Here is a 59,701-nt window from a genome sequence, read left to right on the forward strand (position 1 = left end):
TCCATTAAAGAAAGCTGTCTTTAAAAAAAATAATGGGCCAGGTGCAGTGGCCCACACCTATAATCCCAGCACTTTATCAGTTTGACCTTCAGTCTGAAACACTGCTCAAGATAAATGATCTTTTGTAGCTTCAGTAGCATGTTCAGTAAGGAAGTAGAGGAAGGCAAGACAATACTATGCTGGTGAGGCGCCTGAGCTCCGTTCAGATAACCCAGCATCAACTCTGCTGTGACCCTTACCAGCTGTGTGACTTTGGGCAACTTATTTAACCTCCCTATGCCTGTTTTTTCATGTATAACTAAAGGTAATAGTGAACCTAATGAAGATTAAACTGCGCAATGAATAAGCACTTAGCACAGTGCCTAACATAGTAAACATTTAATACATGCATTAAGGAATTGGAGCAACGGTCTTGCAACCCTTTCCACAACCCCCCCAGCCCTTTAATTCAGAAAACCTGCCTATAAATGAAGCCCAAAGTGTAAGCACAATAAAAGCAATAAAAGTGGAGCTTTTGAATAGAGTGGGTAGGAGCCTTAGCTCCAGAGAAAACGGGTATGTGGGCACAGGATCAGAATGAAATGTCCCATTTTAAGTTTACCTTCCCTCATCACCAGTACAAGAGGACACTAAATTTTACAGATGGTGGTGAATGACTGGGGCTCACCTGATTTTGCTTAATAGGGATATCTTATGGACCACAAAATTAAATTCCTGTGCCTATAAGGCAGAGAAAACAGTTTGTGAGCACAATCCAATCTGTAAGCATGTCTTCTTGGTTGCAAACTGCAATTTAAATTAGTGCTTGCGAAGTCAGGATATTGTACCGAAAAATCCAGATTTCTCTAAAATGGCCCTATAGGCCTGGTTTCCTGCATGGCTGCTCGTGGCTAAAGAATGCCTCATTTTGGTCTGTCCAGTCTCTGGCATTCCATGGTTTCCCTACAGAGACTACATGTTTGCTTTTATAGTAGAGAAATATTTTGTGTGTTAATAATCTGGCTCCTGCTCTGAGGTGCACCTTTACTTAATGGTGCCTCGTGAACACTGCAGCAGTGAGATCAGCCGGGCTTCAGCTGATTAAACACCCAGTTGGGAACACCCAGTTGGGAACACGCTGTCTCTGTTCTTTACTGAAGTCAAGTCCAGACATTCTTTCACACCGGCTCCTCTGCTGTCTCATCTCACAGACCTTGGCTTTCTTTTCCATCTCTGAACGATGTTGATCCTCACCTGGTTCTAGCTCCTGCCTTTCCTTATTCTGTTGATGGCCTGCTTCTGGCAATTTACTGCTCTGGGTTAACTGCCTTGTTTCACTTCACTTCATCTTGTTTAACCCCTAAATGCACCCTACTTTCACTGTGTTCTTGAAAAGATCTCAAAATACCTCTAATTATAGAAGCAATTATGTAACCAGTGAATGAGAGGACACCTTGATTTCAATTTCCATTTATAAACTTCTGCCCATCGTCATTCATATTTAGCTCTGTGACTCTCGTAACTGGACCAGCAGCCTTGCATGTCTATTTTACTGCTACTTTCTAGGCCCTGTTTAAATTTATGTCTTGATTTCATCTTTAAATTTTGATTTTACCAGGTTATTCTTGAAATTAAAGCTAAACCTTGCTCTTCTAACATTAGGCCCCTTCTAACATCCTTCCAATTTTCCATCCCCAAACCACATGTCAGGTTGTCATGTCCTTGCTGCTAAATTCACTTATCACTGCATTCATATTAAATTTCCTTGAGGAATTTCCCGTTCACTGTGTCATTTTTATATTTTTTTATTAGTACCTTTTCTCTCAAAAGCTGATTCTCTTTGAAAGCAATGTCTTCCAGTCCAGGCTCTTCGTTTTTTTGTTTTTTTTTTTTGAGACAGAGTCTCACTTTGTCACCCAGACTGGAGTGCAGTGGCCTGATCTCAGCTCACTGCAACCTCTGCCTCCCAGGTTCAAGCAATTCTCCCTGCACTCCAGCCTGGGTGACAGAGCAAGACTCTGTCTCAAAAAAAAAAAAAAGAGTATATCTTAACACATATCCACATAGTTTTCTTTCTTTCTTTCTTTCTTTTTTGACGGAGTCTTGTTCTGTTACCCAGGCTGGAGTACAATGGCACGATCTTGGTTCACTGTAACCTCTACCTCTTGGGTTCAAGTGATTCTCCTGCCTCAGCCTCCCGAGTAGTTGGGATTACAGGTGCCCGCCACCATGCCCAGCTAATTTTGTATTTTTTTTTAGTAGAGACGGGGTTTTGCCATCTTGGCCAGGCTGGTCTTGACCTCCTGACCTCAGGTGATCACCCGCCTCGGCCTCCCAGAGCACTAGGATTACAGGTGTGAGACACCATGCCTGGCCCCCATATATTTTTCTTAAAAATATGCAGAAAATATTTTTCCTAGAAAACTTTCTAAGGTATACCATCATATTTCTCACTTAGTATCAAAATTTCACAAAATACAGATTTAAGCAGAACATCCTAAAGTTTACCATAATTTTATTGTAATATCAAAATCACATAAGATACAGAGTTAAGCAGAAAACTGATGAATTTTCTTCAGATGGTCTTCAAGATCTCAAAAGCCTTGAAGTTTGCTGAAAATAGGAAAAGAAAAATATTTGGAAACCTAAGTTGTACACTTACTAATACTTAGTTGTAGTTAATTTTTAAAAATAGGTATAATTGATTTTAAAAAGTAGGTCAGTACATACACACTGTTTCAAATTCAAAAGGAGACTCTAAAAAATAAGTCATTCTCACGCCCCTTTTCTGCTCCCCAAAAAGCAAGTGTATATCTTTTTTTTTTTCCGAGATGGAGTCTCACTCTGTCGCCCAGGCTGGGGTGCAATGGCGCAGTCTCGGCTCACTGCAACCTCTGCCTCCTAGGTTCCAGTGATTCTCCTGCCTCAGCCTCCTGAGTAGCTGGGATTACAGGCACCCACCACCACATCCAGCTAATTTTTGTATTTTTAGTAGAGACGAGGTTTCACCATGTTGGACAGACTGGTCTCGAACTCCTGACCTCAAGTGATCCACCTGCCTCGGCCTCCCAAAAAGTGCTAGGATTAGAGGCATGAACCACCGTGCCCGGCCGACAACTGTATGTTCTTATAAAGGTAGACTAATTTTAAAAAAAGGTAGCCGGGCGCGGTGGCTCACGCCTATAATCCAGCACTTTGGGGGGCAGAGGCAGATGGATCACCTGAGATCTGGAGTTTGAGACCAGCCCGACCAACCTGGAGAAACCCCGTCTGTACTAAAAATACAAAATTAGCCGGGTGTGGTGGTGCATGCCTGTAATCCCAGCTACTCAGGAGGTTGAGGCAGGAGAATCTCTTGAACCCGGGAGGCGGAGGCTGCGGTGAGCCAAGATGGCGCCACTGCACTCCAGCCTGGGCAACAAGAGCGAAACTCTATCTCCAAAAAAAAAAAAAAAAAGTAAGTCTAATCATATGTAAGCACATGTATATGTGGTCTTATGCTTTAAAAACACAGAAGTGATATGATATTATGCATACTTTCTACACCTTTTTTCCATTAGTAGTAAATACATTATATTTATCTATATTTAATTCTTTAAGGCTTTGAAATTTAAGTAAATCAGAAAGTTCTGAATAGGTACATTTAGATATATATACATTTTTAAAATTTCTTGGTATAAAAACTGCAGTAAAAAGGCTGGGCACAGTGGCTCATGCCTGTAATCCCAGCCACTTTGGGAGGCCAAGGCTGGTGGATCACCTGAGGTCAGGAGTTTGAGACCAGCCTGGTCAACATGGTGAAACCCCATCTCTACTGAAAATACAAAAAATAGCTGGGTGTGGTGGTGTGTGCCTGTGATCCCAGCTATTTGGGAGGCTGAGGCAGGAAAATCGCTTGAGCCCGAGAGATGGAGGTTGCAGTGAGCTGAGATTGTGGCACTGCACTCTAGCCTGGACAACAGAGCAAGACTCCGTCTCACAAAAAAAACTGCAGTAAAAAGCCAATTGTACCTAATTCTACATGATGTACTTGTATACATAGGCTTAAGTATATCTTAAGGATAAATTCCTTTTAGGATAAATTCCTAAAAGTGGAATTGTTGGTGTAGGCATTAATAAATCTTGTCAAATTGTCCTCCGAAAAGGTTTTTGCCACTTTTCATTCTGACCAAGTACATGTGAGAATGTGTATTTCCTCCACTACATCACCAATATTGTTTTTAAATAAAACTACTTGAAAGTAGTTTGAAACAGGGTTAATTTTATCAACTTTGACTACATTTCTGTGATTAATTCCACAATATAATTTCGCAAATATTCTAACAGAAGGCTTCTTAGAAGAAACTAAGTGGCAAGAAGACCAGATTATTTCAATATATCTTGAAATTTTCTGTTTTCCCAAAACATAAACTTAGATCAATTTGTTTGATCTAGCATTGAAAAGATTCCCCAGTTACCAATACAAAATTATAGTTTGGAAATTATGTCAAGGCTTTCAGCATCTGAGGCCACAGCAGATAAAGGAAGCAACTATTTCAGTTCGACAAAGAGTGAGCATCAACTACAAGTACCATGAGACAGGGTACTTAACAGCTGTCACCCAGGCTGGAGTGCAATGTGGACCAATCACAGTTCACTGCAACCTCTGACTCCCGAGCTCAAGTGATCTTCCCACCTCAGTCTCCCCAGTAACTGGGACTACAGGTGTGGACTGCCACGCCCAGCTAATTTTTTGTATTTTTTGTAGAGAAAGGGCCTTGCCATATTGCCCAGGCTGGTCTTAAATTCCTAACTTAAGCCATCTCCCTGCCTTAGCCTCTCAAAGTGCTAGATTACAGGTGTGAGTCACCACGAATGGCTGCAGACCGTTTTATGTCTACAAGTTTTATGCCAAATCTTACTTTAGTAAAAGTCATTCTAACAGTAGACAAGACCATATGCTCCAGGCTGACAGCCCTCAGAGTTGACTTAGTCCTGAGGTCACAAAATCAAGTGCCCTCAGGATATCCAGCGTAGACAGGTGGGCTGGAAAAGAGCATATGTCTGTCCCTTACCTAAATCCATTCCAAATCAATTTTTTAAGTATTCAGTGTGGGCTAGGTAAAATCAAATACACATTAGGCTTTCATAAAACTAGGGGCTAGAATATCTATGACCTTTATGAGAATATCTATCTGCCTATATTCCAAGAACTAAGCTGTGCTTGGAATACAGCAAGAATCAGCTGTATGTAAAATAAGCAAATTCAAGAATAAAATTTAGAATATATCATAGAATAAATGGACTTAAATCTTCCATGAGTATTAAGCAGCAAGAATATGGGCATAAAAATTTTCTAAAATAAATATATTTAAGAAACTTAATCATGGTTTCAGGATTAGGAAACAGAGGTGTTTTTCCTTTTCTCTCTTTTTTTTAAGACAGAGTCTCGCTCTGTTACCCAGGCTGGAGTGCAGTGGCACAATCTCAGCTCACTGCAACCTCAGCCTCCTGGGTTCAAGAGATTCTCCTGCCTCAGCCTCCTGAGTAGCTAGGACAACAGGCGTGTGTCACCATGCCTGGCTAGTTTTTTGTATTTTTAGTAGAGATGGGGTTTCACTATGTTGGCCAGGCTGGTCTCAAAACACCTGACCTCAGGTGATCTGCCCGCCTCAGCCTCCCAAAGTGCTGGGATTACAGACTTGAGCCACAGTGTCCGGCCTCCTTTTTAATTTTATATTTGTAAGCATTATTTTGAAAATTTTGTTACTCATTTTGTATTCACTTTTATTTAAATAAATATGTTAATTCCAAAAAGAAAAAGACAATTGGGCTGTGTTCAAGATTATATTCTCTGACGAGAATCTGAAGGGGAGTTACTTGATTTGGTCAGTTGTTCTTTTTTTTTGAGACACTCTGTTGCCCAGGCTGGAGTGCAGTGGCACCATCTCCACTCACTGCAACCTCTACCTCCCAGGTTCAAGCAATTCTGCCGTAGCCGCCTCCTCCTGAGTAGCTGGGATTACAGGTACATGCCACCATGCCCGGCTAATTTTTGTATTTTTAGTAGAGACAGGGTTTCAGCATGTTGGTCAGGCTGGTCTCGAACTCCCGACCTCGTGATCCGCACACCTCGGCCTCCCAAAGTCCTGGGATTACAGGTGTGAGCCACTGCACCCTGCCTGGTCACTTGTTCTTAACCAGTGGTGGGAGCTTTTTCAAAATATAGTTATCTGAGAAATCACGTTAGGATGTCTGAAATCAAGGGAAATAATATTTAAAATGCCTATTCTTTACAATTAGAAAGTCATTTGATGAGTCTGGGGTTAAATCCTAAAACTTAACATTTTTAACAAGGACCCCAGAGGATTCTGATGTGGGTGATCTATATAGATCACTCTGAAAACTACTACCCACTAGCTGGTTATTGTCTTCTCTCCCAAGACCTTTCTGTAACTCCAACCCCATACCATCACCAGACTCACACACAGCTCCCTCACTGTCAATTTAAGGGAAAGTAGGGCTGACCTCTCAGAAGAATGAGAACAGCATCAGGAGTCAGCCTGTAAGAGAACTAGCCCACCTCCACAGCTGGCCTGAGATGTCCCCCAAAAAACAGTTCTTGATCTATTTCAACACAAACGTACTGTCATGTATGCACAATTCTATGTCACACAGCATAACCATGATAAGCTCAGCTGATAATATTTCTTACAGGCCAGTGTAGACATTTTCAAAAAATCTCAACACACTGATAGAACATCTCATTTTCAGTAATTTAACACCTAGAGAAAGATCTTTTTTACTGTGTCTGTGCACACACTTACCTATCTTCTACCGTCTTATTAGAAGGATAAAAAACTTTGAATGAAAATCCACTTCTTGGAAAAGAGCCCTTTGGGGGAGAAAAATGTCTGTAAGTGAATATTCCAACTTTTTTTTAAATAAATTTTTTAAAACACAATATATATATATATATTATTTTATTTATTTATTTATTTTATTTTTTTTTGAGACACGGTCTCACTCTCATCACCCAGGCTGGAGTGCAGTGGGGGCAATCTCACTGCAACCTCCATTTCCAGGATTCAAGCGATCTTCCCACCTCAGCCTCCCAGGTAGCTGGGACCACAGGCGTGGGCCACCACGCCTAGCTAATTTTCGTATTTTTTGTAAAGACAGATGGGGTTTCACTGTGTTGCCCAGGATGGTCTTGAACAGCTGGGCATATGTGATCTGCCCACCTCGGCCTCTCAGAGTGCTGGGATTATAGGCATGAGCCACCGTGCTCAGCCGAATACTCAAGTTTTATAAAATAATCCCTGTTTTTTAAATTAAATTCCTTGGTTATGATTTAAAAATGACAAGATGTGACTATAAAGTAACACAACAGATTTTTACATGATCTCTGTACAGAGTTGTTCCTATAAAATATCTCCACTTGAAGCAAGTCTTTCAAGTTGGCTAGACAGTCTTATGCTAAAAGATGAGGTTGGAAATGCTGAGGAGGAGCCTACTTAGTATAAGAAATAAACAGACTGTGTAATGCCAAATATGCATGTGAGACAATCAGCAAGTTCAAGAAGTCTTTCCTGCCCCTCCCTCTAATGCAAATCTGATTTGCATTCCTATGTGCCTGTTTGATTCCCTTCCTATGTGCCTGTAAAGCAACTGAGCAATAATCACACATACAGTTGTCTACTATGAAACTCTCAAGTGGCTGAGCAGAGGCCCTGTCTTTTCAGTCTTTGTGCCCCAAGCACTGAACCCAGCGCCTAGCCTATAGCAGGCATTCGTTAATGTGAATAAATATCAAGAAAGGATGAAGTAATGTCTAAAGCTAGTTTTGAGCTTGCCCAAAAGGTATAAATAAGGTAAAAAAGATATAATGATGGTGTAGGAGGTGGTGGTTTACTCACAGGAATGAAAAAGTAGAAAAATTCAGAAATAAGTTGTATTCAAATAGAGCATTAACTAGGAGAATGCTTAAAGTTTAAGTAAGGAAATAGGATCACTATGAAAGACTATTTCAATGTGAATAAAAATGAGGTCATAAATTTCTAAGCAATAAAACCAAATCAGTTAACTGTGTTCATCCTTAAAGCAGACGTTCTTTCTTTTTTTTTTTTTTTTTTTGGAGACAGAGGCTCACTCTGTCCCCCAGGCTGGAGTGCAGTGGCGGATCTTGGCTCTCTGCAAGCTCCACCTCCCGGGTTCATGCCATTCTCCTGCCTCAGCTTCCCGAGTAGCTGGGACTACAGGTGCCCGCCACCATGCCCAGCTAATTTTTTTTGTATTTTTAGTAGAGATGGGGTTTCTCCTTGTTAGCCAGGATGGTCTCGATCTCCTGACCTCGTGATCTGCCCGCCTCGGCCTCCCAAAGTGCTGGGATTACAGGTGTGAGCCACCGTGCCTGGCCAAAGCAGACGTTCTTAACCAGGGCTACTTTGTCCCTCGGGGATATTTGGCCAATGTCTGGAAACACTTCTGATTGTTACAGCTGGGGGATGCTACTGGCATTTATTGGATAGAGGCCAGAGGTGCTGCTAAACAGCTTACAGTACACAGGATAGCCCCCACAACCAAAAATTACTTGGTCCAAAATGTCAAAAGTGCCAAGGTTGATAAGCCATGTCTTAGAGGAAGCCGGACAAACTGTGTGTTTGAGGAAAGCAAAGTAAGTAGAGACAGGCCCTTCCTATGTTCCCCATGCTGGTTGTGAACTCCTGGACTCAAGCCATCTTCCTGCCTCGGCCTCCCAAAGTGCTAGGATTACAAGTCCTGCATCATGCCAAAACTAAGGCATGATGTTTCTAGAAATTACTCAGATGAAACAAAAAATTAGTAAAGTCTAAAATTCACAAGAATCAAGGAAGCATGCAATTCAAAAATCACTAGTGGAGATAATATTTTGTTTGACATAACTGTATTTATGTCATTGTTTATGCAGTATTTATTCTTCAAGTTCAAAAAGTCAATTATATTTCTTTTCTTTTTTCTTTTCTTTTTTTTTGAGATGGAGTCTCGCTCTGTTGCCCAGGCTGGAGTGCAATGGCGTGATCTCCACTCACTGCAACCTCTGCCTCCCGGGTTCAAGCAATTCTCCTGCCTCAGCCTCCCGAGTAGCTGGATTACAGGTGTGCGCCACCACGCCCAGCTAATTTTTGTAATTTTTAGTAGAGATGGGGTTTCACCATGTTGGTCAGGCTGGTCTTGAACTCCTGACCTCATGATCCACCCGCCTCAGCCTCCCAAAGTGCTAAGATTACAGGCATGAGGCAGCACGCCCAGCCTAAAAGTCAATTATATTTCTGTAGAAATTCTGAAGCAACGTCAAGATTCTGAAGCAATTTCAAGGTTCTACATAAAAAGTAATAAAATGTGTACCAATGAGGTTTCTACATTAATCAGGCTTAGATTTTTGGGACCTGTGCAATTTCTAAAAATCAAAATCATTTTCAAAGGACAGGTACCACCAATATACAGACTCTGAAGCAATTCCCAGAAGGGAATCCCAATATAAGTTTTAAAGAGGAGAAAATACTGTTTTGGATTCATGTTTTGGTATGGTTTTTTTTTTTTTTTTTTTAAAGTCACATTACTTTATAGTCACATACTATACTGAAAATTTAAGAACTTTCTGTGTATACCAACTTTCTGTGTATAGAAACTTAATTCAGTGTTTCATTAATAGCATATTTTTACTTCAACAATAATTTTATTAAATATATATTTTAAATTAAAAAATGTACTCTAATCTTGACAAATAATGACTATATAAGATTAACTACATTCTTACAGGGTTTATGCAGAGGCATTCAGTATTCGTCATAGTGAAGGGATCGTATTTGTCTGCAATGACAAGTAGATCGGGCACAGGATACACTCTCAAAGCATAGTCATATGCCCAATACACTGGGCAGACATAAAGAGGTAGGGGAGTCAGATGTCCTTGGGATAAGATAGTCTTTACAAACTACAAAAGAGCACAAAACAAAGCAAACTTCAATTCATTTGCAAAAGTGAAAATAGCTAAACAAATAATTTCAAATTAAACCAAAAGGAACCAGAAAATTTGAGAAACAACTAGGAAAGCTTTGACTCACAGAGCTTTGGGAGACACTAATTTAAAAACAAAATAAACTATTCTGTATTTTAGGGGAAAAAAAATCTATGAGTTTTCATTTAATAACATATATATACGTCATTATGCTGCCCAGGCTGGTCTCAAACTCCTGGCCTCAAACAAGTCTCCCAAAGTGCTGGGATTACAGGCATAAGCCACTGCGCCTGGTCCATAAACTTTAAATATTATAAAATGAATAACACAAATGCTCTGTAACATCTATTTCCATATTTCTCAAATGGGGGTATATGTAACCTGGGATTGATAACTGTATGTGAGGAAACCTTGAAGCTACAAGATAAATACTGCACATTCTTGTGATATGGACATACTATATAAAATATGTAACCAATGGGATAAATAAGAACAGTTTATTAAAACAAATATATATATATATTTTAAAGTATGATTTAAGAGTTTAAAAGACAAAACACAAAGCTTGAAAGAAATTTTCTGCTTATTCTCAGCTTTTCTCTGTCCTTTAGGGTATACACTTTGGTAGAAAGCTGCGAAACACTGACTTCACTAACAAAAATTAACTTACTGACAAAAGTATGTTCAAACTATTTTGAACCATAAATAAATGTCCTAACCCAAGGACAAATTATTAAGTGGCTTAATAAAATTTTATATAATGCAACATGTAAGACAGTTTAATAAAAAAGATGTTTCACTTACATGATTAGGAATAGCCAAATTGCTACTAGGAAAACGGACGCAGTTTCTGCACATTTTATTTACTAAGTCTTCACGGAAGACAATAATTTCCTGTGTACAGTACTGAATTCTGAAATGAAAACAGTAGTTGAATTTGACTTCTCAGAAAAAAATGAGATTAATTTTAAAGGTAAAATCTCTTAGAATACAACCCCATTCCCACATCAACTGTTCACCATACAAAACTTCAACCAAGTCTGTCTATTCATCCATTCATTTAACAGCTATGTATTGAGCTCTTAATATATGCCTACCCCATTCTAGGGATTAGCGAACAGAACCAAGAGATCCCAGCCCTCATACAGTTTACATTCTAGTGAAGAGTGGGGCTAAGAAAATAAAAAGCAAACATAATTATATAGTGTGTTTTAAGATAATTAAGTGTATGAGAAAAAGAAAAAGACAGGCTAAGAGGGATAACATATGTAGGAAGAGAGAGCCTAGAAGGCTGGCATATTAATAGGATGATCAGAACAGGCAGGGCTCATAATTTAGTGTGACCTGAGCACAGGCTTGAAGCGGAAGAGGGACTTAGTCAAGCAGATATCCAGAGGAAGCGCACTGCAGGCAAAGGGAACAGATGTAGCACAGGCCCTCAGACTGGAGCTTGCCTGGCATCCTTGAGGAACAGAAGGGAAGCTAGGGTAGCTGGAGTAAATGGGGAGGAGAGGAAATCAGAAAGAGAACGGGGCCAGATCACACAGGGCCTTGATTCCCACTGCAAGGATACGGCTGTCACTAAATCACATGAGGGGGCCCTTTTTCCAGGATCAGGAAGATGGACTGGATATGTCTTATGCTTTACAGGATCACTTTCACACTGCATTAAGAGTAGAATATGGAGGGGAAGGGGTAGAAGCTGGAGACCAATTAGGAGGCTATTGTAATAATCCAGGCCGACAAGATGGCAGAGCAGGGCTCCTCAACCCCCAGGCCACGGACTGGTAGCAGTCCATGGTCTGTTAGGAACTGGACCACACAGCAGGAGGTGAGCAGCAGGCTGCAAGCAAGCAAAGCTTCATCTGTATCTACAGCCGCTCCCCATCAGTTGCATTACATCCTGACTTCTGCCTCCTGTCAGATCGGTAGGGGCATTCGATTCTCACAGGAGCACGAATCCGGTTGTGAACTGCACATGTGAGTGATCTAGGCTGCACACTCCTTATAAGAATCTAATGCCTGATGATCTGTCACTGTCTCATCATCCCCAGATGGGACCATCTAGTTTCAGGAAAACAGGCTCAGGGCTCCCACTGATTCTATATTATAGTAAGTTGTATAATTGTTTTATTATATATTACAATGTAATAATAATAGAAATAAAGTACACAATAAGTGTAATATGCTTGAATCATCCCAAAATCACCCCCACCCCCCTGGGGTCTCTGGAAAAACTGTCTCCTGTAAAATCAGTCCCTGGTGCCAAAAAGGTTAGGTACCACTGTGGTAGAGGGTTGTGGAGGTGGAGGTATAGACAGGTGGCAGATTCTGGATATAATTTGAAGTTAATAGGACTTCCTGAAAAAACATATGTGAGAGAAACCCTGAAGTGTTTGGCCTGAACAACTGGAATAATTGTTATTCAGGCCATGAAGGTGCCACGAACTAAGATGGAGAAGTCTACAGAAGAGGTTAGGGGCACTGGTGGGGAGGAAGATCAGGAGTTCACTTAGGTTGGGATGGTGATAAGTAGGCAGCTGGATACCTGAGTCTGGAGTTTGGAAGGTAGGTTGAGGTGGAAATATAAATGTGGGAGGTGTCAATACACAGATGATACTTAAAGCCAGAGGACACTGGAGAAGGCCAGCAAAGAAGTGAATGTAGGCAGAAAAGACAGGCGAACCAAGGCTGACTCTGACAGTATTCCCATAGGAAGAATTTATTATTACAATGAGCAACACCAACAGTAAATAAGTAATCTTTGTATTCTTCCTTTGTAACCTTTCTTAAAGGATGTGTAATAATAGTATCTATTTTTAAATCGCTATCCATTATTCAAGAGTCTGAATTCACTACCAATAAATTATTTAAATATAGTTAAACTATTTTCAAAGTTTTGAGAAACCTAAAACAAAAATAAATTTTCTTCTTGTATTTATTCCATAACAGTTGAAATTCAGAGACACACTTTAGGAATCAAGTTAGGTTTTTTGTGCTGTTTTTTTTGTTTGAGACAGGGTCTCACTCTCGCCCAGGCTGCAGGCTGGAATGCAGTAGTGCACTCTCAGCTCACTGCAACCTCTCCACCGACCAAGCTCAAGCGATTCTCCCATCTCAGCCTCTTGAGTAGAACCACGGGCGTGTGCCACCACCCCCAGCTAATTTTTGTATTTTTTGTAGAGATGGGTTTCACTGTGTTGCCCAAGCTGGCCTTGGAACTCCTGAGCTCAAGCAGTCTGCCTGCCTCGGCCTCCCAAAGTGCTGAGATTACAGGTATGAGCCACCGCAGCTGGCTGAATTATTTTTTAAATGAAAGGAAAAATGTGTAACACAAAATACTAATTCTTACCTGCAAGGATTAGTAGTAAAAACTGAAAATGGTACCCTTTGTCTGAATTCATTAGTGATGCTTTCAGCAAGTGGTGGCCTATAAAAACAATTTATGTGATATAGTTTATCTTTTTAAATTTTACAACATTTTCTACACTGTTGCAAAAATTTGAACAAAACTTACCTTGGTAAGATGGAACCAAATCCAGGATCCTCTGGACCAGGTACAAACACAAAACGACTACTGTAGCAAAATTCAACACAATTCATTTCAAAATATTATTGTAACACTATCCAATAGCTTAAAAACAAGTTATTCCCTTTGTTTTCACTTTAAAATTAAAAAATGTTTAAATTTCATGCATTATAATAAATGAACTATTAAGTCTCCAGACCAACACTGTCTAGTAATGTGATGATAGAAAAGTTCTATATCCGCACTGTCCAATTGAACACTTGAATTGTGGCTAGCATAGCTGATGGACTGAATTTTATATTTTATTTAACTTCAATTAAACTTAAATTTAAAGAGACATGTGGCCAGTGACTATCATATTGGAGAGTGAAGCTCTAGAGTCTTAAGAGTAATGTCACAAAGAAATTCCAAGTATGGCTGAAATTACCTCTATCCCTTTCAATACTTTTCATTATAAACCTCTAGTACAATGTGAGGATAACTTTATCTCTTAGCTCTTTTAATTTTCTCAACTTTATCTTTCTTCCTTAGTTTTGTAATAATTATTGCTGATATGATATAACAAAATTCATTTTTTGTTTTTTTAAAGCAAAAAAAAAATATACAGTGGTGAGATCATTACCTTTGGTGAATATCTGGGTACTCACATATTATATCTGCCAAAGATTTTAGGGAATCTAAAATTTTAAAAAGGTATTGAATTAAATTTGCATATAATGCCATAAAAATTATATTTGATTAGACACAATTCTGTATATTCTTAATTAAAATATTATGGATAATTCCTTATTACTTTAGTTTATATGACTATAGAAACACTTAATACCTTTCAAAGCTTGAACTTGATTTTTTCCATATGGTGCAGATGAAAAATTACCACACAGAATAAAGCAGGTTGGAGGTGCTGGTGAATAACCTAAAGAATAAAAGAGTAATGAACAATACTTTTCTAGTCTACAAATCAAGTTAAAAACCTTTAACCATGACTTTTTAATAATAAAAATTTATTTTAATTAAAATAACATTTTAATAACTTATTAAAATAATACTAATAACAGTACTCATTTATTGGGCACTTACTATAGGCCAGGCCTGCACTGGCTTAATTACTCCTTAGAATGTCCATATAATCTGAGACTTAGGTTAAGTAACATGTCCAAGGTAATAGGCTCACACTTAAACCCAGTTTGTTTTTGTTTTTGTTTTTGTTTAGAGATGGGGTCTCACTATGTTGGCCAGCTGGTCTTGAACTTCAGGACTAATTCTTATTTATCATGACTATAAACACACACACACACAGGTTTTGTTCTTAATGTAAAAATTTAAGTCTTTAAAATGAAATCTAAATTATCTCATTGTTAACTCAGTGTTTTTTTTTAAATAGAATACTCAAAAAGTTTTAAGACATGAACCCTCATAAGAGTTCAAGAAAGAAGAAAAAAAATAAGACCTACCAGCAAACATTATGCGAAGTTTTTCCAATATTTCCACCTGGTCCAACCAAACATCAGATAAAAACACAAACATAGCATCTTTATTCTCTTCTTCTAGTTGTTTTAGTTTTGCAGAAGTCTTCACAGATGTATTAGAAGGACCTCCAAAAAAATTAATATTTCCATAGTATGCCCTAGATAATTATAACATAATTATCTTCTATATACTACTAGAGATATTTTTCTAATAATTTTATACATTTAGCTTCTTTTTATCTAATGAAGTTATTTTCCAGTGTAAATAGGTGAAAATGTACTCTTTGTAATACTTTACAAGTACAAAGGTTATCTAAATATTCTAAAATAAGACAAGCAATATGGAAGCAGTAAATAAAATAATAGGCTATATCTGTGTCTTAAAACTGACTAAAGCAAACATTAAAATAACAATTTCCTATGTCGCTGAAAGTAAGAGAAATGAGTACACCATTTGAACAATACCTAATAGAAACCTCAAAATATGTGCTAACCATCTGCCCAAGTAATTCCACTTCTGGAATGGTTAATCCTAAGGAATTAAGGATATATACAGAGACTAGCCTATATCCAAGAACTGTGAAAAAAATTATTCAACGGTTCCTTCAAAGCTTGGTTTTATTCAACGCTCAGCAAGCAAAGGTCAGTAGGAAAGTGGGTACTCTACACACTCCCAGCCTCCACCGCTCTTGCCCACTCTACACTGACAGCTTGCAGTTCCCAGCTTAAATGCAAATACCCCAGAGGCCTCCTCTGAGGATCCCAAAAGAGGTTAGATTTTCCCATTATACACTCTCATAGGAACCTGTGCTTCTCCTTTGCAGATCTTATAAAATTTGTAATCAGGCCAGGGTGGCTCACACCTGTAATCCCAGCACTTTGGGAGGCCGAGGTGGGGGGATTGCTTGAGGTCAGGAGTTCAAAACCAGCCTGACCAACATGGTGAAATCCACCCAGTCTCTACTAAAAATATGAAAATTAACCAGGTGTCGTGGCAGGCACCTATAATCCCAGCTACTTGGGCGGCTGAGGCAGGAGGATCGCTTGAACCTAGGAGACGGAGGTTGTAGTGAGCCAAGATCGTGCCACTGCACTCCAGCTTGGGCAACAAAGCAAGATTTAGTCTCAAAAAAAAAAAAATTGTAATTGGCCAATTGTAATTGGGCATTCTTTCATGTCTGTCTCCCCCACCTAGTGGCAAAACAGTATGTGCTCAAAACATATTTCCTAAATGTCATAAATCATGCTATAAAACAACATTTCACAGTAATAGAAAATGTTGATAGCATATTATTAAATGAAAAACACGTACAAAGCAAGGTACAGTATGTATCCATTTATAGTGCCAAAAAAAGGGAATATAGACCTCTGCATTCATGCATAAAAAGAAACTCTCCAGATACACATACATACCCTGTTATAGTTGATTTCCTTTTTTTTTTTTTTTTTTTAAAGACGGAGTCTCACTCTGTCTCCCAGGCTGGAGTGCAGTGGTGCATGGTGCAATCTCAGCTCACTGCAGCCTTCGTCTCCCAGGTTCAAGCAATTCTCCTGCCTTAGTCTCCCAAGCAGCTGAGATTACAGGCACGTGCCACCACGTCCAGCCAATTTTGTATTTTTAGTACAGATGGGGTTTCACCATGTTGGCCAGGCTGGTCTTGAACTCCTGACCCCAAATGATTCGCCCTCCTTGGCCTCCCAAAGTGCTGGGATTACAGGCATGAGCCACCATGCCCAGCCAGTTGATTCTTGTTATTAGTGATAGTTATGTTCTATAAAATCTCCACAATGAATTGGCAAACACTGAACCACTGCTCCATGGGAAAATTTGTACATATATATACATGGATTGATTATAGTCTTAAGTCCTAAAACCAATTTATCCTGGTAGATTCTATTTACAAATGAGAAAAGTTTAAGTGACTTGTCTGAGGTTGCTCCAAAAACAAGTGCCAGAGCTGAGATTCAAATGCCCCCTCCCCACTCACAACTGGCCCCAGGGCCAGAGCTTCTTGCACTACCCTGTACTGCTCCCTGCAGTCTCTGTCCTCTGGTCATCTCTTTTTTTTTTTTTTCTTTTTGAGATGAGTCTCGCTCTGTCACCCAGGCTGGAGTGCAATGGTGTGATCTTGGCTCACTGCAAACTCCGCCTCCCAGGTTCATGCCATTCTCCTGCCCCAGCCTCCTGAGTAGCTGGACTACAGGCGTCCGCCACCACCCCCACTAATTTTTTTTTCTTTTTTTAGTAGAGATGGGGTTTCATCGTGTTAGCCAGGATGGTCTCGATCTCCTGATCTAGTGATCCGCCTGCCTTGGCCTCCCAAAGTGCTGGGATTACAGGCGTGAGCCACTGCGCCTGGCCCCTCTGGTCATCTCTTAATGAAGCTGAAACAAGAGGGCAGTGTGGCCTTGTTCGACTTCAGCTGGGAACATGCATGCCAGGTGACTCAAAATTTGTTGCTGTTCTGCTGAGCATAAATGACTAAAGCACCTTTAGTATTGGCTTTAGGAGGTACAAAAACATTTTAGCACAAATCTGTAAATAATGAGGATCTACTATATATGGACAGTCATGCACAGCATAACAACATTTTGGCAATGACGGACTGCATATATGAGTGGTTTCATAGAATGACAATGGAACTGAAAAGCTCTTATTGCCTAGTGACATCTTAGCTGTCAAAATGTCCTAGTGCCATACATTACTGTGTTTGTAGAAACACTGGTGTATACAACCTACTGAGCTGCCAGTTGCAGGAAAGTAGAGCACATACAATAATGTACAATATGTAGCACTTGATAACAATAATAAATGACTATGTTACTAGTAAATATGTAAACATTTACTGTACTTTTAATCATTATTTTAGAGCGTACTCCTTCTACTTTTTTTTTTTTGTTAACTGTAAAACAGCCTCAGGCAGGTCCTTCAGGAGGTCCTTCAAGAAGAACGCATTGTTACTACAGATGGCAGCTCCATGAATTATTGCCCCTGAAGACCCTCCAGTGGAAAAGATGTGGAGGTGAAAGATAGTGATACTGATGACTAACTGTGTATAGGCATAGGTTAATACATTTGTCTTAGTTTTTAACAAAAAACATTTTTAGAAAATATAAAGATGGAAAAAAGTGGCTGAGCACAGTGGCTCATGCCTGTAATCACAGCACTTTGGGAGGCTGAGACAGGAGGACTGCTTGAGGCCAGGAGTTCGAGACCAGCCTGAGTAACATAGTAAGACCCTCCGCCACTAATCCCTACACAAAATTTTTTTTTAATTAGCAGTCCTAGCTACTTGGGAAGCTGAGGCAGGAGGAACACTTATGTCCAGGAATTTGAGGTTGCAGTGAGCTATAATCCAGCCTGAAGAGAGGAGTAAGATTCTGTCAGTAAGTCAATTAATCAATAAAAGAAAAAAGCTTACAAAATCAGGATATAAAGAAACAATTTTTGTGCAGCTGTACAATGTGTTTGTTTTAAGCTGTTTATTACAAAAGAATCAAGAAGTTTAAAGTTTTTTAAAGTTTCTAAAGTAAGAATGTTATAGTAAACTACAGTTAATTTCATTAAAAAATTTTTCTTTTGAGACAGGGTCTTGCTTTGTCACTCTGGCTGGAGTACACTGGCACAATCATAACTGACAGCAGCCCTGAACTCCTGGGCTCCAGCAATGCTGCCACTTCAGCTCACCAAGTAGCTAGGACTACAGGCACACACTGCCACACCCAGCCAATTTTTTTGTTGTTGTTGTTGTTGGTAGAGATGAGGTTTTGTTATGCTGTCTAGGCTGGTCGCAAACTCCTGGCCTTAAGCGATATTCACTTCAGCCTCCCAAAGTGCTAGGATTGATTACAAGTGTGAGCCACTGTGCCCAGCCTAGGTTAATTTCTTACTGAAGAAAGAGAACCTTTTTTGGCCGGGCGCAGTGGCTCACACCTGTAATCCCAGCACTTTGGGAGGCCGAGGCGGGCAGATCACAAGGTAGGAGATCGAGACCATCCTGGCTAACACAGTGAAACCCCGTCTCTACTAAAAATACAAAAAATTAGCCGGGCGTGGTGGCAGGCGCCGGTAGTCCCAGCTACTCAGGAGGCCGAGGCAGGAGAATGGCGTGAACCTGGGAGGCAGAGCTTGCAGTGAGCCGAGATCACGCCACTGCACTCCAGCCTGGGCGACAGAGCGAGACTCCGTCTCAAAAAAAAAAGAAAACTCTTTTTAAATAAATTTAGTGTAGCCTCAGTGTACAGTGTTAATAGCCTACAGTAGTGTACAGTAATGTCCTAGGCCTTCAGATTCACTCACTACTCACTAACTCACCCAGAGCAACTTCCAGTCCTGCAAGTTCCATTCATGATAAGTGCTCTATATAGGTGTGCCAATTTTATCTTTTACACCATAGTTTTACTTTATCTTTTCTACATCTAGATAGAAAAATACTTATCATTGTGTTACAGTTGCCTATAGTATTCAATACAGCAACATGTCATACAGGTTTGTAGCATAGAAGCAACAGGCTGTACCATCCAGCCTTGGTGTGCAGTGGGCTATATCATCTAGGTTTGTGTAAGTACACTGTGATGTTTGCACAATGACATAATCACCTAACAACACATTTCTCACGATGTATCCCTGTTATGTAATACACAGCTGTATATACATATAAAATGTAATGTTAACAGTGTTTTCTCTGTTTAGTAAAATTACAGGTGATTTTCCTTTCCTTTTGTGTGCCTTTATATATTTTCTAATTTTTTTTTGCAATCATGAACTACATTATTAATGAGAAAAAAACTTTTTTTTTAAAGACCCAACTACTTTTCCAATGCAGCATACCAGCTTGAGTCAGAAACTTTGGGATCAAAGCACATCTCTAACACTAAAAAGTTTGGGCCAGGCGCAGTGGCTCACACCTATAATCCCAGCCTCCCTTTGGAAGGCTGAGGCAGGTGGATCACCTGAAGTCGGGAGTTCAAGACCAGCCTGACTAACATGGCAAAACTCCGTCTCTACTAAAAATACAAAATTAGCTGAGTGAGGTGGCACATGCCTCTAATCCCAGCTACTTGGGAGGCTGAGGCAGGAGAATCGTTTGAAACCGGGAGGTAGAGGTTGCAGTGAGCTGAGATGGTGCCATTGCACTCCAGCCTGGGCAACAAGAGGGAAACTACATCTTAAAAAAATGTTTGTGACCGTGGACAAATTACCCAACCTTTCTTTTTTGGGGGGTAGAGGGACAAAGTCTCAGTGTGTCGCCCAGGCTGGAGTGCAGTGGCAGGATCTCGGCTCACTGCAGCCTCCACCTCCAAAGTTCAAGCGATTGTCCCGCCCAAGTAGCTGGGACTACAAGCACATGCCACCACACCTGGCTAATTTTTGTATTTTTAATAGAGACAGGGTTTCACCGTGTTGCCCAGGCTAGTCCTGAACTCCACAGCTCAAGCAATCCATCCACCTCAGCCTCCCAAACCAACACTTCTTAACCTAACTCTTCAAATGCAAAAAAACTAAACTCATGTCTACTGCACAGGTTTACTAGAAGGAATAAAAGTGATAATGTACAGAAAGCAGATAGGGCACAGTACTTAATACACTGTGAGCCCTTAGACATGGTAACAGATATTGTTCCCACCAAGTGGACCAACTGGCATTTTCAAAGGTACAGTAATAATTTTGCAGTTGCTAGAGGAATGTAGTAAGTAGATACAATTATATGATGATTTCAGTTAAGCATATACCCAAACACAAACCAGAGCATCACAGAAAGAAACACCTATTAAGCTAAATATTGAGAAATTAAACTTCAGAAAAGCCTTACTCACATCTTCCATTAAAAAAAAATTATTTGCATTAACTACACAATGGTAGGGAGGGTATTAAGTCAGTGTAAATCTCTTTAGGATAGGACCATACTGTAGACCTATTCGCACTTATTTCTAAAACAGTATTTTACACATAAAAAAACTCAGTAAAATATTAGTTGTTGAGTTGTCTACCACCAGATTTAGTGCCCTGAATTTTGTATTTTGAAGGTATTTTAAGAGAAAAGTAATTTATAATCCTAACAAGAATAAAATGATTATTTCATTTTAATGTACTTTATTACACCTCATTACCAGTCCTGTGGTTTACTAAGCATATACTGAACAGCTGGATGTAGAGAAAATGGTATAATTTAAGTGGAAAATTATTTGAAACATTATAATAATGATCTCTTGGCTAAAGAGAAATAAATGGTAAACTGACAGCCAGCCAACTCAAATATACCTCTCATTCCAAAGTAGTAATTTTGAAGCTTGTACAAAACAAAAACACCACAGCGCTTGAGGTTCCAAGATGGCCAAATAGGAACAGCTCCAGTCTACAGCTCCAAGCGTGAGCGATGCACAAGACAGGTGATTTCTGGATTTCCAACTGAGGAACTTGGTTCATCTCACTGGGGCTTGTCAGACAATGGGTGCAGCCCATGGAGTGTGAGCCGAAGTGGGGTGGGGCATCAACTCACCTGGGAAGTGCAAGGGGTCAGGGAATTCCCTTTCCTAGCCAAGGAAGCTGTAACAGACGGTACCTGGAAAATCGGGACACTCCCACCCAAATACTGCACTTTTCCAACAGTCTCAGCAAACAGCATACCAGGAGATTATATCCCACGCCTGGCTCAGAGGATCCCACGCCCATGGAGCCTCGCTCACTGCTAGCACAACAGTCTGAGATCAAACTGCAAGGCACAGCGAGGCTGTGGGAGGGGCATCTGCCATTGCTGAGACATGAGTAGGTAAACAAAGTGGCCAGGAAGTTTGAACTGGGTGGAGCCCATTGCAGCTCAAGGAGGCCTGCCTGCCTCTGTAGACTCTACCACTGCGAGCAGGGCATAGCTGAACAAAAGACAGTAGAAACTTCTGCAGACTTAAGCTTCCCTGTCTGACACCTTTGAAGAGAGTTGTGGTTCTCCCAGCATGGAGTCTGAGATCTGAGAACAGACAGACTGCCTCCTCAAATGGGTCCCTGACCCCTGAGTAGCCTAACTGGGAGACACCTCCCAGTAGGGGCTGACTGACACCTCATACAGCCCAGTGCCCCTATGAGACAAAGCTTCCAGAGGAAGTATCAGGCAGCAACATTTGCTGTTCTGCAATATTTGCTGTTCTGCAGCCTCCGCTGGTGATATCCAGGCAAACAGGGTCTGGAGTGGACCTCCAGCAAACTCCAACAGACCTGCAGCTTAGGGTCCTGACTGTTAGAAGGAAAACTAACAAACAGAAAGGACATCTACACCAAAACCCCATTTGTACATCACCATCATCAAAGACCAAAGGTGGACAAAACCACAAAGATGGGGAGAAACCAGAGCAGAAAAGCTGAAAATTCTAAAAATCAGAGCACCTCTTCTTCTCCAAAGGAACGCAGCTCCTCGCCAGCAACAGAACAAAGCTGGATGGAAAATGACTTTGATAAGTTGAGAGAAGAAGGCTTCAGACAATCGGTAATAACAAACTGCTCCAAGCTAAAGAAGGATGTTCGAACCCATCACAAAGAAGCTAAAAACCTTGAAAAGCCGGGCGCGGTGGCTCAAGCCTGTAATACCAGCACTTTGGGAGGCCGAGACGGGCGGATCACGAGGTCAGGAGATCGAGACCATCCTGGCGAACATGGTGAAACCCCGTCTCTACTAAAAAATACAAAAAACTAGCCGGGCGAGGTGGCGGGCGCCTGTAGACCCAGCTACTCGGGAGGCTGAGGCAGGAGAATGGCGTGAACCCGGGAGGCGGAGCTTGCAGTGAGCTGAGATCCGGCCACTGCACGCCAGCCCGGGGGACAGAGCGAGACTCCGTCTCAAAAAAAAAAAAAAAAAAAAAAAAAAAAACCTTGAAAAAAGATTAGACGAATGGCTAACTTGAATAAACAGCGTAGAGAAGACCTTAAATGACCTGATGGAGCTGAAAACCATGGCATGAGAACTACGTGCCACATGCAACAAGCTTCAGTAGCTGATTTGATCAACTGGAAGAAAGGGTATCAGTGATTGAAGATCAAATGAATGAAATGAAGGGAGAAGTTTAGAGAAAAAACAGTAAAAAGAAATGAACAAAGCCTCTAAGAAATATGGGACTATGTGAAAACACCAAATCTACATTTGACTGGTATACCTGAAAGTGATGGGGAGGATGGAACCAAGTTGGAAAACACTCTTCAGGATATTATCCAGGAGATCTTCCCCAAACTAGCAAGGCAGGTCAACATTCAAATTCAGGAAATACAGAGAACACCACAGAGATACTCCTCAAGAAGAGCAACTCCAAGACACATAATTGTTAGATTCACCAAAGTTGAAATGAAGGAAAAAAATGTTAAGGGCAGCCAGAGAGAAAGGTCAGGTTACCCACAAAGGGAAGCCTATCAGACTAACAGCGGATCTCTCAGCAGAAACTCTACAAGCCAGAAGAGAGTGGGGGCCAATACTCAACATTCTTAAAGAAAAGAATTTTCAACCCAGAATTTCATATCCAGCCAAACTAAGCTTCATAAGTGAAGGAGAAATAAAATCCTTTACAAACAAACAAATGCTGAGATTTTGTCACTACCAGGCCTGCCTTACAAGAGCTCCTGAAGGAAGCACTAAACATGGAAAGGAACAACCGGTACCAACCACTGCAAAAACATACCAAATTGTAAAGACCTTCAATGCTAGGAAGAAACTGCATCAACTAATGAGCAAAATAACCAGCTAACATCATAAGGACAGGATGAAATTCACACATAACAATATTAACCTTAAATGTAAATGGGCTAAATGCTTGAATTAAAAGACACAGACTGGCAAACTAATGAGTCAAGACCCATCAGTGTGCTGTATTCAGGAGACCCATCTCATGTGCAGAGACACACATGGGCTCAAAATAAAGGGGTGGAGGAAGATCTACCAAGCAAATGGAAAACAAAAAAAGCAGGGGTTGCAATCCTAGTCTCTGATAAAACAGACTTTAAACGAACAAAGATCAAAAGAGACAGAGAAGGCCATTACATAATGGTAAAGGGATCAATTCAACAAGAAGAGCTAACTATCCTAAGTATTTATGCACCCAATACAGGAGCACCCACATTCATAAAGCAAGTCCTTAGAGACCTACAGAGACTTAGACTCCCACACAATAATAATGGGAGATTTTCACACCCCACTGTCAACATTAGACAGATCAATGAGACAGAAAGTTAACAAGGATACCCAGGAATTGAACTCAGCTCTGCACCAAGCAGACCTAATAGACATCTACAGATCTCTCCACCCCAAATCAACAGAATATACATTCTTCTCAGCACCACATCGCACTTATTCCAAAATTGACCACATAGTTGGAAGTAAAGCACTCCTCAGCAAATGTAAAAGAACAGAAATTATAACAAACTGTCTCTCAGACTACAGTGCAATTAAACTAGAACTCAGGATTAAGAAACTCACTCAAAACCACTCAACTACATGGAAACTGAACAATCTGCTCCTGAATGACTACTGGGTACATAACAAAATGAAGGCAGAAATAAAGATGTTCTTTGAAACCAATGAGAACAAAGACACGACGTACCAAAATATCTGGGACACATTTAAAGCAGTGTGTAGAGGGAAATTTATAGCACTAAATGCCCACAAGAGAAAGCAGGAAAGATCTAAAATTGACACCCTAACATCACAATTAAAAGAACTAGAGAAGCAAGAACAAACACATTCAAAAATTAGCAGAAGGCAAGAAATAACTAAGATCAGAGCAGAACTGAAGGAGATAGAGACACAAAAAACCCTTCAAAAAAATCAGTGAATCCAGGAGCTGGTTTTTTGAAAAGATCAACAAAATTGATAGACTGCTAGCAAGACTAATACAGAAGAGAGAAGAATCAAATAGATGCACTAAAAAATGATAAAGGGGATATCACCACCGACCCCACAGAAATACAAACTACCATCAGAGAATACTACAAACACCTCTATGCAAATAAACTAGAAAATCTAGAAGAAATGGATACATTCCTGGACACATACAGCCTCCCAAGACTAAACCAGGAAGAAGTTGAATCCCTGAATAGACCAATAACAGGCTCTGAAATTGAAGCAATAATTAATAGCCTACCAACCAAAAAAAGTCCAGGACCAGACGGATTCACAGCCGAATTCTACCAGAGGTACAAAGAGGGGCTGGTACCATTCCTTCTGAAACTACTGAATCAACAGAAACAAAAGGAATCCTCCCTGACTCATTTTATGAGGCCAGCATCATCCCGATACCAAAGCCTGGCAAAGACACAACAAAAAAAGAGAATTTCAGGCCAATATCCCTGATGAACATTGATGCAAAAATCATCAATAAAATACTGGCAAACCAAATCCAGCAGCACATCAGAAAGCTTATTCAACATGATCAAGTGGGCTTGATCCCTGGGATGTAAGGCTGGTTCAACATATGCAAATCAATAAACATAATCCATCATTTAAACAGAACCAAAGACAAAAACCACATGATTATCTCAATAGATGCAGAAAAGGCCTTCGACAAAATTCAATAGCCTTCATGCTAAAAACTCTCAATAAACTAGATATTGATGGGATGTATCTCAAAATAATAAGAGCTATTTATGACAGACCCACAGCCCATATCATACTGAATGGGCAAAAACTGGAAGCATTCCCTTTGAAAACTGGCACAAGACAGGGATGCCCTATCTCACCACTCCTATTCAACATAGTGTTGGAAGTTCTGGCCAGGGCAATCAGGCAGGATAAAGAAATAAAGGGTATTCAATTAGGAAAAGAGGAAGTCAAATTGTCCCTGTTTGCAGATGACATGATTATATATTTAGAAAACCCCACTGTCTCAGCCCAAAATCTCCTTAAGCTGATAAGCAACTTCAGCAAAGTCTCAGGATACAAAATTAATGTGCAAAAATCACACGCATTCCTATACACCAATAACAGACAAACAGAGAGCCAAATCATGCGTGAACTCCCATTCACAACTGCTTCAAAGAGAATAAAATACCTAGGAATCCAACTTACATGGGATATGAAGGACCTCTTCAAGGAGAACTACAAATCACTGCTCAACAAAATAAAAGAGGACACAAACAAATGGAAGAACATTCCATGCTCATGGATAGAAAGAATCAATATCGTGAAAATGGCCATACTGCCCAAGATAATTTATAGATTCAATGCCATCCCCATCAAGCTACCAATGACTTTCTTCACAGAATTGGAAAAAACTAAAGTTCATATGGAACCAAAAAAGAGCCTGCATTGCCAAGACAATTCTAAGCCAAAAGAAGAAAGCTAGAAGCATCATGCTACCTGACTTCAAATTATACTACAAGGCTACAGTAACCAAAACAGCATGGTACTGGTACCAAAACAGAGATATAGACCAATGGAACAGAACAAAGCCCTCAGCAATAATACCACACATTTACAACCAGCTGGTCTTTGACAAACCTGACAAAAACAAGAAATGGGGAAAGGACTCCCTATTTAATAAATAGTGCTGGGAAAACTGGCTAGCCGTATGTAGAAAGCTGAAACTGGATCCCTTCCTTACACTTTATACAAAAATTAATTCAAGATGGATTAAAGACTTAAATGTTAGACTTAAAACCATAAAAACCCTAGAAGAAAACCTAGGCAATACCATTCAGGACATAGGCATGGGCAAGGACTTCATGACTAAAACACCAAAAGCAATGGCAACAAAAGCCAAAATTGACCAATGGGATCTAATTACACTAAAGAGCTTCTGCACAGCAAAAGAAACCACCATTCAAGTGAACAGGCAACCTACAGAATGGGAGGAAATGTTTACAATCTACCCATCTGACAAAGGGCTAATATTCAGAATCTACAAAGAACTTAAACAAATTTACAAGAAAAAAATCAAACAACTCCATCAAAAAGTGGGCAAAGGATATGAATAGACGCTTCTCAAAAGAAGATATTTATGCAGCCAACAGACACATGAAAAAATGCTCATCGTCACTGGCTATCAGAGAAATGCAAATCAAAACCACAATAAGATACCATCTCACACCAGTTAGAATGGCAATCATTAAAAACTCAGGAAACAACAGGTGCTGGAGACGATGTGGAAAAATAGGAACACTTTTACACCGTTAATGGGACTGTAAACTAGTTCAACCATTATGGAAGACAGTGTGGCGACTCCTCAAGGATCTAGAAGTAGAAATACCATTAGACCCAGCCATCCCATTACTGGGTATATATCCAAAGGATTATAAATCATTCTACTATAAAGACACATGCACACGTATGTTTATTGCAGCAGTATTCACAATAGCAAAGACTTGGAACCAACCCAAATGTCCATCAATGATAGGCTGGATTAAGAAAATGTGGCACATATATGCCATGGAATACTATGCAGCCATAAAAAAGGATGAGTTCATGTCCTTTTTGGGGACATGGATGAAGCTGGAAACCATCATTCTCAGCAAACTATCGCAAGGACAGAAAACCAAACACCGCATGTTCTCACTCATAGGTGGGAATTGAACAATGAGAACACTTGGACCCAGGGTGGGGAATATCACACACCGGGGCCTGTTGTGGAGTGGGGGGCTGGGGGAGGGATAGCATTAGGAGATATACCTAATGTAAATGACAAGTTAATGGGTGCAGCACACCAACATGGCACATGTATACATATGTAACAAACCTGCACATTGTGCACATGTACCCTAGACCTTAAAGTATAATAATAATTAAAAAAAAAAAAATCACACAACAATGGTAATTTTGCTCTAAACATATTCCAAAGGAAACTTACCATATTGGAAAAAGCCACAAACTGCACCAAAAGCACTCAAATCGAGGTGAGCTTGGCTTGATTAGGGCTTGTGTTCTCCTTAGTAAGATCAGTACCTTTCCCTCAGTCACTTCAACAGGAAGAGTAGATGCTCTGCAAAGGCTGCCCTGCCAGTAAACTCCCAGCCAGAAAATGTTGCCTTTGCACCCTGAATTTATACAGGCATACTAAAACTAAAATCTTTGTTGTTGTTGTTGTTGTTGTTGAGATGGAGTCTCGCTCTGTTGCCAGGCTGGAGTGCAGTGGCGCGATCTCAGCTCACTGCAACCTCTGCCTCCTGATAAAACTAAAATCTTAATCCTTATGCTTCCTTTTGATATCATCACCATCATACAGAATCTCATGATTAGAAGTCAACTACTTTAATTCCCCCAGAGGTGGCAAACTCGAATGCTTACAGGCTCCAAGAAGATAACACCAAAGAGCAAAGCAGCAGTCCACTGACAGTAACTAGGGCAGACATACCTGCCCTGCCCAAAGTGGGCAACCACTGCAGTTTAGTTTTTGCCATGTGAAAATTCAGGCACTGTATTGCCAGATCCTACTGTTAAAAGAGAACTCTGAAACCTAGACCTTTATGAGAAATCTTCTAATTTTTATACAATGGAAACTAACTCAAAATGTTTTTAAACACCTCAAAGTGGGGAGAAGAAAAGAAAGGTCTATAGACTACTTTCAACCCATGAGCCACCAAGTACAACTTTTATACTATCATACAGCCTCTGCCCAAATAACTCAAGTGAAAGGGAGCTCAGTTCCTCTAAGAGAAGGCCATTTTGGAATAGCTCTAGTATTATGATGCTTTTACTTATATTAAGGAGCTATAAGCTACCTCACATAACTTTCATTCATTAGAATATAAAAGTGAGAATTTTATATTAACATGGAATTATATTCTTCTAAGTGTTATTCTCTCTCTCTCTCTTATCTCACCTGAACCTCTCATCAACCCCAAGATAAATAAAACAGATAGACTGGAAATCTTTCCCAGTTAAAGCTGAAGTACAAAGACGGTATTGCAACTAATCTTTGGCCAATCTGTGAGTTTTCACATTACATATAAAACCCAGTCTTCTAATTCTCATTTTCCATTGCTCTTTCCATTCTGACACAAAGCCTGACACCTTGTAGTAACTGAGATATGATGTACTATCTTACATTCACTCCTGCCAGCATTACCAAATTCCCGTAGAGTATAAACCAAACATTTTAATACCTAGTAGTGCTAGAGGGCTCAGTGGGTGGAAATCCAAAGGCATTGACATGAAACACTTGATCTTCAAACCAACCTGAAAAAAAGTAACATCACTTTCATTTGTCTAATCCTCTGTGTTTGAAAGGACAAAATTATGTTACAACAAAGCAGTAATGTCAGGCTAGTCTTATGCCCTGTGAACTAATTACAGAGGTTGCCAGCCTCAACTTTAGATCCACAGAGTCTCAACTTATAAAGTTCATTAAATAGAAATAGATTCATAACTTTTCGCTTTTCAGTTTGGCAGTACGTGTTGAAATACATATTAGGAAATGTTTCATTTTATGGCCCTATATAAAATTAAGTGTTTTTTTCAACTTTATTGAGATATCATTCACATACTATACAATTCACCCTTTAAAAGTATATAATTCAGGGCCGGGCGCAGTGGCTCATGCCTGTAATCCCAGCACTTTGGGAGGCTGAGGCGGGCGGATCACAAGAAACCATCCTGGCTAACATGGTGAAACTTCGTCTCTACTAAAAATACAAAAATAAAAAAAAAAATTAACCAGGTGTAGTGGCAGGCAACTGTAGTCCCAGCTACTAGGGAGGCCAAGGCAGGAGAATGGCGTGAACCCAGGAGGTGGAGCTTGCAGTGAGCCGAGATTGTGCCATTGCACTCCAGCCTGGGCAACAGAGTGAGACTCCGTCTCAAAAAAAAAAAAAACAAAAAAAAAGTGCATAATTCAGGTCGGGCATGGCTCATGCCTGTAATCCCAACACTTTGGGAGGCCAAGACAGGTGGATTGCCTGAGCTCAGGAGTTTGAAACCAGCCTGGGCAACATGGTGAAACCCCGTCTCTACTAAAATACAAAAAATTAGCCAGACATGGTGGCATGCACCTATAATCCTAGCTACTCGGAAGGCTGAGGCATAAGAATCACTTGAACCCAGGAGGCGGAGGTTGCAGTAAACCAAGATCACACCACTGCACTCCAGCCTAGGTGACATAGTGAGACTCTGTCTAAAAAAAAAAAAAAAAGAAGTGTATCATTTGGTGATTTTTACTATATACACAGGTTGTGTAGCCATTACTACTATCTAATTTCAGAACATTTTCATCACCCCAAAAAGATTTCTATTAGCCCATTAACAGTCTAAGAGTTATTTTGCCAAAAATATGCTCTTCTAATTAATGGTATCCCAAATTATATCATGTTAACATATTTTACCCAAAGCAGAAATAGTTTTACTGGAGAATGAGAAGGAGGACAGTAACAAAGTATATTGACTTACCTTCTGCTAAGACAAAGCATGCCTCTGTGTATAAACCACTATGGAACTGGTACACAACAGCTGAGGAAAATAATTCTATTCTTGAGGCAGTAATAAAGTCAACATACATTTTGAGACCAACAAGGCTTCTAAATAATAAATTCAAAGACTTCCCATTTGAAACTGTGAATAGACCACAGCTTAGAAAGAGCTTTAAAAAATTTAGGTTTAAATGTCCTCATGTTTAATTCTTGGTAATATTGACAGGGTGGATCATTCTTACCATGATATAAACTTCGTCAGTCATTCGTCTAGATTCTTCAAATAAGAGGAAATTAAAGTTGTTCTGTCTCTGTTTAGGATTATATCTCTATATTCCTATACCAGCAACATAGAGAAGTTACATTGAGAACCCAAATAGGTAAGTTTTAGAAGGATATATAATCAATTTCCCCAATTCACATAATGCAGATTTTAAAAAATACAGACAAGTGAAGGATATAGCTTTACTAAGGTCTAGTTGTACTGTTCCAGTAGGATCTTCCAGAAAAAATTTTCCCTAAAAAAAAAATGAAAAGAAATAAATCCACATTTATGTAACAATGAAAACTGACAAAAAAATGAAACTACAAGTTTGACAACAGAATACAGTAGAGAGAAAAGTGGATTTTAAAAATCAGCTATTATTTCTAGTCCAGGCTCTTCCATTTACTAGTCTGATAACCCCAGACTAATCACTTAACTGAGATTCTGACACCTCACAGGTACAAAATGGAGAATGACTCCTACAGACAAAAAATGGCAAGAGGGACACTCAATGTCTGCCATACGGAGGGTCTCCCCAGGTACCTTCTAAGACAGCCAACAGCATCTCCAAGTGACCAGGACATACTCTGCAGATTGCTTGTTCAGAAACCCAGTACTCTCTGTTTATCCAGAGGTCACTAGGGGCCTAATTTCAGGCTATGCAAACTGGGCTCCCGGACAAGACACTGTCCTGATGTCTACTCAGGAAACCAACCACAAACGAAAAAGACACTTGGTAACTGAGAAAAGTTTTTTGTGTTTTTGTTTTCTGTTTTTTTTTTTTGACTATTACAAAAGTTTATTTAACAAAAAGTCTGGCCGGGCGCGGTGGCTCAAGCCTGTAATCCCAGCACTTTGGGAGGCCGAGACGGGCGGATCACGAGGTCAGAAGATCGAGACCATCCTGGCTAACACGGTGAAACCCCGTCTCTACTAAAACTACAAAAAAACTAGCCGGGCGAGGTGGCGGGCGCCTGTAGTCCCAGCTACTCGGGAGGCTGAGGCAGGAGAATGGCATGAACTCGGGAGGCGGAGCTTGCAGTGAGCTGAGATCAGGCCACTGCACTCCAGCCTGGGCGACAGAGCGAGACTCCGTCTCAAAAAAAAAAAAAAAAAAAAAAAAAAAAAAACAAAAAGTCTAATATGAAAATGAACATGACCTAATTTTTACATCATTGTAAAACAGGCCCTATGGAGAGAGGAAATGGGTTTCTCTGCTGAACAGCCATTATTTTATTTTATTTATTTATTTATTTTGAGACAAAGTTTCGCTCTTGTTGCCCAGGCTAGAGCGCAATGGCACCATCTCAGCTCACTGCAACCTCCACCTCCTGGGTTCAAGCAATTCTCCTGCCTCAGCCTCCAGAGTAGCTGGGATTACAGGCATGCGCCACCACACCCGGCTAATTTTGTATTTTTAGTAGAGACAGGGTTTCTCCATGTTGGTCAGGCTGGTCTCGAACTCCTGGCCTCAGGTGATCCGCCTGCCTTGGACTCCTAAAGTGGCTGGGATTACAGGCGTGAGCCACTATGCCTGGCCAACAGCCATTATTTATCCTTATTCCAAGGCTTCTAACATGATGATACTATTTCCTTGTATTACCACTATTCCAATATTGTTCTGTTGGTGAGGCGAGTTTTCAATAAAGAGTACATTCCTGTGCCCGCCACAAAAATGTTCTATGTAACCAACATTTTATCAATCCAAGGCCAAAACTAAAAGTTTGATGTTTATTAAGTTACCTCTTTTAACTGCGTTATCATTCCAAGAACAATCACATCTCCGATTTTGGTTGTACTACCCAATAAGGTTTCTATTGTTTTAAGCTAAAATAAAACAAAATAAATTTTAAAGACTATAAATATATTCTTTCAAGAAACTAAACTTTTTATAAGTAAGTAAATTTGGGGTATACATTTCAGCATTTATAGCTACTTTACAGTAGAAAATCAAATAAAATGGAAATAAAGTTGTAAAATTAAACTTAGGATGTTTAATTTTGTCCTACAAAAAAGCTGTAAGATCAAGTGTATGATGGCCTGAAAGAATCATGCCTAAAGAAACACCACATCAACTCAGGCTCTTACCAATGACTGAATCCACACCATATCATTCCGAATAATGATAAGTACATTTATTTTTAAAATATAGAAAAGAATATCAATTTTATTTTATTTGAACAGTACCTTTTGAAAATTAGCAAGCTATTTAAAAATATATATTCTAATTTTACTTAGTATTTTAAAAGGCTCTCATTATTATTTACATTCTCAATCTGATCTTTTTTTCTAATCAGAAAATTTAAGGTAGTAAAAATTGGGACACCATTGTAAAAAATCCTTGCCACCCAGGCGCAGTGGCTCACACCTGTAATCCCAGCACTTTGGGAGGCCAAGGCGGGCGGATCACAAGGTCAGGAGATCGAGACCACAGTGAAACCCCATCTCTACTAAAAATACAAAAAATTAGCCGGGCGTGGTGGTGGGCGCCTATAGTCCCAGCTACTCAGGAGGCTGAGGCAGGAAAATGGCGTGAACCCAGGAGGCAGAGCTTGCAGTGAGCTGATATCACGCCACTGCACTCCAGCCTGGGCAACAGAGCAAGATTACATCTCAAAAAAATAAAAATTAAAATTAAAATTAAAATTAAAATTAAAATTAAATAAAATAAAATAAAAAATCCTTTCCAACTTTTTCTGTATGTAATCCTAAATATATGTAAATACATTCATATATAACTTATGACACACACCTATACAGTTTATTCACAAAGATGAAATCATAGTATATGTACTATTCTGCAACTTAACTTTTTGAAGTTAATATCTGAGATATCTTTCCATTTTTCTACATATAAATTTCCTTCTGTTTAAAGAATAGAGATATCTATATTATACATATGACCATTTATTTCACCAAACTCCCATTAAAGGACATTTAAGTTGTTCCCAGTTTTCTACTAATAAAAACAATTTTTAACATTTCTGTGCACCTTTCTTTGGCCCACTACAGTGATAGAAACTTTTTTCTTTTTTTTTTGAGATGGGATCTCACATTGCCCAGGCTAGAGTGCAGTGACACTCTCATACCTCACTGCAGCCTTCAACTGGGCTCAAGTGATCCTTCCACCACAGCCCCTTGAGTCACCAGGATTACAGGCACTAGCCACTGCATCCAGCTACAGATAATAACTGTTGAATAAAGTTCTACACATTCTAGAAACACAATTGCTAGATAAAAGGATATGTAAGTTTTCATATTTATAGAAATTACCAAGTGGAACTTCTTTTATCTTTACGTTTTATCTTTGTTTTCTTATTACAAATAATTTATGTATACTATAGAAAAAAATTTAAAATATAGACAAGAAAGAAATAAAAACTTATACAATCCTATCATTCCATAATAATCACATTAACATTTAATACTGGAGTTACTCTTAAAAAATATGAACATTGGGCTGGGCGTGGTGGCTCATGCCTGTAAACCGAGCACTTTGGGAGGCTGAGGTGGATGGATCACTTGAGGTCAGGAGTTCAAGACCAGCCTGGCCTACATGGCAAAATACCATCTCTACTAAAAATACAAAAAAATTAGTTAGGCATGGTGGTGTGCACGTATAATCCCAGCTACTCAAGAGGCTGAGGCAGAATTGCTTGAACCTGGGAAGAGGAGGTTGCAGTGAGCCAAGATTGCACTACTGCACTACGGCCTGGGTGACAGAGCAAGACTGTCGGAAAGAAAGGAAAGAAAAGGGAAAGGGGGAAGGGAAGGGAAAAGAACCTAGCCAAGTGTAGTGGTGCACACCTATTGTCCCAGCTACTTAGGAGGCTGGGGCAGGAGGATCACTTGAGGCCAGGAGTTCAAGACCAGCCTGGGCAACATCACGAGACCCCATGTCTCTATCAAAAGAAAAAAAAAAAAGAACCTAAAACAACACAGGAGAAGTAAAATAACAGTAATTTTTAGCACATCATTTTTGCAATCTGTAAAGGGATATTATCATACAGGTAGATAAATGTAATTTAAGTAGGGAATGTGCCATCACAGATACAGAATTAGACAGTTTGAAAAGAATAATTATTTAGTTAAGCCTTAAAATTACTTGGTCAAAGAGGAGACGAGGGAAAAGGCTCCTGGGCTGTGGGCATCTCAGTTGCCAGAGAAAACCTAATATGGAAAACATATAGATGATCTTTGGTAGGGAAATATAAGTAATGCCAATTTCTAAAACCTAATTTATACTCTAATAAAAGTTTTGTTTGTTTGTTTGAGGGGGTCCTTACACTGTCACCCAGGCTGGAGTACAGTGGCATGATCTCAGCTCACTGCAGCCTCAACCTCCCAAGCTCAAGTCATCCTCCTACCTCAGCCTCTCAGGTAGCTGGGACCACAGGTGCACACCACCATGCCTGGCTAATGTTTTTTATTGTTTGTAAAGATGAGGTCTTGCTATGTTGCCCAGGTTGTGGGAACCATTTGTGTTCTCACATTCATTCTATAAATGTTGTTTCCTTAGTACCTTAAGTAAAGTTTTCACTTCAACCAATGTAACACATTCTAGTTCAATAACTGTGTGTGGTGGTCACGAGGGATGAGTTGGGCAAGGAACCAGTATTTGAGTGCCTTAGTGCTATGGTCACTAAGGGATGAGTGAGGGCAAGAAAAGAAATGTTGAAAAATTATCAGAAAGCCAGTGTAGTATCCAAATGGGCTAGAAAGCTATCTTGGAGGCCAGAGTGTATCTGGGGCTAGCATTGTATCAGGGCCTTCTCAAAGGAAGCAGTAGCTTCTGATAGAGATTTGTGGGACACAGGACTCTAGGAATGGACTATATCAAAAGTGGGCATGCAGCCAGTCCAGTTAGCTAAACAGTTACTAGTAGTTTATTTTCATTTAAAATTCAACAAATTAGAATTAAGCAACAAATATTAAACTTATACACTTATATCCCCTACATAACTAGGATAATGTTCTAACCTGGAATTTGCTTCCGCTTTCATCAGGGTGAGAACCTATCACCGGAGGAGTAAATAATTCATGCCTGTGGGTCCTCTATAAAAAAGAAAAATTCACATGAATTCCTGAAACAGACATTTAAATATAAGATTCACTAAAATAGTGTCCTGATGAAACACTGTCCTTAAACTAATGTCACTATTACTCATTCTCAACAAATTTGAAAACTCACATAATTTAACATGCAAATATCTAGTAATATGTTTTAAAATTCAAAAAATAAAAGTAAAAATTTTAAAGGTCTATTGTGCGTATGGCAGCAGCACATAGTGGGCTGAGGATATGAAGAACAACCAAGTGTCACTCTGAGAGCACTGGGGCTACTGAAAGAGAAGTGCCACCACACAACAAAGTACTGTGAGGGCTGACTGTACCCCAGGCCAAAGGGGCCATTGAACAACAGCCCAGATGATAAATAAGGTTTGGGTAGTAAGAAACAAAAGGAGGCTGAGATAAGACATTTCAGGGCCAGGCACAGTGGCTCACGCCTGTAATCCCAGCACTTTGGGAGGCCAAGGAGGGCGGATCACCTGAGGTCAGGAGTTCGAGACCAGCCTGGCCAACAGAGTGAAACTCCGTCTGTACCAAAAATACAAAAATTAGCTGGGTATGGTGGCAGGTGCCTGTAATTCCAGCTACTCAGGAGGCTGAGGTAGGAGAATTGCTTGAATCCGGGAGGCAGAGATTGCAGTGAGCTGAGATCGTGCCACTGCACTCCTGCCTGGGCAACAAGACCGAAACTCTGTCTCAAAAAAAAAAAAAAAAAAAAAGGCATTTCAGGCAGAGAAATCATAAGAGTTAGAGTATTTAGGAAGCTATGCAAAGTTTAACACAGTTGAATTATGGAGTGCAGACAAGGCCAGAGATTAGTAAGATCCATGTGGGGATACTTCCCTCCCCAACTCTCAGTCCATATAGTTTAGGTAGGATTGATACCCTTTCCCCTTTCTATAGATAGGAATTCAAGGCCTACAAAATGAAAGTACTCCATCCTTTTGGCCAGTGATTGGTTCAAGGATGAGCAAGTGCTTCAAGGTAGGCTCAAAAAAGACAGATTCAAGACTTTTGCGGCCGGGCGCGGTGGCTCAAGCCTGTAATCCCAGCACTTTGGGAGGCAGAGACGGGTGGATCACGAGGTCAGGAGATCGAGACCATCCTGGCTAACACGGTGAAACCCCGTCTCTACTAAAAAATACAAAAAACTAGCCGGGCGAGGTGGCGGGTGCCTGTAGTCCCAGCTACTCGGGAGGCTGAGGCAGGAGAATGGCGTGAACCCGGGAGGCGGAGCTTGCAGTGAGCCGAGATCTGGCCACTGCACTCCAGCCTGGGCGACAGGGCAAGACTCCGTCTCAAAAAAAAAAAAAAAAAAAAAAAGACTTTTGCTAGAACTATTAGAAAAGAGGAACTCTCTTTCCAAGAGTTGCTAAGGCTACTAGTGGAGATCTTTGTCACTTTATAGGGAGAACCTATTTGAAAGTAAAATCAATTTTTTAAAAGAGCTGGGACATGGAAAGAGACAGATGCCTCCTGATATTGTGTGAACACCTGGATCCAGCCAGGCTTGAAACTGGTGGACTTCTAGACTTCATAATACAAGCTAAACCAATATATTCCTTTTTCAGTTTTAATCAATTTGAGTTTCTGTAACCTCCAACTCAAAAAGCCCTGACAATACAAACTGTATCCCCAGCCAAGAAGTTTATCATATAGACAATGAGAAACAAAGATTTTGAAGTAGGATAATGAAAACATCAGATTGATTTTCTGGAAGATGACTGCAATGAAAATATGAATGGACTGAACTTCAACCTGTTTATTTCACAGATGAATAAATGAGGCTCAGAAGGGATAAGTGGCACACCCACAATAACAGAGTAGACTTCAAAACATACTTAAGAAAAAAGAAATATGGTGTTTACTAAGCACCTTCTTTGTATAAAGGACAGTGCCAAATGTGGCAGAGGAGATAAACAAGGAATTCACAGTCTAATCACAGGGTAAACACCTCAAATGCAAGGTAGGGCCAAGTCCAGTCAGTGACATAAAAGACGTACTACTCGGCTGGACTCAGTGGCTCACGCCTGTGATCCCAACACTTTGGGAGGCCAAGGCAGGTGGATCACGAGGTCAGGAGATGGAGACCATCCTGGCTAACACAGTGAAACCTCGTCTCTACTAAAAATACAAAAAATTAGCCGGGCGTTGTGGCATGTGCCTGTAGTCCCAGCTACTCAAGAGGCTGAGGCAGGAAAATCTCTTGAACCTGAGAGGCAGAGGTTGCAGCGAGCTGAGATTGCGCCACTGCACTACAGGCTGGGCAACAGAGTAAGACTCTGCCTCAGGAAAAAAAAAAAAAAAAAGACGTACTACTCGGTTCGAGCAGAAAGAGATTGCATTCAGCTAGGCATGGTGGCTCAGGCCTGTAATCCCAGCACTTTGGGAGGCTGAGGTGGGCAGATCACTTGAGGTCAGGAGTTCGAGCCCAGCCTGGCCAACATGGTGAAACCCCGTCTCTACTAAAATAAAAAAGTTAACTGGGTGTAGTGGTATGTGCCTATAATACCAGCTCCTTGGGAGTCTGAGGAAGAAGAATCACTTGAACCCAGGAGGCAGAGGTTGCAGTGAGCCAAGTTTGCACCACCGCACTCTAGCCTAGGCAACAGAGCGAGACTCCATCTCAAAAATAAAATAAATAAAAAAGAAAAAGATTGCATCTAACTGAAGATCAAGAAGGGCTCCAGAAAGGAGGAATCTGAGAAGAGTCTTCCAAAATTAGGACGGTTTCAACAGTGGAGATAAGAGGGAAGAGCAGTCTACAGGATAAACAAAGTCACAGAAGTAGTGAAAGAAACAGAAACAATAATTCCATATTTCAGCTTTGGCTCCAGCACAGAGTATGACTAGAGGAAAAGTAGAGATTAGGCCAATTATGTGTGAGAGAAGATCTTACATATTAAGGATAATCTGCATTTAATAGGCAGTGAATTTCCTTGAAAGACTTCTGTGCAAAACCCATGAGGTGGTCAGAGCTACACTTTGGGCAGATTAACCTGGCAACACTATGTCAGCAATGAAAGCAGCAGAGGATACTGTTTCCTCAAGGATCATTCTTTTCAACTTTTATTTAACCTACTGCTGACCATCTGCTCCTCCTTGAAGCCTTCTTGTGCTTCTGCCATATAACACCATCCTCGCCTGGCCCCCAAGTTCTATCTATCCTCTTTCCCTCTTCTCTCTCTTTTTTTTTTTTGAAATGGAGTTTCGCTCTTATTGCCCAGGCTGGAGTGCAATGGCGCCATCTCGGCTCACCACAACCTCCGCCTTCCGGGTTCAAGCAATTCTCCTGCCTCAGCCTCTCGAGTAGCTGGAATTACAGGCATGTGCCACCATGCCTGGCTAATTTTGTATTTTTAGTAGAGACAGGGTTTCTCCATGTTGGTCAGACAGGTCTCGAGATCCCGACCTCAGGTGATCCACCCGCTTCAGCCTGCCAGAGTGCTGGGATTACAGGCGTGAGCCATCGCGCCTAGCCTCCCTCTTCTCTTTTTATCACTTCTCTTTCTGCCAGGGTCTCATCCTTGCAGTTCCATTTTTTACTTTATGCAAATGCTCCCAAATCTCTCTCATGCTACCAGCTCTCTTTCCTTAGCTCCAGATGTACACTTCACTTGATATTCTCCTGGCAATCTTAACTCAAATGCTTAAAACGGAAACTGCCATCACCTTCTACAAACATTCTCTTTTTCCTGTTTAATGCATTATTCTATATTCTACTCTCTCAGACTCCAGGCCTTACTCATCTCTGATTCTTCACCCCCTCCCTTCTCCTTCACATCCAGACAGTCACCATGTGCTTATAGTTTCTGCTGCTTGAGGGTGATGCCCTCATTCTACACCCCTTGCCACTTCCTTCATCCAGGCTATCATTTATGCCAAGACTAATAGCACAGACTTCTAGAAGGCTTCTCTCACACTCTTAAGTCATCCCCATATCTGCTGGGGGAGGAAGCACTCAAAAAACTTGGCTGCGATTTTCTCTGGTATTCCAAAGCACCTCGCACAAGGAGAACAGTCCCAACTCCCAAGGGTGGCATCTAAAGTGCTCCTACAATTTGGCTCCCACTTGCCTTTCCAAACTGATCCCATGCTACTCCTGATTTTCTCGTCATTTCCTGCACAGAGTCCATTTTTTGCTGTACCTTTGTTCACAATCACCACCACCCTTTCCCCATTTCCACAAGATTAAAGCAATCCAGGTCCATGCCAAATGCCATCATTTCCTTGAAGCCTTCCCTGATTCTTTTATTGAATACATTGTTTGTATCTCTGTTATAGCACATATAAAATTCTACTTTATATATTTGCACAAATGTCTATAACTTCATAGACTGTAAGCTACTTGAAGGTAGTAAAGTATAGTAGGCAATGGCTGGGCTTTAGAGTCAGGCTGGATTGAAATCCTGTCTTACTATATGTGATCTATGGGCAAGTTACTAAACTTCTTTAAGCCTCAGTTTCCTCATCTGTAAAATGGGGATAATAATAGCATTTACACATATATTAGTATTATGAGGATTAAATGAGGTAAATAATGTATGTTAAGTGCTAACTGGCATATCATGTATTAAATGGTAACTACTATTTTTACCACCATTATTGTTGATAAGAGGAAAATAGCTTTTTCATCTCTGTTATCTTCTACATGGTCTCAATTACAGAAATCTCAGTAACAGTTTATTGAATGACCAATTTTGGACCACAAAATTCCATTCGTTAAACATCCCTGAGATTTCCCTAAACTGAAACAGTCTCTTTTTCTCTCCGTTTACCTAGTATCCTCCCCTCCGCCCGCTACCAAACTTACCTGGTGCAAAATGGTATATCGCTCACGAAACAGCTCTGCTTTATCTCTTGCTGTTCCAAATAAATTTGGTGCAGGATGGTTGGTCATTAACAGACTAGAAAAAAAGAATGCCTATTTTTGACTATCATAATACACAAAGGTGAGCCAAAAGTGAAGCAAGAGACTATATACCTTCTGGAAAAAAAAGTACATTTGAAATTAATTTAAAATCAGTGGATGGCATACTTACGGAAGAAATTTTTTTCTTTCTGAATTGTACACAAAGCGTGGAATATCAAATGCTCCTATGATATTGAAAACGTGCTCTCTGAAAAACATCCCACAAAACACAGACCTAATTTACTAAAACGTAAGTACTCTACGTGAACATGATAACTTGCATTATAAGTCTTTGTAATAACATACTTCTCACATTTTCTCAGGCCAGGCACACAATTTCTTTCTCTTTTTCTTTCTTTTTTTTTTTTTTTTTAAGACAGAGTTTCACAATTGTTGCCCAGGCTAGAGTGCAATGGCGTGATATCGGCTCACTGCAACCTCTGCCTCCCGGGTTCAAGTGATTCTCCTGCCTCAGTCTCCCAAGTAGCTGGGATCACAGGCATGCACCACCATGTCCAGCTAATTTTGTATTTTAGTAGAGATGAGGTTTCTCCATGTTGGTCAGGCTGGTCTCGAACTCCTGACCTCAGGAGATCCACTCACCTCGGCCTCCCAAAATGCTGGGATTACAGATGTGAGCCACCATGCCTGGCCCACAATTTCTTATAGTGTCAAAAATACTATGGGGGTAAAATGTTTAGCTTGTGCATTTTCATCTCAAGGGACAAGAAAGCATTGCCAAAACTCACAAGAAAAAAAAATTAATCAAGTTAATGTCCAGTTAAGAATTTCATCTGTTGAAAAGGAACAATTATACAAACAATAGTCACAACTTAAAGAAATCTCTACTTTTATAAGCTACGTGTTTTTGTTTTGTTTTGTTTTGTTTTGAGACGGAGTTTCGTTCTGGTTGCCCAGGCTGGAGTGCAATGGCTCAATCTTGGCTCATCACAACCTCTGCCTCCAGGGTTCAAGAGATTCTGCTGCCTCAGCCTCCCAAGTACGTGGGATTACAGGCATGCACCACCACGCCCGGCTAATTTTGTATTTCTAACAAAGGCAGGGTTTCTTCATGTTGGTCAGGCTGGTCACTAACTCCCAACCTCAGGTGATCCGCCTGCCTCAGCCTCCCAAAGTGCTGGATTATAGGCATGAGCCACCGTGCCTGGCCATGAGCTATAGTATTATTAAAGGATATGATTAAGTTCCAACAATTTTTATTTTTTTTGTTTTTGTTTTTGTTTTGTTTTTTGAGACAGTCTCACTCTGATGCCCAGGCTGGGTAACTTGGCTCACTGTAACCTCTTCGTCCTGGCCTCAAGCAATTCTCCCGCCTCTCAAGTAGCTGAGATTACAAGCATGTGCCACCACACCCAGCTAATTTTTGTATTTTTAGTAGAGAAAGAGTTTTGCCATAGTGGCCAGGCTGGTCTCAAACTCCTAATCTCAAGTGATCCACCTGCCTCAGCCTCCCAAAGTGCTGGAATTACAGGCATGAGTCACCATGCCCAACTCCAACAATTTTAAAAATCTAAAATGTTTTTTTGTTTGTTGTTTACTTGTTTGTCTGAGATGGAGTCTACTTCTGTCACCCAGGCTGGAGTGCAGTGGTACAATCTCGGCTCACTGCAACCTCTGCCTCCCGGGTTCAAGCGATTCTCCTGCCTCAGCCTCCCAAGTAGCTGGGATTACAGGCACCCTCCACCACGCCCAGCTAATTTTTGTATTTTTAGTAGAGACGAGATTTCACTGTGTTGGCCAGGCTGGTCTTAAACTCTGGACCTCATGATCTGCCTGCTTTGGCCTCCCAAAGTGCTGGGATTACAGGCATGAGCCACCGCATCCTGCCAAATCTAAAATGTTATGCAAAAGTGTCCCAGGAAAAGTTATACAATGGAAAAAGAACCCCCCCCAATTCTGGCCATATCTTTCAGACTTATACAATATATATATAGTGTTAGAGATGGAAAACAAAAAAAATTATTTAATTTCAGACACTTTTAATAATACAACCATGTTTAAAAGAAGTTAAAAATTTCCACAGCACTAGTGTATAAATATCCCAACCTAAAAATCTTTCCTAAAATTTTATGTTTATCTCCCAAATTGAAAATGATCAAAAAAGGTTAATGCTACCCTAGAGGTAACAAGTATAGAGTAGCTGAGAATCAGTGAACTTGAGGAACCCTAGACTCCAGACACTGCTCCACTATTTTCTGGTGGATCAGTCTGAGTAAGTTATTGAACTTCTCATGCCATCTCTTCATCTATGAGAACAAGAGCCTCTATTGTGGTGTGATATAATGATTCTGACAACTGAAGATGCAAAAATCCTTTACTGTTCAGTCCCCACTGGCCCTCCACGTAGGTTGGCTGTAACACATAAACAGCCTGACAGAAATAGCCGAGCCAGGTCAGTGAGGAGTGCGGGCTGGCTGACCCTGGCACTGCGCACTGAGGCCAGGGATAGGCCTGAGCCTCGCACCTCCTCTGAAACTGTGCCCTGCCTTTGAGGCCTGGCAGGTGTGGGAGCAGGGGCTGCCCAAAGGTGGGCTGGGGTTGCAGGAAGCAGCCTGGTAGTTGCTGTGTGTCCTGAGGCTTTAAGGCACCTGACCCCACCCTTGTTGGAACTGGCATCACCAGGACCTGTTTACTCTAGATGAGAATCATGATCCCTGGGCACGTAGTGCATTGCCTGGAAGAGCTCACTCACCCTGGACGAGCCCTTTGGCAGCCTCAGACCATCCTTGAGGAGGATGACTGAGACACACACACTGTGTGCCTGCTCTTAGGGAAATGTCATTATTGACAATAGCTATTTCTTCATCCAGAACCTGGGGGAGGGTGGGTTCAGCTATGTGGACCTAGTGGAGGGGTTACAGGATGGACACTTCTACGCCCTGAAGTGAATCCTGCATCACAAGCAGCAGGACCACGAGGAAGCCCAGCCAAGAAGCGAACATGCATCGCCTCTTCAATCACCCCAACATCCTTTACCTCACGGCTTACTGTCTGAGGGAGCAGGGTGCTAAGCATGAGGCCTGGCTGCTGCTTCCGTTCTTTAAGAGAGGTATACTGTGGAATGGAGAGAAAGGCCGAAGGACGATGGCAACTTCCTCACTTACAATCAAATCTTTCAGCTGGTGCTGGGTATCTACAGCAGCCATGAGGCCATTAATGCCAAGGGTTAGGCCCACAGGGACCTGAAGCCCACCAGTATCTTGCTTGGAGATGAGGGGCAGCCAGTTTTAACAGACTTGGATGCCATGAATCAAGCATGCCTCGAGTGAAGGTCTCCCACCAGGTCCTGACCCTGCAGGACTAGGCGACCCAGTGCACCATCTCCTACTGAGCCCTAGAGCTCTTCTCTGAGCAGTCACTGTGTCATTGATGAATAGACTAGTGTCTGGTCCCTGGACTGTGTGATACATGCCACAATGTTTGGGGAAGGCCCTTATGAAATGGTGTTCAGGAAACGTGACAGTGTGGCCCTTGCTGTGCAGAACCAACACAGCATCCCACAAAGCCCCATGCATTCTTCAGGAGTGTGGCAGCTCCTGGCCTCAGTGATCACTGTGGACCTGCTGCAGCACCCTCACAATGCTTGCCTCCTCAGTCAGCTGGAGGTACTGCAGCCCCCAGCTCCTGGCCAGCACACTGCCCAAATCTGAACAAAGCAGTGGCCATGTTGAGGACGTAGCCCCTTGTGCCTTGGAAAGAGGCTCCCATCCCTCACTGCAGTCTCTACCCATTCTTTCTTTTTTCTTATTTTTCTTTTTCGTCTGTCATCCAGGCTGGAGCAGAGTGGCACGATCTTGGCTCACTGCAATCTCTGCCTCCCGGGTTTAAGTGATTCTCCTGCCTCAGCTTCCCAAATAGCTGAGACTACAGGCATACACCACCATGCCCAGCTAATTTTTGTATTTTTTAGTAGAGATGCGGTTTCACTGTATGTTGGCCAGGCTGGTCTCGAACTCCTGACCTCAGGTGATCTGCCCACCTCAGCCTCCCAAAGTGCTGGGATTACAAGCATGAGCCACTGCGCCCAGCCTGATTTTCTGCTTTCTTACCCCCAGGAGCAACACCTGGACAAGGGGCTTTACTGAGTGGGGGTGAGACAGGGGTTGGGAAAAGGAAAACTGATGGGATATGGTACATGGCTCTGTGCAGGACTGTTGAGCTCATATTATTATGTTCTGCCTCCAAATCTGGGAGCAGGAGAATGTATAAACAGAAGAATAAAGTGAATGCAGATTGATGTGGGGAAAAATAAGTAAATAAATAAATAACAGGTAACTTTAGGGTAAACAATGAGTAATGTCTATTTTAGGATAATAATCCTTAAACTTTAATACAATCGTTTTGAATTTCTATTGATTGCTTTAGGAACATTCATTATACTCTAGTATTTATTTTATTTTATTTTATTTTTTGAGACAGGGTCTCACTCTGTCACCTAGACTGGACTGTAGTGGCATGATCTCAGCTCACTGCAACCTCCACCTCCCAGGCTCAAGTGATTCTCCTGTCTCAGCCTCCCAAGTACCTGGGATTACAGGTGCATCCCACTACCGCCCGGCTAATTTTTGTATTTTTAGTAGAGATGGGGTTTCACCATGTTGGCCAGGCTGGTCTTGAACTCCTGACCTCAAATGATCCAACCACCTTGGCCTCCCAAAGTGCTGGGATTATAGGCGTGAGCCACTGTGCCTGGTCACACTAGTATTTTAAATGAGTTTGCAAGGGTAAAATTAAAAATCCTCAATTTCTGTATTTATTTATTTATTTATTTTTTATTTTTTATTTTTTTAGCAGTTTAAGTTCTGACACGGAGAAGATTACAACTTCTGACTAAAATAAAGATAATGACTCCTTTCAATCACCTCCATTACCCCAAATAGGAAAGAAGTGGCAATGTTAAAACTGTCTCTCAGCCCATTTTCCCCAGTGTTTTCCATGGCAATTCATAGTAAAATGCCATGAATTTGGATAGAAGTATCATATCAAGAGGGATATTCACAGAAATAAAACCCAGAAGAATTACTGCCATATAAATTCTTAAACCTAAAAACATGAGATAGTAGAGTCACAAAACTGAGGTCCTACTCTCATTTGCCATTCACCATGTGACCAAGTAAAGTTGCTGAAATTCTCTGGGCATGGTACTTTCCTAAGAGCAGCGTAAATTATACTTCTGAATATTCATTTCAATTCAACTCATTTGTAGCATAGAGAATAAAAAGTCAGATCCACTGGTTGGGTAGGCAGCAAAAGTTAGTAATGAATGGTACAGCAACATTGTAACTTCAAATCCTAGGAAAAACCAGTAAAGATGAATCATTTAATAATGAGGTTTGCAAAGAAAGCCATTATTTAAAAAGACATACAGAAATAACAACAGCAACCACTGTGGAAATGTTGATCACTAATAATTTTCCAAGACAATAATTAAAACTAAGTGCTCAATAACACCTCCAATGAGGAAAAAAGTTAACTGTACCCACATACATAGTTTCATCAACAGACTGACTGCATTCATGGACTGCTGCTTCCACCACAGATCGTTCAATCATGCTTGATGACACTGAAAAGAGAATTGCAGAGTCAAATTTTAAAAACAAAAAAAAAAATTAGTTCTTTCCACAGACAGCTCTTTTCCCAAAAATAATTTGCAAATATTAATACTGGGATTCTCATTATACAGTTTTTGGAGGAAAAAAGTGTTAGGTCAGAACAATAACAAAAGCCTTATCTCAAATACCTTAATCTTCCACTCCAGACTCCCAGTCTGGAGTGCGGTAGCATAATCTCAGCTCACTGCAAAGTTCTCCACACTCAAAGTTACAATACCTTAATATACAATCAAATGCCTTAATTTCCTAAACCCTGTTTAGTTATAAGAACATTTCTGAGCCAGGGTCGGTGGCTCATACCTATAATCCTAACACTTTGGGAGGCTGAGGCAGGAGGATGGCTTGAGCCCAGGAGTTTGAGACCAGCCCAGGCAATGTGGTGAAACCCCATCTCTACAAAAATTACAAAACTTAGCTGGGTGGGTTGGCACACGCCTATACTCCCAGATACTCAGGAGGCCAAGGTGGGAGGATCACCTGAGCCCAGGGAGGTGGAGGCTGCAATGATCTCAAAAAAAAATAAAATAAAATAAAAATTTCCTAAGCTCCCACTTTTAATAAGGTTACATTAGTATAACTTTATCGTCATAACTGCTCAGTTTCAATGAGCATGATAGTAACAATAATAACAATAGCAGCTACCACTTATTAAGCACTGAGTAAATGTGGGGCACCATGCTCAGTACTTTATTTACAAGCATTATTCCATTAGGTAGACGTCCTGTAAGACTGATGTTAAAATGCCCATATCTTATACATAGGGAAAATACAACTTTAAGAGGTTGAAAATTTTGCCCAAAAACTAGAAGAGATAGAGAGCAACAAAAACCCAGGTCTGATTCCAGAGTGGGCTCTTTTAATCACTTTGATATGCTGTCAAGCAAAATAACATGTGCCATCTTAAATCAATGTACACAGAGACAAGTATCATTTTCTTTTTTTTTTTTTTGAGACGGAGTCTCACTCTGTCACCCAGGCAGGAGTGCAGTGGCGCGATCTTGGCTCATTGCAAGCTCCACCTCCCGGGTTCACGCCATTCTCCTGCCTCAGCCTCCCAAGTAGCTGGGACTACAGGCGCTTGCCACCACGCCCGGCTAATTTTTTGTATTTTTAGTAGAGAAGGGGTTTCACCGTGTTAGCCAGGATGGTCTCGATCTCCTGACCTCGTGATCTGCCCGCCTCGGCCTCCCAAAGTGCTGGGATTACAAGCGTGAGACAAGTATCATTTTCTAAATTTTCAAATGTAAAGGAATTTTCAAGCAAAGGTATATGTAAAATTCTGCCTTTAGGAATGAAAATGAGATATAATAACCATTTATCCTATATCACGGAGTATGTTTCTTCCTGTATAATTGAAGAGACTAGCATCTATATAACATTAAGAGTGAACTCAGCACTTCTCAGCCTTTTGGCTACCAAGATCAAGTGGAGAGTGAGCCATACCCACTTCTATCCTTAGGGTGCTATAAATATCAGACTTTTTTTCGGAGGGCAAGAGCATTTCTTCTTTCCATGCCCATGCTTGTGGTATTAAGTATTTAACAAAAAGGTCCCTGAATCCCTATGGCAGTGTGGCAGTGGCAGGAGGAAACATACTGATACAGTTTTACTGACAGGTTGAATAGAGAGGACTCTCAGAAAACTCCCCCAGGTATATGGCTGAAATGGACTGCAAATTATAAAACAGTGGAACAGAGATTTAGTTCATGTATTGGTGGTCCCATTCTAGCTTCTTTGGGCATGTTTCAACAGGTGTGAATTTCCAAAAAAGGACACGAAGAAGGAGTGGAGGGGCCGGGCGTGTTGGCTCACGCCTGTAATCCCAGCACTCTGGGGGGCCAAGGTGGGTGGATTACCTGAGGTCAGGAGTTCAAGACCAGCCTGACCAATATGATGAAACCTTGTCTCTACTAAAAATATAAAAATTAGATGGGTGTGGTGGCGTGCACCTGTAGTCCCAGCTATTTAGGAGGCTGGGCCAGGAAAATCACTTGAACCCAGGAGGCAGAGGTTGTAGTGAACCGAGATCGTGCCACTGCACTCCAGCCTAGGTGACAAAGTGAAACTCTGTCCCCCTCTTACTAAAATAAAAAAAAAAAAAAAGGAGAAGAAGGAAGCACTGTGTAGAAAGGAAATGCCTTGAAGGAATTCCCAAACCTCTACCTTCCTGGGTCACCTTATGTTTCATAACTTTGGTATACTCAAGAAAAAAATGACCATCTTTTATAGAATGTGCTTTTCTTGAAATCCACTTATTCTTGTTTTTTTTTTTTTGACGGAATCTCATTCTGTCACCCAGTCGGGAGTGCGGTGGCATAATCTCAGCTCACTGCAACCTCTGCCTCCCAGGTTCCAGCGATTCTCCTGCTTCAGCCTCCCAAGGAGCTGGGATTATAGGCGCCTGCCACCATGTCTGGCTAATTTTTGTATTTTCAGTAGAGACAGGGTTTGCCATGTTGGCCAGGCTGATCTTGAACTCCTGACCTCAGGCATTCCCACCAGCCTCGGCCTCCCAAAGTGCTGGGATTACAGGTGTGAGCCACCATGTCTGGCCCCACTTATTCTTATCACAAGCATTATATAATTTTGTACAAATGTCTGTTTTCGCCGGGCGCGGTGGCTCACGCCTGTAATCCCAACACTTTGGGAGGCCGAGGCGGGAGATCACCTGAAGTCAGCAGTTCAAGACCAGCCTGGTCAACATCATGAAACCTTGTCTCTACTAAAAATACAAAAATTAGCCAGGCGTATTGGTGCACACCTGTAATCCCAGCTACTCGGGAGGCTGAGGCAGGAGAATCGTTTGAACCCAGGAGACAGAGGTTGCAGTGAGCCGAAATTGCACCACTGCACTCCAGCCTGGGTGACAGTGCAAGACTCCTCGGAAAAAAAAAAAAAAGTCTATTTTCTATAGTTTGCTTTCAGTAAAATGCTTTCCAACTCTGTTTAGTATATTCATTATCAGTGCATTAGTAGAATTGCTTTTTATTGAAAAGTTACTATCTCTGCCCTTTAACTTAGACTTACAAAATTAAGTTAAAATGACTAGCCATTCTATTAAAAAAAAAAAAAATCCTTGAAGAAATTAAGAAGAGATGGCAGCTCTGCTTACTTTACTCTTTTTTCCTCCCAAACATTTAGGAGTACCTCACTTAAATACAACATGGTAATAGTCACTAGGAGAGACAAAGTGACTGTAAAGGACCAGATCAAAATCAGAAGCCAAGTGCAGGAAACACGGTGGTGACACCTCCACCGGGGGAGAGGAACTATAAAAGGGCGCTTGGGGAATATCTTGAGGTTCCAACTAAATTAAAGGTTTGGATGTCTTCAACAGTTAAAATAAAAAAGAAGGCCAGGCATGGTGGCTCCCACCTGTAATCCTAGCACTTTGGGAGGCTGAGGCGGGTGGACTGCGTGAGCCCAGGAGTTCGAGACCAGGCTGAACAACACAGTGAAATCCCGTCTCTAATAAAATACAAAAAATTAGCCCAACATGGAGGTGTGTGCCTGTAATCCCACCTAATCAGGAGGCTGAGACAGGAGAATTGCTTGAACCTGGGAGGTAGGGGTTGCAGTGAGTCGAGATAGCGCCGTTGCACTCCAGCCTGGGCAACAGAGCGAGATTCCGTCCCAAAAAAGAAAAAAAAAAAAATTAAAATAAACTAAAGGTATTACCCCTTGGGAAGAAATGCTACCATGCATACATCTTATAACACTGGGACATCTTAATACTGAAGCCTCAACTTCACTTTAAATCTATACATCTAACTGAAGATGCAGAACTATATTAACAATTTAGGAGTTATCAGAAAATATTACTTACAGGGTTGCTTTTCAACTGCATCAATTATCTTTTCCAGTTTATCGTCAAGCTCTAATTCACTGATAGACTGCAGAGCTTCTGTGAGGTACTTAATAGCTTCACTAAGAAAAGGAAAGAAAAAATGAGGCAGGTCATTAGTAATTAAAGGCTAAAAGTTTTCTGCCAAAAAGCGGCAAACACTCATCAATCTGGCACTGAAAGGAAGAACACTAACTTCTCTCTTCAAATAGCACTCATCTTTCCTGTGCTTTCTGAACAAAATCATCCTCCTATATCTTGCTAACATAAAGCCTCAAATCACATCGTTCCTCTAAAAAGCCTTCCTAGACCAGCTCTACCTGCTGCAATCTTCCCTTTCTTCTGAAATTGTTAAAAATCATATTTACATATACCTTAGATCTGATATATCACATTAGCCTTGTACTACTTACTACCCTACATTTAAGGCAAGAGTCCATCTGTTTCAATGTCAAGCACCATATCCTGAACATAACAGACACTCATATATTTAATGTGATAATGCACTTGTTCAAAGTAAATTCCAATAATCACTGTTTTCAATTATAAAATAAGACAAAAAAATAGGCTTGGCCGTGCGCGGTGGCTCACGCCTGTAATCCCCGCACTTTGGGAGGCCAAGGCGGGCAGATCACGAGGTCAGGAGATGGAGACCATCCTGGCTAACACACAATGAAACCCCACCTCTACTAAAAATACAAAAAAATTAGCTGGGCATGGTGGCGGGCACCTGTAGTCCCAGACACTCGGGAGGCTGAGGCAGGAGAATGCCGTGGACCCGGGAGGCGGAGCTTGCAGTGAGCCGAGATCATGCCACTGCACTCCAGCCTGGGTGACAGAGCGAGACTCCATCTCAAAAAAAGAAAAAGGCTTAAAAAAACTATGACATCTGAATATAATCATAGAAACAACACTCATTAAAATCACATGAATTTGTGTTATATGAAAAGAGAGGTTGGCACTCCCTTTGACAAAGATGGAAGAGGCCCTCGGGCCTGACAATATGCATATTGTTAAGGCACTGCCACCTGCTTCATGGATGAGTCTGACCATCATTAAAAAAAAAAAAAAAAATCACAGCTGGGCGTGCAGTGGCTCACGCCTGTAATCCTAGCACTTTGGGAGGCCGAGGTGGGCAGATCACAAGGTTAGGATATCGAGACCATCCTGGCTAACACGGTGAAACCCCATCTCTACTAAAAATACAAAAACAAAATTAGCCGGGCGTGGTGGCAGGCGCCTGTAGTCCCAGCTACTCCGAGGCTGAGGCGAGAGAATGGCGTGAACCCGAGAGGCGGAGCTTGCAGTGAGCAGAGATCGCGCCACAGCACTCCAGCCCGGGCAACAGAGAGAGACTCCATCTCAAAAAATAAATAAATTAATTAATTAATTAAATTAAATTAAATTAAATCACATTAATTCCTGACTTAAATCCCAATAATGATCAGAATTAACATTATTAACTAGTTACATGCCATTACATGCCATTCTGTATTTGCAGCACACAACTTTACACCTTACATCAATATTATTGCTGATTACCGTATTAAACAATTAGCTAATTACATGCCATTCTGTATTTGTAGCACACAACTTAACATTTCACATATTATTGTTATAGTCATCACACTAATTGTTCTATATGTTGGGTTGCTTATTAGTTGTTTTGTGTGTAGGTGTTGCATCTCTCCAATTTATTATAGATAACTGAGAACTGAGTTATTATAGACAACTTTAAAACTGTAACTTAGAAGTCTGTGCCATCCTTCCACAGGGTTCTAAATACACTTGAAAGTGGTCCATAAATATTTGACCACTGAGTCCCTAAAATCATATACATTTTGGGTACGTCTTGGGACAGTTCTTAGCATAGACCAAAACCTGCAAAGCCATACAGGATCTTGCCCCTGCCAAATCCCATTAAGCTCATACCATGTCCCTGGCCTTCCTGGCACTCTCCTGCTTCGGGGTCTTTACATGGCCATTTTCTCCCACTTTTCTCTCCACCTAGTCAGGTCCTGTTCTTTTTTTTTTTTCTTTCTTTCTCTTTTGAGATGGAGTCTTGCTCTCTCGCTCAGGCTGAAGTGCAGTGGCACAATCTCGGCTCACTGCAACCTCCACCTCCCGGGTTCAAGCTATTCTCCTGCCTCAGCCTCCTGAGTAGCTGGGATTACAAGCACGCAACACCAGGCCCGGCTAATTTTTGTATTTTTAGTAGAGATGGGGTTTCACTTTGTTGTCCAGGTTGGTCTTGAATTCCTGACCTCATGATCCGCCCGCCTCCCAAAGTGCTGGGATTACAGGCATGAACCACCACACCTGGCCAAGTCCTGCTCATTCTTTAACAGTCAGCCCAAACCACTTCTGAAGTGAAGTTTTTCCCTGACTCTACAGCAGTTTATACACGTTATTATACACTCTCATAGCACTTCTTTCCTGAAATCCCTTTCACAATTGAGATTAAATAGCTGTGAAATAGTCATTTAATATCCATGGTAGACAGACTTCTAAGATGGCCCCCAATAATCCATTACTCCTAGTAGTTACACCTATGTAATCCCCTGCCCTTGAGTGTGGGCTGGACCTAGTAACTTGTTTCTAAAAATAGAATATAGCAAAAGGGATAGAAAAACTTACTGTATTGTAATTTTGAAAGTAAAATTTAAAAGTGAAAAGAAAAAATTTAAAAATAACAAGATGTCACTTCCTTGATTAGGTTACTTCAGAGTTACTAGCAGACTCTCTCTCTTGATGAAGCCATATCGGGGGCACACATGGCAAGCGACTGAGGGTAGCCTCCAGCCAACAGCCTGCAAGGCAATCAGGAACTGAATCCTGCCAACAACTGAATGAGCTTGAAGCGAATGCTGCCTGGTCAACATTTGAGATGATCCATCTTGACTGCAACCTTGTGAAAAGACCCTGAAGTTGAGGACCCAACGAAGCCACACCTGAATTTCTAACCCACAGAAAATGTGAGATAATAAATGTATACTGTTTTAGCCTCTAAGTTGTGGGGTAATTTGTCATCCAGCAATAGAATACACTATCTGCCCCCTACAAAGCTCTTGGTCTCTCTTGCACCCCCTTGCCCTAGCATAGTGCTTTGCAGCTAACAGATTTAAGTATACTTATGACTGAAATAATTAATGAACAAAAGCTTAATATTAGGTCAAATTCTAAGTGAAAAGAAAGTTAATTCATCAGTTGCTCATGCTTTCAAAATGTCAAGGACCAATTGAACAAAACATTATTTTCCCCCAAGGTATATCCATTACTACCTCAAAGTACAGTTAAAAGTCCCATAAAACTCACAAAAACCAACCAAAAATCTACACACACGAGAGCAATAAAAACAGATACAATGAGGTATATCCAGTTCAGCAGGTATTTAAATACGTATAAAATATTGTGTTCTAGGCCAGGCACGGTGGTTCACACCTGTAATTCCAGCATTCTGGGAGGACACAGCGGGAGGATTACTTGAGCCCAAGAGTTCAAGACCAGGCTAGGCAGCATAGCCAGACCCCGTCTCTACAAAAAATACAACAAAAAATTAGCCAGGTATGGTGGCCCACGCCTGTAGTCCCAGCTACTTGAGCCCAGGAGGTTGAGGCTGCAGTAAGTCAAGTTCGCATCACTGCCCTCCAGCTTGGGTGACAGTGAGACCATGTCTCAAAAAAAAAAAAAAAAAAATACACACACACACACACACACACACAGAACTCTAAAACACGTAACAGATTTAATGAGAAAAATCTTGGAAAGGTTAATATGTTCTATAGGTCCTCAGAAACACAGATATGCCCAGGAAACCTGACTTTTCACTAAATTGGCAACTGCAGACGTGCGAGCGGGCTGTTTTGGGTCTCTCATCTGATGTCTCAGCAACCTTACCGGGAGCCTGAGAGCTGACCGGGTCACAACGCTGATAACCGGCTGCCATAGACAGGTTGCCGCTTCTCGGGCTCAGTTTGACACGTGAAAAGAGCCCGGGCCCGCCTAGAAGAAACATTAAACTCCTTGCACGGGTCGGTGAAACCGAAGAAGGCAAGGCAGCCTCAAGATCTTAGAACTTTTTTTTTTTAAATGGAGTTTCTCTCTGTCGCCAGGATGGAGTGCAGTCGCGCGATATCGGCTCACCGCAACCTCCTCCTCCTGGGTTCAAGCGATTCTCCTGCCTCAGCCTCCCGCGTAACTGGGACTACAAGCGCGCGCCACCACGCCCAGCTAATTTTTGTATTTTTAGTAGAGACGGGGCTTCACCATGTTGGCCAGGATGGTCTCGATCTCCTGACCTCGTGATCCTCCCGCCTCGACCTCCCAAAGTGGTGGGATTACTGGCGTGAACCACCACGCCCGGCCGCTTCTTAGAACTCTGTCATTTAAGGTCAAGCCCCCTCTCCGCGCGCGGGGAGCCGCCGCGGTGCGTCCCGCTGCCGCACGAGGCAGCCGGGCCCCAGCTCTTTCCTCTCGCCCCTCAAGCTGCCCAAGCCCACTCACCCCCGGAGTAGCAAGCCCCGCAACTTAAAGGCAGAAAGCGCCCGGCTCCGCAACCGCTCCGGCGCCATATTCGCGATTTGGCGCCACCGCCGCAGCTCCGCCCCTTCCCGGGAGAGCCCCGGCCCAGCTCCGCCCCTGGACCTGTCCCGGGTCGCGCTCGACCCTGTTACGATCCCTGCTTGGTCCCGGCTGCCTGCGCCGCAGCCACTCGCACCTAGCAGTTTGCAACCCCGGACCGAGTAGGCTGAAAGTGGGGATCACCTCGCGCTCCTTTGCTGCCGGGAAATTGAGGGCCAGAGCGTCTTGCCTGGTGTCGGGCTGCGTTGAGCCAGCCACAGCGCTCTCACCGCTGCCCTAGACATTCCACGACTGCGGCCGAGCTTCCCGGACCCAGGATCCCCCTTCTTTGAAGGCCGTGAGAGCTGTTGGGTTCTCTACTTCGCACAAGCTCTGGAAATACTGTGCCTCGACATTTACTGGAAGCTGTTATAAATCTCCATCGCTCCCACCTACCCCATTTTTATTTAACTTGAGGGCTTCGTATGCGCCATGCACTGTCATAAGCACTTTAAATGTGTGAATTGATGTGTTGCTCATGACAGCCCGATGAGCTGTGTGCTGTCTTTTCCACAACAGCCTCATTTTACAGATGAGAAAACTGAGACACAAAAATGGTAAAGGACTTGCTCAAGATGAAACGACGAGTTAAGTGGTGGAGTCAGGATCTGAACTCAGGTATTCTGATTCCAAGTGAACTGTCAATCCGCCACACTTCAAAACGCTTGCTCCAATGAGTTGACTAAACCATGGAGTACTTATAAGTAAACACGCGGCTTATAAAACATGAGGATGAGGCCGGGCGCGGTGGCTCACGCCTGTAATCCCAGCACTTTGGGAGGCCCAGATGGGCGGATCACGAGGTCAGCAGATCGAGACCATCCTGGCTAACACGGTGAAACCCCGTCTCTACTAAAAAATACAAAAAACTAGCCGGGCGAGGTGGCGGGCGCCTATAGTCCCAGCTACTCGGGAGGCTGAGGCAGGAGAATGGCGTGAACCCGGGAGGCAGAGCTTGCAGTGAGCTGAGATCTGGCCACTGCACTCCAGCCTGGGCGACGGAGCGAGGCTCCGTCTCAAAAAATAAAAATAAAAATAAATAAAAATAAAAATAAAACATGAGGATGATTTCGCAGTACCAATATAAAGTGACCTCCAACGTATACGGTTTTTTTTTTTTCTTTTTTAAAAAAGCGCAGTTTAATGAAGGAAGGGAAACAAAAATATATGTATTAGTTTTTGCATTTTAAAAAAACCTCTGGGCCCGGGCGCGGTGGCTCACATCTGTAATCCCAGAACTTTGGGAGGCCGACGCTGGCAGATCACTTGAGGCCAAGAGTTCGAGAACAGCCGGGACAACATGGTGAAGCCCGTCTCTACCAAAAAAAGAAAATACAAAAAAATACAAAAATTAGCCAGGTGTGGTGGCGCGTGCCTGTAATCCCAGCTCCTGAGAGGCCCAGGCAGGAGAATCTCTTGAGCCTCGCGGGCGGAGGGTGCAGTGAGCCGAGATCATGCCACCACTCCAGCCTGGACAACAAAGCAAGACTCTATCTCAAAAACAAAAAAAGCTGGGCACAGTGGTTCACGCCTGTAATCCCAGCACTTTGGGAGGCCAAGGTGGGCGGATCATCTGAGGCCGGGAGTTCGAGACCAGCCTGAACAACATGGAGAAACCTCATCTCTACAAAAATACAAAAAAATCAGCCGGGTATGGTGGTGCATGCCTGTAATCCCAGCTACTCGGGAGGCTGAGGCAGGAGAATCGTTTGAACCCGGGAAGCGGAGGTTGCCCTGAGCCAAGATGGCGCCATTGCACTCCAGCCTAGGCAACAAGAGCGAGACTGTCTCAAAACAACAACAACAACAACAAAACAACTCTGGAAGGTTAAACCAGAGACCACAAAAATGATTAACTATAAAGAGGTGAGGGGATAGGGATGAAAGTGAAAACTTTCTTTACAGTGAGACTTTTAATGCATGTGTATGTCTTACGTATTCAAAAAATAGAAAATAAAAAGATGAGCTTAAAATTGAATGCATACTAAAACCAATACACCTAATTGCATGTTAAATTGGTAACATAACATCACAAGTGATTTTTGAACACAGTTCTCTTTATTTAGTGAAATATTTTTCAAAGACAAAAAGTACAAAGAAATTTTTAATTTTTATGTAAGAAAGGATAGGAGATAGGAATAGAAAGACATACAGTTAATTCTCATTACTGTACCTGTGATAGGTAGATTTTATAAGTAGCCACCAACAAATAATTAGTGAATACTAAACCATTGCTACTAGGGGAAGTACAGAATTAAGTTCCTGTGAGCGTCTGGTGACAATGTTTTCATCAACTGACCAATATATAACCTTGTTTTATGTGTGTTTTTATTTAAAAACATCTTTATATTGTGATTCATTAGCACTGAACTCAGGGCCAACAGCCCTGTAACTCATAGCTGAAGGAAGCTTATTTATTACATGTATTTTCTCCATAAGGCACATTACAACCTTCTTGTACCTTCAAATACTAGACAAAACTTTAGCACTGTGCTTGGAGGCAACTTTAAACAGCAAAATCACCAACAAAAATAGCAAAAATGCTGAAAATACAGCACTAAATGTACCAGAAAAGGGACATTTACTTATAGTATGAGAGATGACACGAGAAGGCAGTGTCACTCTGTTTAACCTTATCTGGGAATGTATGTGATAGGCAACTCAAATGTTCTGCTTCTCTATGCATGTCCTCAAAAGACCATGAAAGCTTCCAATATTGATTTGGGCATTACAAATAAATGTTAGTGAATAGGTGAATTTGCGAATAAGGAATGCACAAATAATGGGGATTATCTGCTTACCCCCTAGAAGGATGAACAAGGAATAAATGGTTACCTATGGGCAGGAAAGGAGGGGGAATAGGGACATAAAATGATAAAGCTATTAAGTAAAGTGTTTTAGGAAATGGATATTTATTTGCACAGTCCCAAAATATCATCCTCCGGATAACTGATAATTATACAGGGGAAAATGCACTTTTACAATGGAACATTCAGAGGTTACCACCTTAATCAAGTATCAAACTTAGCAGGAGAATTGCTTGAACCCAGGAGGCAGAGGTTTCAGTGAGCTAAGTTCATGCCACTGCACTCCAGCCTGGGCCACACAGTGAGACTCTGTCTCAAAAACAAAAAACAACAACAAAAACCGGCCATGGGCAGTGGCTCACACCTGTAATCCCAGCACTTTGGGAGGCTGAGGTAGGCAGAACACCTGAGGTCAGGAGTTCGAGACAAGCCTGGCCAACATGGTGAAACCCCATCTCTATTAAAAATACAAAAATTAGCCGGGCGTGGTGGTAGGCGCCTGTAATCCCAGCTATTCGGGAGGCTGAGGCAGGAGAATCATTTGAACCTGGGAGGCGGCAGTTACAGTGAGCTGAGATTGTGCCACTGCACTCTGCCCTGGGTGACAGAGCAAGACTCTGTCTCAAAAAAAAAAAAAAAAAAAAAAAAAAAAAGACTAAAAGAACTTAACAACCAAATGCAATAGGTAAGCTTTGATTGGGTCCCAGTTTGGAAGAAAAAGCTATAGTTATAATACAATTCAGGAATTCTGAATATCAAATTATATCAAGAAATAACAGCCAAGCACGGTGGCTCACGCCTGTAATCCCAGCACTTTGGGAGGCTGAGGCGGGCAGATCACGAGGTCAGGAGATCAAGACCATCCTGGCTAACACGGTGAAACCCCGTCTGGACTGAAAAAAAATACAAAAAATTAGCCGGGCGTGGTAGCAGGCGCCTGTAGTCCCAGCTACTCAGGAGGCTCAGGCAGGAGAATGGCATGAACCTGGGAGGCGGAGCTTGCATGAACGGAGATGTGACAATGCACTCCAGCCTGGGCAACAGAGCAAGACTCCGTCTCAAAAAACAAACAAACAAAAAAAACAGTTTATTTTCTTACGTGTAGTAATAATATTGTGGTTATGTAAGTAAACATCCCTGTTTTTAGAAAATGTGTGCTGAAGTGCAACATTATACCTCCCACTCTCAAATAATTCAACAAAATGAAAAAGACAGACACACACATACCAACTAGTATGGTAGTATTAATAATAAAACTAGTATAAAACTAGTATGGTAGTATTAATAATTATTAACCTGGAGTGGAAGATACACAGGTACTCCTTGAACTATTTTTTCAACTTTTTTGTTTGCTATTTTTTATATTAAGAAATTGGAGAGAAAATAATCAATTCCAGTTGCCCAGCTTCCTCTCACAATCTGACCTCACAATTCCCATTTTCCCATAAATTTTCCCAATCACAATTCTCTTTCTCTCATAAATTTTCAACTTCTTCTTCTATGGCTCCTTCACCTGGCCAGCTCATAAAGTCCCAATACTTAAATGAACAATTATATGCTGATGACTCCAAAATCCCTATCTCTACCCCTTAGCTCTCTTAGACTTCAAATCCAACTCACTGTGCCTCCAAATGAACTCACCATTGCCCCTGCCCTCCTGGACCACCACCAAAACCTGTTGCTCCTCCCATATTGACTAACCTAGTGAAGGGCTCCACCCACCTTCCACCCAGTGACCAAGCTGGTAAACTAGGCATATTCTTGACTCTTCCCTCTCACAAATCAAAGTTCCCTGAACAACTTCCATTCATCTTTCAGTTCTTAGCTTAGACTTTACTTTCCCTCAGGAACCTTCCCTGTCTCCCCTCAATCTGAGTTAAAGGACCTCTGTAGACCCAAGGTGCCCTGGACTTTTGCTATTTTCACACTTACTGCACGGTATGTTGTCTGTTTGCTGGTCTGTAGACTCCACCAGACTCTACAGTCCAGGAGGACAAGTGCTCCATTTCAAAAATACAATACCAATATTACTAGTAACAATAAAGTGATGGAGTGAGAATTATAATTGACACATAGTTTACACTAAGTAAAATGCACATATCTGTATGCAGTTCAATGCATTTTGATAAATGTATACACCTATGTAACCACCACCTCAATCAAGATACAGTAGAACATTTTCATCACTCCAGAACACTTCCTGTACTCCTTTTTATCAATCCCC

The 59,701-nt window shown here is 41.4% G+C and overlaps 1 protein-coding gene, 1 non-coding gene and 1 pseudogene across 5 annotated transcripts; 2 read left to right on the plus strand and 1 right to left on the minus strand.

Moving 5' to 3' along the window:
• Positions 1 to 2,477: 2,477 nt before the first annotated feature.
• POLE2 (DNA polymerase epsilon 2, accessory subunit) lies at positions 2,478 to 54,665 on the minus strand. Of its 4 annotated transcripts, none has more exons than XM_007986616.3 (19): positions 54,554 to 54,665; positions 50,033 to 50,133; positions 46,082 to 46,157; positions 40,704 to 40,781; positions 40,475 to 40,568; positions 35,572 to 35,646; positions 32,335 to 32,418; positions 30,788 to 30,844; positions 30,307 to 30,355; positions 29,028 to 29,100; positions 14,942 to 15,114; positions 14,314 to 14,403; positions 14,110 to 14,164; positions 13,476 to 13,535; positions 13,311 to 13,388; positions 10,763 to 10,871; positions 9,758 to 9,934; positions 6,786 to 6,853; positions 2,478 to 2,592 (listed from the first exon to the last, which is right to left on the minus strand). In XM_007986616.3, the coding sequence occupies exons 1-19, from the start codon at positions 54,619 to 54,621 to the stop codon at positions 2,574 to 2,576; spliced, it is 1,584 nt and encodes a 527-aa protein (XP_007984807.2). In that variant the 5' UTR covers positions 54,622 to 54,665; the 3' UTR covers positions 2,478 to 2,573. The 4 variants fall into 4 exon arrangements, with proteins under 4 accessions (XP_007984807.2, XP_037839862.1, XP_037839860.1 ...); XM_037983934.2 differs by having other exon boundaries at positions 46,078 to 46,157; positions 54,554 to 54,642; XM_037983932.2 differs by lacking the exon at positions 40,704 to 40,781.
• Positions 43,330 to 44,244, plus strand: LOC103229881 (serine/threonine-protein kinase 16-like; annotated as a pseudogene).
• On the plus strand, positions 50,986 to 51,107 carry LOC119619186 (U6atac minor spliceosomal RNA). Its single transcript, XR_005235616.1, has one exon. It is a non-coding gene; the product is annotated as a U6atac minor spliceosomal RNA (small nuclear RNA).
• Positions 54,666 to 59,701: the final 5,036 nt, after the last annotated feature.

This window comes from Chlorocebus sabaeus, chromosome 24 (assembly GCF_047675955.1).
Source record: "Chlorocebus sabaeus isolate Y175 chromosome 24, mChlSab1.0.hap1, whole genome shotgun sequence".
Taxonomy (NCBI): domain Eukaryota; kingdom Metazoa; phylum Chordata; class Mammalia; order Primates; family Cercopithecidae; genus Chlorocebus; species Chlorocebus sabaeus.

Excerpts from the sequence above, each read along its gene's own strand:
- POLE2 (XM_007986616.3), bottom strand. The coding sequence starts at position 54,621 with ATGGCGCCGGAGCGGTTGCGGAGCCGGGCGCTTTCTGCCTTTAAGTTG. Across the intron at positions 35,647-40,474 it reads GATATACCATTTTGCACCAG|AGGACCCACAGGCATGAATT; the intron begins GTAAGTTTGGTA and ends TCTTTTTTATAG. Across the intron at positions 29,101-30,306 it reads ATGCTTTGTCTTAGCAGAAG|GTTGGTTTGAAGATCAAGTG; the intron begins GTAAGTCAATAT and ends ACTTTTTTTCAG.